This window comes from Peromyscus leucopus, chromosome 5 (genome assembly GCF_004664715.2).
Source record: "Peromyscus leucopus breed LL Stock chromosome 5, UCI_PerLeu_2.1, whole genome shotgun sequence".
Taxonomy (NCBI): domain Eukaryota; kingdom Metazoa; phylum Chordata; class Mammalia; order Rodentia; family Cricetidae; genus Peromyscus; species Peromyscus leucopus.
In genome coordinates, this window is record NC_051067.1 from 113,883,420 (window position 1) to 113,950,147 (window position 66,728).

Here is a 66,728-nt window from a genome sequence, read left to right on the forward strand (position 1 = left end):
GGAAGAGCCAGAGATCTGGAGCTGCTTCTGTCCTCTGCTCCGGAATTTTCCCCTAGGCCAGGGAAGTCCAAATGGCTTGGCCACCTGCTTGGAAAGGCTGAGGAGAGGAGTGGAGCTCTGGGGAGGATTCAGTCCCTCAGCCTGGCCTGGAGCTGGAGCATGGATTCCTCACATCAGTGGCTAAGGGTCCCAGGGCTGGGCAGCTACACAGCTGCTCCCCTAGGGAAAGCCTTAGTGGAGGCTGGGGAGAGCTCCTGGCCCAGGGCTCAGGATCTGCAGGCCACTCCCTGAGAGGCCTGGCTGTGCTCTAGCTGCCAGAGCTCAGGCTGTCCTGAGGGAGGAACATCTGCTCACACTGAATCAAACAGATTCAGATGAACAGCTTTGCTTCGGCCGCCTAGTGACACGTGTCCTTTTGACTCAGACTCAACTCTGCTCCTGCCATTCGGCCTTAATGACCAAAGGGCCCCAGGCCCTAGATGAAGACTCGGTTCACCTGTAGTTCCGGCCTGCTTTCCTTCCTTCCTTTCCACATTGTTTTTAGACTTGTCTCCAACCTAGGCTAGCTGCAAACTTGCTGTGTAGTCCAGGCTAGCCTTTAAATATTGTATTTATTTTATTTTTATTTCTCTGTGTGTGTGTGTGTGTGTGTGTGTGTGTGTGTGTGTGTGTGTGTGTGGCTGTGGCTGTCTGTGTCGAAGCATGTGCACATATGTGTATACTCGAGTAGAAAAGAAGGCATCAGATCCCCTAAAGTTGGGGTGCTGGTGGGTGTGAGCCACCGGACACAGGTGCTGGGAACCAAACTCTGGTCCTTGGGGAGAACAAGTGCTCCTGACTGCTGAGTCATCTCTGCAGTCCTTTGTGAAATTGTTTAAAAACCTTACCTAGGGGGCTGGAGAGATGGCTCAGTGGTTAAGAGCACTGGCTGCTCTTCCAGAGGACCCGGGTTCAATCACCAGCACTGACATGGCATGTTATAATTGCATGTAACACCAGTTTCAAGGGGATGTGGGACCTTCACGCAGACATACATTCAGGAAAAACATGAATGCTCACGAAATAAAAATTATTTTTGGAAAATCTTAGGGCTCTCCAACCCTTAGGCTGTCCTCTCCATGTGCAGGCCTCGGCCTCTGCAGTGCTGGGTGACATGCATGTGTCACTGGAGCGGCCCTCCGGGCTGTCACTGGGAGGACAGTGAGGATGTGCAGCGCCCTCCGGCAGCTGCTGTCCCAGCCCAGGATCCTTACTTTGTCCCGATCACCATTGCCTCAGATTCACTGCCTCAGTGTGACCCCACCGCTGGCCTCTCCGAGTGCTCTGGAGCCTCAGCCTGCAACAGTGCCTGGCCACAGGACGGAGGGACAGCATGCACACTGTTGGGAACACACTCATCCCGTGTGGCCTTCTCACCTGTCTCGGTTCCCCATCTGCACATGGAACGAGCTTGTTACTGTGGAATGTGTGCAGAAACAAAGCCTCCTCTTCCAGAAACAAAGCTCTGGGCTAGTGAGATGGCTCCATGGGTAAAGGCGCTTGTCACCAACCGCGACCATCTGAATTCCATTCCTGGGACCCACATGATGGAAAGAGAGAACTGACTCTTAGAAGTTGTCCTTTGACCTGCTCATATACACCATGTCACGCATGCGTGCGGGCCCCTAAGTAAAGAAAAGTCATTTTTAAAAAATGTGTGTTGATGTTTTGCCTCTGGGTCTACTATGTCGCACATGCAAGCAGTGCTCAAAGAGGCCAGAAGAGGGGGTAGAGTCCCCGGGAACCAGGGTTTCAGACAGTTGTGAGCCACCAGGTGGGTGCTAGGACTCCAACCTGGGTCCTCTGCAAGAGCAGCAGGTGCTCTTAATGCCCGAGCCATTACTAGTGCAGTAAATATGTCCTCGTGAAAAGATCTAAAACTTTATCCAAAGACAAAGACTCTCTTCCTCTACTCCATCTTCTTCTGCTTCCTCCTCCTCTTCTTCCTCCTTTTCGTGCTCCTCTTCTTCTTCCTCTTCCTCTTTTTCTTCTTCTAGACAGGCTCTCAAGTAGCCTAGGCTAGCCTAGAACTTGCTATGTAGTTGAGAGTGACCTTGAACTTCTGACTCTGCTGCCTTTACCTCTGGATGCTCAGAATATAGTTTACATCAGCAGTGTGTAACGTGGTGGGGATTGAACCCAGAACTTCATGAGTGAGGCAGGTGCTCCCAGCCCCAAGACTGTTTCCACTGGAGGAATTACCTGTTGTGAATTTCCACAGGAGGAATTACCTGTTGTGAATTTCCACAGAGGGAATCCCCGATCACAGACACACTGGGGTCAATGTCCTGCGGCCTAGGACCTGCTCCTCCTCTGCACACTCAGACTCTTTGATGGCTCTGGGGACAAGGTGAGCCCTGGATAACCCTCACTGGCCATGGAGCCCTTGGTTTCAAATGAGTGACACCCGTCTGTGGTCCCGGGCCAGCCGCCCTCTCTAGGGCCTCTCAATCACCAGCTTCTTTGAATCTGTCCTGGGACTGCGTTCATTTCAGAGCTGGGAGGCCTCCCTGTGCCGTGGGATGGGCACCAGGTCTCCAGCTCCACTCTCAGAAAGAATGCACGGGTAGAGTTCTGCAGGGCATTCCTCCCGGTCCAGCTGGAGTCTTACCCACAGTGCCTTGGGGATGCTGGGCACCACCAAGGCTCATGGGTATTGTTCCCGTAGGGCAGCTGTCCTTTTCCCATGGGCTGGGCATGGCAGGCTAAGAGCCAAGCTCCACTGTGATAAGCAGCTTGGCCCCCACTTCTGTCCAAGGTCTCTGGATAGCAGGGAGGGTGGCTCTCGGGCCTTGTGAGTTGGCGAGGGTCACAGGGACTGGGCGGAGCGTGGGGACCCTAGGGGACATAAAAGAGTCTCAGACTAGGCAAGCCTCACTTCCCTGACCAGCACCATGGCATTCCTTTGGCTCTTGTCCTGCTTTGCCCTTGTGGGGGCCACCTTTGGTAAGTGTTGGGGCTCAGGTCCCATCAGAGGGAAGGGACCATGAGGGGAGGGTTGTTCTGAAAGAGCTGATCCTCCACCTTTCCTGCTTGAACCAGGACCAGGACACTGAAACCTCAGTGAGGACACTCAGGGCCCTCTTTCCCTGCTTCAGGAGCAGAAAGACAAACCAGGGCCCAGCAGTGGGCTGTAGATCCAGATGTGGCTGAGGTGGGGGTGCTGTGGCCCAGCAGGAGTCAGCTGCCCTTCTGGGGTTTTAGTTACCATGCTGGCAAATGCTGAGCACTTTGTTTTCTTTCTCTTGTTTGCTCTTATTGTTTTGCTCTTTGAGACAGGGTCTCACTCTGTAGGCCAGGTTGACCTAGAATTTACTATGCAGTCCAGGCTGGTTCAAACTTAGAGTGATCCTTTTGATTTTTCGTCCCAAGTACTTGGGTTAAAGAAAATGCCAGCCACCACATCCACCTTAACATTTTGCTCCTCATTTATAAAACAAAGAAAATAACTAGTGAAAACAAAAAGGGAGAGATTAGCCAGAGGTGGTGATGTGTCCTGTGGTCCTAGACTCAGGAAATGATACTTCCTGCTGAGACTGGGTCTTATATAGGTCTTTCCTGCCTCCATCTCCCAAGTGCCGGATCACAGGCATGCGACATTACACTAATTTCAGAAGGCTCTCTATGCCTCCCATTGGTTTTGTTTTTGGTTTTTAACTGCTGTTGCTTATTTTGTTCTGAAATGCCATCCCACCCTGTTGTTCAGTCTGCGAACTCCTGGGCTCAAGCAATTCTCCTGCCTCAGCCTTCAGAGCAGCTGTGACTATAGGCATTTGCTACTACACCAGCCTACTTTTATTTCTTCATGTGGGTGTCAGGGATCTGAACTGAGGTCATCATGCAAAGGTGAATGCTCTTATCCACTGAGCCATCTCCTCAGCCTCAGTAGTCCCGGCTGTACTGGAAATCTGTAGACAATACTGGCCTCAAACTCACAGAGATCCCCCTGCCTCTGCCTCCCAAGTGCTGGGATTAAAGGTGTGCACCACCACCACCAGACCAAATACTTCTTTATAAATAATAACCCAGATTCAGCCAGGCTTCCCTTTCCTCCCTCCCACACTCTACTCTGAGTCAATTTTCTTCAGGCTTATACAAACACACTACATATTTATACATCCATAAGCAAATATCCTTAAATTACATGAACAGTATCTGACCCTGTCAGTTTTACAACATGCTCTTTTTCCACTCGGAATGTGGTAGATCAAACCGGGTTGCCATGGAGACCAGCTCACACACTTAACTATACTCTGCTGTGAGAACACATGACTCTTAGTTCTTATTGTTTTGGCTATTATAAACATGGATTATTGTGACTTTTTGGGGGGTAGATCAGTCATCATCGAAGGGCCTTGTCCTTTTCCTTGTCTCTGTGCACAAGACAGAGGGATGCTGGCCCTTGTGGAGTCTGAGGACTCCAGAAGTGGAGAAGCTGGTCACAGGGTCACACTGCTCCAATGTACAGACAAACTGTGAAGCCCCTGTGAAGATGTGCTGGCCACTGTAGCAAGTGTGTCCTGACATGCCCAAGATGCCTGACGGCTCCCTCTGCCTGTCTCCCTCTTCTGTGACCTGTTCTGTCATTGTGTAGAATCAAGTCCCCTTCCCGCCCTCTTAAATTGAGACAGCGTCTTACTATGTATCCCTGGCTGGTCTTGAACTCATATCTCCCTGCAGATCTCCTGAGTGTTGGTATCAGAAGAGTGCACCAACACCTGTACAAAGTCTAATTTTCTTTAAAAATTGAGGAACTGAGGTGGGCATGGTGGCATGCCTCTTTAATCCTAGTACTGGGGAGGCAGAGGCTGGTGATCTCTGAGTTCAAACCCAGCCTGGTCTACAGAGGAACTTCCAGAACAGCCAGGACTACACAGAGAAACCTTGTCTCAAAAAAACAAACAAACACACAAACACACAAACAAAACCAAAATTAAAGAACGAAATTTCACATGATTAATAGTTACCGAACTAGGCAGGTTCCCAGAATGGCCAGCCTGGAGGTTGAGGCAGACAGTCTACTGGTCCAGCCTGGAGGTTGAGGCAGACAGTCTACTGGTCCAGCCTGTTTTCTGGTCCTTTCTTGTGATAAGCCTGGATAGAGCAGCTGTGCCTCTTTTCATTCCTGGGAGGATAACTGGGTCAGGAGGCTGTATGTGTGGGGGCCCCTTAGCCAAGATGTTAGAGGGGAGCCAGATGTTTCCAGGGGAGATGGCATGGTCTCAGTGGATCTGAGCTGGCTGAGGAGTTCTACATCATGACTCTCCCAATCCCCCAAGGCTGTGGGGTCCCTGCCATCCAACCTGTGCTGACGGGCCTGTCCAGGATCGTCAATGGAGAGGATGCTGTCCCAGGCTCCTGGCCCTGGCAGGTGTCCCTGCAGGTGAGAGGGGGATTCTGGGCACATGAAGGCACATTCTGGGGTGATGCCCAGGTGGGAGGCACTGACCTTCCTCTTCCTCTTCCCCAGGACAAAACTGGCTTTCACTTCTGCGGGGGCTCCCTCATCAGCGAAGACTGGGTGGTCACTGCTGCCCACTGCGGGGTCTCGTGAGTCCCAGACTATCTTGGGCTTCTGCTTCCAGCTTTATTTGGGCTTGGGGAGGGGACCGGACCCATTCTTCATCTTGACCCCTATGTGTCTCGACGCCTAGGACATCTGATGTGGTGGTGGCCGGCGAGTTTGACCAGGGCTCCGATGAGGAGAACGTCCAGGTTCTGAAGATCGCCAAGGTGCGTAGGCTGCTGCATGGGTGAAGCCCACAGTCCACAAGCCAGGGGAGGGCAAGTCCAGGAGGGAAAGCTCCTGGCTGCCTGAAGGACAGGGGGGCACAGCGGGCTGGGGCGGGCCTTAGAATTCTTTCTGTTCTCTTCTGATGTCCCCTGGCACTCAGCAGAGCCCAGCTCCTCCTAGGTCTCAGCTAAGCTTCTGGTCCCCACAGGTTTTCAAGAACCCCAAGTTCAACATGTTCACTGTGCGCAACGACATCACCCTGCTGAAGCTGGCCACTCCTGCCCAGTTCTCCGACACTGTGTCCGCCGTGTGTCTGCCCAGTGCCGACGATGACTTCCCCGTGGGGACAGTGTGTGCCACCACGGGCTGGGGCAAGACCAAGTACAACGGTGAGTGTGCTGTGGCCCTGTCCAGCAGAGGCTGTGCCCAGGGTCAGGCTGCCTGGCAGCAGACTCCTCCTGGTGTGACCCGCATGGTGTCTGTCTTCCTTCCTTCCTTCCTCCCTCCCTCTTTCCCTTCCTCCCTCCGTCCTTCCCTCCCTTCCTTTGTCTAAATTTCAACATTAATACATTTTTTCATTTCTTAATTTAAAATTTGTGAATTAAAGCTGGACATGGCAGCAGACTTTAATCCCAGCTCTTGGGAGGCAGCAGCAGGAAGATCCTGTGAGTTCCAGGCAGCCAGAGCTACATAATGAGACACTGTCTGGAAAAAAATATTAACTAGCAATCTATAAAGTTAACAATTAGTATGTGTCAGTTAAAGCTTAAGATTTAAAACTCACCCAGCACAAACAATGGATTGCTGATAAGATGGGGAAGGAAGCCCTCAGCCCGGCAGGAGGTACTGTCCTCTCTGGCCCAGACTGACTGTGAGTCCCATCATGGGTCTCTGAGACTCCAGCAGGGTGGGGGCCATGCTGTCTTGAAATCTTCCATACCCACTTCCCATGGCCACATGGCAGGGCTGGGCCTGAGCAGGGCAAGAACAATATGACATCCGCGCTTGAGGCCCAGCCCCGCCTGTGGTGGAACCTGACAGCAGCTGCCCCCCAGATGCTTGGAAGGCCCGTGGTGCTCTCCAGGCTGCTGGTGGACTTGGGGACCCTGACCCCATGCCCTCTGTCCCTGTAGCCCTCAAGACTCCTGACAAGCTGCAGCAGGCCGCCCTGCCCATTGTGTCCACCGCCGAATGCAAGGAGTTCTGGGGATCCAAGATCACTGATGTGATGATCTGCGCAGGCGCCAGTGGTGTCTCCTCCTGCATGGTACAGCCTCTGCCCACCCTCTCCCAGACCTGCCTCCCCTGCTCAGCCTGTGGAGAGCACAGGCCCACAGCGGCCTGGTTCCCACTGCGCTCTGCCCTTCTCTCCTGAACCTCATGCCTTCCCAGTGCCCAGAAAAGGATGGGCTGATGCCAACGGACACCCCTGGGAGGCACCTCTGCCCAGACTGGTGCTGTACCGCCCACAGGGTACCCACTCTTGCCACCAGCTCAGTGAGCTGTATGTGCCTCCTACTCACAGAGGGAGGCTAGATGTGTAGTCCTTCCCGGAGGACCTGAGCACTCTGGGGCTGTCACTGAACCCCGAGGACTTCCCTACACTCTCCCTCGCACCCCACCCCCCCAGGTCCAGGTGTCCTTGTCAGGTTTGAAGACAAGTCCTTTGTCTCTCTGCAGGGTGACTCCGGTGGCCCTCTGGTCTGCCAGAAGGATGGAGCCTGGACCCTGGCAGGCATTGTGTCCTGGGGCAGTGGCGTCTGCTCCACCTCCACTCCTGCTGTGTATGCCCGGGTCACAGCCCTCATGCCCTGGGTTCAGCAGATCTTGGAAGCCAACTGAATCCGTGCTTCTTGCCTCCCCCTCCAAGCACCTGCAATAAAATCGTCTAATTAGAACACTGACTCTCTGTGTGTCTTTGTGGTCCAGGGACATGAGACTGAATTACCCCTGTCTCCCACTGAGGAGACATCACTGGTCCCTTCCCAGGTTACACACACCCTGATGGCCCCTCCTTCTTCCTGGCTCCTCCATTCTTAGAACTCCACCCGAGGTCAGAACTCAGGCTACTTTTACTGGATCCAGCTAGACCCCCAGTGTTCTCTGGAAGGCAGTAGTCCTTGGCCAGACTCTATCATCCACAGCCCTGGGGGATCAGTCACCTTAGAGCCGTGACAGCCTCACAGTGAACCTCGTGCTGGAGACTCTTCTCTGCCTTTACGCCCCTGCTCCCCACTGCTCAAGAATATACATTCTCACAGCACCCTTCCTGTTCAGACCCCATCCCTGCATTTGCCTTGACTGGATGTGAGCTCCTGGCCCTGGATGTTAACTGCCATCCTGTCAGATTCCTCCCCCCTTCCCTCCTTCTCCCCTCCCCTCCCTCCCTCCCTCCCTTCCTTCCTTTCTCCTTTCAGTCTTGCCTGTCCGGAACTGACTCTGTGGACCAGGCTGACCTTGAACTCAGAGATCCACCTTTGTCTGCCTCCTTAGTGCTGGGATAAAGGCATGTGCCACCATGCCTGACTCCCATACTGTCACCTGTCCTGGTCCACACTATTTCCTGCCTTTGGGTGTTTAGAAGCCGGATCCTCCTGGTTTTGGTCTCTTTGTCAGGTTGCAGATGGAGCAGCCCTGCCCTGGGTCAGGACTGCTGTGTCTCCTCTTGTGAGGGTGCCTGACCTCATTAACAATGCAATGCCTTTATTGGAGACTTACAAACTGTTATCTCAATCTTACCATTTCATTCTCATTTATTCTTCAGGAGAGATGCTCCCCTCTCTGTCACTAAGGCCCTCGTGGTACCGTTCACACAGAACACACTGGGTAAACAGTTATTCCTTTACCAATTTTTAGTCATCTTTTCTCTGCCAATTATAGAAGTTATCACGTTCATTTAATGTGCGCATGTGCGTGCATTTGTGGGCATGCGGAAATCAGGGGTCAGTTTGCTGGGGCTGGTTCTCTCCTTCTATCATGTGGGACCTGGGAATGGAACTCAGGTCATCAGACTGGGCAGGAGGTGGGTCAATGGGCCATGTCACTGCCCACTTTATATATGTGTGTATATATATAATCTATATTAATTATATATACTTAATAATTCTATTTTGTGTTATGTGTATTGGTCTTTCGCTTGTATGTCTGTGCATTATGTGCATGCATGTCTGCAGAGGCTAGAAGAGAGTGTCAGATTCCCTGGGACTGAAGTTACAGATGGTTGGGAGTCCTGGATCTTCAGATCCTGGATGTTTTCAACATCGGAGTCCTGGTCAAACTGCCCAGCCACCAGCATGTCAGATGTCCTAGGCGTTGAGATACATGGAAGAGGAGGAGAAAAAAATTGACCTCCCGTCCTCCCTTCCAAATGGAACTAAAACTAGAGCCCCAAGGCAACCCAGGCCTCACTGGACTCTTCGATGGACAGTCAACTCTTACCCTGGCTGCAACCCCAGGTAAACACCCTCCCAGGTCATGTCCTCATGTACCCAGAATCCCCCTCTCACCTGCAGGAGGAACACCTACCAGGGCCAAGAGCCTGGGACAGCATCCTCCCCAGGACATTCTCCACAGCCTGGGAGATGGGGAGAACCCAGAGCTGACTCCGATTTTTGTGTGTTTGTTTTTGTTTTTGTTTTTCCATATGAAGTTGAGTATTGTTCTTTCTAAGGTTGTTTTTGTTCTTTTTTTTTTTTTTTTTTTTTTTGAGACAGGATTTCTGTGTGGTTTTTGGTGCCTGTCCTGGATCTTGCTCTGTAGACCAGGCTGGCCTCGAACTCACTGAGATCTGCCTGACTCTGCCTCCCAAGTGCTTGGATTAAAGGTGTTCATGACCACCGCCAGGCTGTTTTTTGTTTTGTTTTGCTTTGTGCTTTTTTTTTTTTTTTTCAAAATTGACTCTGAGGACCTCTTAAGTCTTGCCTCTTCTTGTCCCTGCCTCTTCTCACCCATGACCTATGCCAGTATCTGGGGACCAAGAAAGCTGATCCCCTGTAGCTGGAAGTTTTCCTGTGTCCCACTGGGTCCTCCAGCCACTCAGACCCAAATAAACATACAGAGACTTATATTAATTATGAACTGTATGGCCATGGCCTATGGCTCAAGCTTCTTGCTAGCTAGCTCTCATAACTAAACTCAGCCCGTTTCTATTAATTTATATGTTGCCCCATGTTCTATGGCTTCACCTCTGTGCCATTACATGCTGCTCCCTGGATGGAGAGATGGCATCTCCTCTGCCTCTGCCTTTCTTCTTCCTGTCTCTCCCCTGATTTTCTGCCTGCTCTAAGCTGCCTTGCCATAGGCCCAACAGCTTTATTTATTCATTCATTCATTCATTCATTCATTCATTCATTCATTTTTTAATTTTATTTATTCATATTTTTAAAAGATTTCCATTTATTTATTTATTTATTTATTTATTTATTTATTTATTTATTTATTTTCTGAGCTGAGGACCGAACCCAGGGCCTTGTGCTTGCTAGTCAAGTGCTCTACCACTGAGCTAAGTCCCCAACCCCTTTATTTATTTATTATGTATACAGAAGAGGGCACCAGATCTCATTACAGATGGTTGTGAGCCACCATGTGGTTGCTGGGAATTGAACTCAGGACCTCTGGAAGAGCAGCCAGTGCTCTTCACCACCGAGCCATCTCTCCAGCCCCCAAACAGCTTTATTTATGAACCAATCAGAGCAACACATATTCACAGCATACAGAAAGACATTCCATAGCACTTCCCCTTTTCTTTCTAATCAAAAAGGAAGGTTTTAACTTTAATATTGTAAAATTACATATAACAGACAAGCAAGAATTATAGTTACAATATTTAGTCTATTTGAATTTGGCAAAATTAAAGAAAATATTCTATAGATCCTATATTTGTGAGTCTAAAGTTTTATATCTAATTTATCTTTTATCATAACCAAGGAAAATTATAACTATCTAGTCTTCAACTAACAAAGACCTCAGAAGGATACAATATTACCTAAGTAAAAAGGAAAAGCATTGTAAGCAACTTCCAAAAATTTAGAATGACAGAGACAGCTGGCTGCCTGGACAGTCACCCAAAGTTCCTCTATAATGCTGGGGTATCCATCTTCAGCCCATAGGCCTAGTCTCTCATTTTTTTTCTCTGTGTTCTGTAGAATGTTGCAGTTTCTTCTGTGAAGCAGGAACTTGAAGGACCATCTCAGCTTGCAAAGTTCAGTGGTCACCTTCCTACGGGTCCTGAATGTCCGTCCAGTCGATACAACATTTTGTCAAGCAGTCCAGGCAAGTACAGTTTCTTGCCCAAATGGCTACTTTTGCCAAGAAGATAAACTCCATATAGAGTGTCTTTGATGCACGTCTTTCTCGCTGAAATAAATCGGTGCAGCCAGGAGCAGACGTGTCTCACTGTCCAGAAAATCTAAGTTTTTAAAACATTTTAAATGCCATATTCTGTAGGTCTTTGAAGTATTTGAAGATTACCTACCTAATTGAATTATATCTGTGTATATGTAGAAAACTTAACTAACATGATTATAAGTGTGATTATCATAGAAGACTAATTATTAATCTGTATTTCTTAATTATTCTTTATAATTTCAAATGAGCTGCATGAACATAATGCTTTAAACAAGAGTAGAAATATACATCATTGCCAGCTTCATAGGACCAGTGTGTGAGGATGCAGGACAGACCAAAGTTCTTGCTCTGTTCTTGATGTACAGGAATTGCTCACAGCATAGACTTTTTTTTTTTCTTTTTGAGACAGGGTTTCTCTATTTAACAGCTCTGGCTGTCCTAGAACTCACTTTGTAGACCAGGCTGGCCTTGAACTCACAGAGATCTGCCACCTATGCCTCCCGAGTTCTGGGATTAAAGGTATGCACCACCACTGTCCAGTGCATAGACTTTTTTTTTAACTTTTTTTAATTTATTATTTTTTTTAGTTTTTCTTTTTTTTAATTTAATTTTATTATTTTTATTTTTATTTATTTATTTTGGTTTTTTGAGACAGGGTTTCTCTGTGTAGCTTTGCGCCTTTCCTGGGACTCACTCTGTAGCCCAGGCTGACCTCAAACTCACAGAGATCCACCTGCCTCTGCCTCCCGAGTGCTGGGATTAAAGGCAGGCACCACCACTGCCCGGCTGGGAGGAGGTCTTAAATACAGGCTTACAGCACAATGGGAGAACCCCGGAGGGCAGAAGTTCGCTACTGATGTTTTACAATCTTGCATCTAAGCTGTTAACACCCATTATGCAGGATACACAGACAAGGAACTTCCCTTAGGCATTCAGGAGGTTGAAATCCAGGAGGGAATTAGCATAAGGAGGATATCAAGGTCGCGGTCAGCAAGCAAGGCAACAGTTACCCAGAATGGGGGCCAGAGCCCTGCATAGACATTTTAAAAGATTTATTTATGTATATGAGTGCTGTGTCTTCCTGTAGGTCTGCATGACAGAAGAGGGCATCAGATTCCATTACAGATGGTTCTGAGCCACCATATGGCTGCTGGAAATTGAACTCAGTAGTTATGGAAGATCAACCAGTGCTCTTAACTACTGAGCCACCCTTCCTGGCCAAAGAAAAGACATTTAAAGGGTCAAATATGAAGGTTCCAAAGGTGTAAGTCACCAGTGCACACATGCTTATCTTCAGATGTTAAGACGACCTTTGTCCCTCCAAACTTGTCTTTCCTGTCCCACAGGATGCAATGTCTGGGGTTAGCCCTAGGAACATGAGCCTTCTCCCTGCCTCCTGCCAACCTCAGACTAGCTGGGCACAGGGAAGGGAGTGGGTCCCCCAGCTGCCAGGTTCTGAGGTGGTTCTGGGCCTGGGAGGGGGCGTGTGATCCAGAGTCATCCTTCAGCATCCACGTTGGAGAAGTGGCATTCTTGAAACTCAGAGGGGACCAGCCTTTCTTGGGCTCTCAACACTGGGAGAAACGAAGACAAAGGGGATCAGCTTTCCTGGTCCCCAGACATTGGGATAGGTCAGGGGTGAGAAGAGGCAGTGACATGAAGAGGCAAGACTTAAAGAGGTCCTCAGAGTCAACTCTGGGTTCTCCCCATCTCCCAGGCTGTGGAGAATGTCCTGGGGAGGATGCTATCCCAGGCTCTTGGCCCTGGTAGGTGTTCCTCCTGCAGGTGAGAGGGGGATTCTGGGTACATGAGGACATGACCTGGGAGGGTGTTTACCTGGGGTTGCAGCCAGGGTAAGAGTTGACTCCCCTTTTCCTCCCCAGGACAGCACTGGTGTCCACTTCTGTGCAGGCTCCTGGACCAGACTTTTTCCTTTTGGCCACCAACCAGCTCCCAAACCATGACACAGAGACTTATTATTAGTTTGGAATACTTGGCCTAGCTTAGGCTCATTTGTGGCTAGCTCTTGTAATTTAAATTACCCTGTTTCTCTTCATCTACCTTCTGCCTCGGGGCTTTTGACTTTGCTTTCTTTCTGTAGATCTTACTTCCACTGCTTCTTGTGTCCTGCTGCCTGGCTTCTGGCCCCGGGTGTTTCCTTTGTCCTCTCCTTCTTCTTCTCTCATTCCTTTCTCTCAAGCCTAGATTCCTCCCTCCTCCCATTTGTTCTCTCTGCCTGCCAGCCTCAGCTATCCCTCTCCCCACTAGCTTTGACCATTCGGCTCTTTATTAGGCCAATCAGGTGCTTTAGGTAGGCAAGGTGAACCAGATACAACACAGCCTTACATGATGAAGCAAATGCAACAGAAACAAAAGTAAGACATCTTTACCTCGTTAAAATAATAATATTCCACAACGGGGTCTCTCATCAGGGAAGACTGGGTGGTCACGGCTGCCCATCGAAGAGTCCAGTGAGGCCTGGGTTGCCTTGGGGCTCTAGTTTTAGTTCCATTTGGAAGGGAGGAGGGGAGGTCAATTTTTTTCTCCTCCTCTTCCATGTATCTCAACACCTAGGACATCTGACATGCTGGTGGCTGGGCACTTTGTCCAGGACTCCGATGTTGAAAACATCCAGGTTCTGAAGATTGCAAAGGTACATGGGCTGCTGGACAGCTCGGGGTTCACCCGGGGCTAGGAGAGCAAGCCTAGGAAGAAGCCCCTCACTGCTTGAAGAATGGACACAGTGGGGCTGAGATTGGCCTTGGATTCTCCTTCCAGGCTCAGAAGCTTATCTCCTCTTTCTTTAACATTTTTTTTTTTTTTGGCGGCAGTGTGTGTGTGTGTGTGTGGTTGTGGTTGTGGAGACAGGGTTTCTCTGTGTAACAGGCTATCCTGGAACTCGCTCTGTAGACCAGACTGTGTTCCTCTTTCTGAGAGCCCCACTTTTCCTAGGGTCTTAGTTGGGGATCTGGTCCTTATTGGCAGGTTTTCCAGAAGCCCACAGTCAACATGTTCACTCTCCACAGACATTTACCCCACTGGAAGCTAGCCACTCCTGTGCATTTCCCTGAGATGTGTCTCAATGACAGAGGCAACTTCCCTCCTGGGACACTGTGTGCCTCTACAGTCTTGGGCAAGACAGAGGACACCAGTGAACAGCAGACATGGTCCGTGAGAGGTGGGTACTGACATGCTGGATGTGGCTACAAGTTCTGACCACTTGCTTGATGCTCCAGACACAGACACCTCGGCCAGGCTGCAGCAGGCTGTCCTGACCCGCCTGTCTACCACTTATTGTGAGAAGTTCCGGGGCCCCATGATCACAGATGAGATGGTATGCGCTGGGACCAGTGGTGCTACCTACCACACAGTACAGCCTCCTGGGCTCTTCCCAAACCCTCTCCCCTCCCACTCTGTAGGAGATGCAGGCAAAGAGCCTAAGGCCAGGTCTTGGGCAGAGAAAGTAATATAAGTTCTAAGTAGGCCTTTCTCTAGGGTCTTCCCTGCTTTCTCTGGACATACCTGCCCAATATCATCTAAGAGCCTGGGTTCCCGTCTCATCATTGATAACCTTAGCAGGAGTCAAGACGGGGGCCTGTTTTCAGAGCCATCGTGTTACAGAATTTCACAGAAGCTGATGAGAATGGCATTGCCTAAGTTGCGCAGCGCACAGCTTAAAGGGTGGAACAGGATAGGCTGGAGGATTCCAGAAGATGCTCAAGTCTTCCCCTTTGCCAGTGGCTCCATGACCAGCACCACTTCCTCTCGGGCAGACCAGTTCTATTGAGCTTCGGTTAGGTGGTGCTTCCCTGGAGGCAGACCTGACGTTCAGGGCATAGACCACACAGGAGCTGGGATCTTTCATAATCCACCCAGTAATGTGGCACAATGTCTCCTGTGTTAGGCCTGGCCCTGGGCTTTAGAGCAATATCAGAGGCTAGACTGCCTGGATGGCCAGACCAAAGCCCCCCTCTCTCCTGCAGTACAGCTCTGGTGGCCACTCGGTCTACCTGAAGGATGGACGGAGCCTGAACTCTCATGGGCATCATGTCCTGGGGCAGTGACACATGCTTTATCTCCATTGCTGCTATGCATGCCCATGTCGAAGCTCTCGGGCCCTGGGGGCGACAGATCCCAGCAGCCAACCAGCCACGGCCTCTGCTGCCCATGAGGCCTCACTAAACCCCGCAGTGAGAGTCAATGCTGTCTGTCTCCTGTGGGGGGCCTCCAAGGCTGCACTCTGGCCCTGAACTTGAAGCGTCACTGGGTTGGACCATAATGGGCAAGGTCAGATTAGGTGTGGAAGTTTCTGGAAGGGTCCCTCTTTGGTCCTTGTCCCCACCACTAAGACTCCACCTCCCCAGAGGGTAGTGAGGAAGAACATTTCTAGATGAAATAAGAGTGTCACAGGGAGGGTGGGATCTTGGTGAGTGGAGTCCAGGTCAACCTGGCTTATGCACACTCAAGGTAGCAGGGCTGTTACCCACCTGTTGGTGTGCTCAGGGGCCCTACCCTGGGAAGAGGGTGCAGGGAGCCAGCCCATTCTGACCTCATATATTTGTGGTTCCGTGACTCTTTCCCACGGAGGGCTCTCCAGGCCTTCTCTTTCCCAAGCTATGTTGAAGTCGAAGACTTTATCAGGCAGACCAAGGACTTGAGATAAGGGGGAATGTGCAGACAGGCTGTGACTGGAAGTCTCAAGAAGGCTCATCAGGTGGGACTCTCCCAGTTACACACATGATGGCCTTGTTCTAGGTGGTTCTCAGATATCAGTTTTGGTGAGCAGAGGCCCAGACAACTGGGAAGCCCAGATCACGCCTACCTATTGGGGCCCCAATACCCACAAACAGGAAGCAGAGAGGACAAGGGGAGTGTGAAGGGCTTGTTGCTCTAAGAACCCCACCCCATCCCGGTGGCGTATCATATGGCCAGATGGGCCATCTCATACAGGGTCTCTACATAGTCCTGGCTGCCCTGGATCTCACTCTGTAGCCCAGGCTGGCCTCAAACTCAGAGATCCACCTGCCTCTGCCTCCTGAGTGCTGAGATGAAAGACATGCACCACCATGCCTGGCTTACAGGGGCATTGGAAGTGAACACACCCTGGCACTTGCCTTGATTTTGTTCGCTCAGCCGCCCACAAAGCTCCTCCCTGCTTTCAGCCCCTCCCGTCTCCTCTGGTTAGTCAGCTCTGCCAGCCCGGGGATGTGGGCAGCCGCCTGGGTTTGTCTCCTTTGAGTCCCAATCCTCCCCTGACACATGCTCTCAGGAGCAGCGTGTCCCAGGACTCGGCTGCACAGCTGGGCAGAGGCTGCGGAATGTGGAGCCCCAACTTTAGATGCCTTGAGCCTTTGACCTCCTCCCCGACACAAGGGCTTTCTGAAGATGGCTCCTGGGCTGAGTGGAGCTAAGGGTTTTGTAGCAATCAAAGATCTGAATGTCAGGGGGCTACACAGGCCTGGAACCTGCAGGTCTTTGCTCTGGCATGCTCTGGAAACATTCATTAGTGGCCCTGTCTGTGACTGCCATGCTGTGTGGTCACCTCCATTACATGCTGGACTGGCCTTGGCAGGTGTCTCTGAACATGAGAGGGAATTCTCGGCATAAAGGGGCTACTGTAATATTATTCACTCTGCCCATGACCCTGGGCTATGTGACCCAAAGGAGGTAGTGCTTCCTGCCATTGTACATACCCTGTTATAAGGAGTTGGAGAAGGGTCCCATGCCCCTTCTCCCTGCTCCTGCCTGCGAGGTGGATTCACTCCAGGTCAGATCAGAGGATGACTTCTGTCTACTCCATTCTGGATTCATGAGTGTATTTCCTCAATTCATCTTAATAAATTGTTACCCATTTAATAGACTCATGTAGATTAATCTTTATAGGCTACTCTGGAGTTAAGAGAGCTGTCCAGGTGAGACTTGTGACTTCCCTGCTTTCTCAAGGGAATAGCAGTATCTCCCTCCCTCTAGCTGGGGAACCCACACCATCAAGTGGTGACTGGGTGGTCACCACTGTTCACTGGGGGTCAGATGAGGCCTGCCTCAGGCAGCCAGAAGCCCCTGGGAGTTGACATGTCTCTAACTCCAGTCAACAGTGTCCAAGAGAAAAAGTACCCGGGAGACCACAGGCTGGGGACAGGCTACTCCCACCCCTAGTGGCAGCTGAATGACAACCTGCCAGTCTGCCAGAGATGGCTGCTGACCCAGTGGTGCCACCCACCACCCTCCTGTGCAGATAGAGAAACTGAGGCCCAGGGCAAAGGTCTCCTTGAGATTCAGAGGTCAAGCTCTGGCTTACTCCACCAGCACATTTCAGTAGGAGGAGCCACGTTATGGCAGCCAGAGCACCTGACCTTGGCTGTCTGGAGGTACCTGGCTGCTGAGGGCAGATGAGGTAGTTGGGAGGTGGGCGTGTGTGACCAAGGCAGGGCAGCAGGGGTCTGTGGGGACAGGAGCTGCACAAGTGCCTTCAGTACGCACCGTCTTCCCCAGGTGGAGCCTAGTTACACAGACAGACAGACAGACAGACAGCTGCTTCTCCTGAGCAGACACTGGGGATGAGTGTGGCAGATACCGGATCAAGGGTGACTAGCATTTGCTTCTCTTCCAGAGGACCTCAGTGCAGTTCCCAGCACCCAGCTAAAAACTATCTGTAACTCCAACTCCAGGGGATCACACGCTCTCTTTTGACCTCTACAGGCAGTCCACACACACACAGAAATAACAATAAACCTTATTTAAAAAAGAAAATAACTGGTTTGGGCTGGGGCTCAGTGCTAGAATATTCACCTGGTGTGTGTGAAGGCCTGGGCTCAATCTCCAACACTAAAATAATAAAAAGCTTGACTTAGTATTGAAAAGCATGCTGCGTATATAAAAACTGAGTGTTACTGTAGGTCAGTCATGATGCTCGCATCAAAGCCTCTTCACTTCTGTTGTTTCCCTCAATCTCTGGGAATCTATCTAGTCCCCCAGCCTGGTCTGGAAAAGCTTGTTTGCATGCCTGTGTCCACGGAACTGTCCAGGACATCTCCCTGCTAGGCCTGGCTCGCCTCTCCGAGACACTGTCCTTCTGCCCGAACAGCAGCTTGCCACAGGCTAAGTGCCACAGCAGGCTGAAGCAGCACTACCCACAATGCCAAGCGTCTCTGCAGGGGCTTGTTAGAGCATGAGATCCGTCCTACTTGGAGGTCAAAGTTCCAATTGTAATTTCCCATTAAGAAAGAGCACAGCCGGGCCGGTGGTGGCGCACGCCTTTAATCCCAGCACTCGGGAGGCAGAGGCAGGCGGATCTCTGTGAGTTCGAGGTCAGCCAGGTCTACAGAGCTACTTCCAGGACAGGCTCCAAAGCTACACAGAGAAAGAGAAACCTTGTCTTGAAAAACAAACAACCACCAAAAAAAAAAAAAAAAAAAAAAAAAAAAAAAGAAAAAGAAAGAAAGAAAGAGCACTTGTTACTCCTGCAGAGAACCCAGGTTCCTAGGATCCACATGGCGGCCCACAACCATGGGAAACTCCAGTTCCAGAAGGTCCAACGCTCTTTGCTGACCTCCGTGAATACCAGACACAACGTGGTACAGACATACATACAGGTAAAACACACATATACATGAAACAAAAAAAAAAAAAAAAAAAAAAAAAACCACACACAAAAAAAACCAACCAATTCCACCAAGCAGGGAGATGGCTCAGCAGTTAAGAGCTCTTGCTGCTCTTCCAGAGGACCCAGGTTCATTTCCCAGCTCACATATCAAGGGCTCACAACAATCTGTGACTTCAGTTCCTAAGCCTCTGGCTTCTTCAAGCATCTGCACATACAAACACATTGGCACACACATAATTAAAAATAAAGAGACATCCATCAAACAGCTGGACATGGTGGTACGCATCTTTAACCCTGTGCACCTGTAACCCTGGAGGCTGGAGCTCAGGGTCATCCTTGGTTGAGCTGGAGGCCACCCTGGACTACACAACCTCTCCACCTTGCAAATAAATAAAAATGACAAAACCTATCAAGTACAAATAGAAAATACTGGTCACAGGGTCCTGAGGAAAGCTTTGCCCAGAAGGTAGCAACCACCAGGAAGCCTGCAGTATGACCTCACTGACATGTCTCTAGCTCTTGAAGGGTGGTGCTGTGGGATGGTCTGTATGTCAAATTGCTCTGATTAGTCAATAAATAAAACACTGATTGGCCAATGGTCAGGCAGGAAGTAGGCAGGACAAGGAGAGGAGAATTCTGGGAAGTGGAAGGCTGAGTGAGTCACTGCCAGCCGCCGCCATGACAAGCAGCATGTGAAGACGCTGGTAAGCCACAAGCCATGTGGCAAGGTATAGATTTATGGAAATGGATTAATTTAAGCTATAAGAACAGTTAGCAAGAAGCCTGCCACGGCCATACAGTTTGTAAGCAATATAAGTCTCTGTGTTTACTTGGTTGGGTCTGAGCGGTTGTGGGACTGGCGGGTGACAAAGATTTGTCCTGACTGTGGGCAAGGCAGGAAAACTCTAGTTACAGGGTGGGATTGTGCTGCCCTGCAGTCCCAGCTCCTGGCTGTCCTGGAACTCCTATTGTAGACCAGGTTGGCCTTGAACTCACAAACTGCTCTGATTAAAGGCATGAATCAGTGCCACCCAGCCCTCAGCTGGGAGTCTTCTGGCTGGGTAAGCAGTTCCAGAGAGTGGTCCTGTCCACCTTCCTGTTAGCACAAGCAAGTCTGACTGTCCTATAGAACCTGAAGTTGTGCCGTTCAGGTTTCAACTCACCATGGATCCTGTCTCGAATCACTGACAGGGCACACCACTGAAGATGGTAGGCTCCCCTCTATGCCTCTCAGAACATTGTACACCCATGTACACTCACCGGGCTACGGAGGACAGGAACAGTGACAGTCTTATTTGAGGCCTAGCCCTTACCCGGGGTAGAACCTGGCAGCAGCTGTTCCACAGATGTTTTGAAGGACCCATAGCTGTTTTCAGTGAGCTGGTAGGACGAGGGTCTGTGACTGTGACCCCAAACCCCTCTGCCTCTGAAGCCAAGACCTCACACAAGGTGCACCAGGTGGCTCTGCCCTTTGTGTCCAATACCACTCCTGCATGCTACAGCTTCCGGGGCAGTAAGATCGCCCACAGGAGGGTCTATGCACACACTGATGGGGTCTTCTCCTGCATGCTACAGCTTCTGGGGCAGTAAGATCACCCACAGGAGGGTCTGTGCACACACTGGAGTCTCCTGCATGCTACAGCTTCTGGCCCTCTCCATCACGGATCTGTTGAGACCTTGGCCAATCCCTGGCTCCCAGCTACTCTGGCTTCCTCTACTGAACTTCAATCCTTATCAGTGCACCAGGGACTGGGCTGATGCCGACTCGCCTGGGAGCCTCTGCTCAGGGTGCTTCCAGGTGTGGGAAACCAGATGCCCAGGTCCCTCAGGTTAGAAGGCAGAGATGGGGTTACCACTGAACCTAGATCTAAGTAACAAGAAATACCAAGCCAATGTACCCACACTCCCAACTTCACCCCTCCCTAGTTGAGGCACCCTCAGGCTTTGGAAACAAGACCTGTACTCTCTATGCAGGCCACTCCGATAGGCCTCTGGTGAGCATGTTCTGAGGCAGCATCTACTACTCTACTGCCTTTCTGGCCTGTTAGGTCCAGGTTTGGAAGGTTCTGGAAGCTGAACTCCTACCATCCCTGCATCCAAGTGAAATCCAAATAAAAACAGCAAACACCCACCCTTGCCTCTCCACTTCTGCCCTCCAGGGTGGTTATGGGGTAGGAGGTTAGGTACCCTCAGTGGGTTCCTTGGTGGCAGATCATCTAATCCTAGACCCTTCTTTATATAGGCAGGGAAACGGAGGCCCATATGGGCATGCCCAATGGTCAAAGCTGAGACCACCACACCAGAGCGCCAAACACATACTCTAGTCTTCTCTCTGGGTCAGAAGCCGCCCAAACTCCCAAGACAGCAGCCACCAAGGTCAAGGTCTGTTCTAGGCCCCTGTCTTCCCAGCTTGGAGGCCAAGTCCTTGTTTAATTCAAGGAAGACACTTTGGGTGTCCCAGGCTCAAGTTCTTTCTAGAAGCAAGATTGATAGAGACTGGAGTGTGAGGCTGTTTTGTGCAGTACCTCTGCTTGTGAACTTTCTTTGTGGGGAACAGAAGACCCAGCAGGTACCTTGCTGTCCTGGGCCTCAGGCCGTGAACCTATAACATGTTCCACTTGGCACAAAGGACATTGCCACCTTATCTCCCTGGCCAGCTCAGCCTTCCTGCCTTCCCCCAGGTCCTTGGGCCTTGATGTTCTTCTGGAAGGACCAACCTTCCCTTCACCCTCCCAGAGTCTTCACCATGCCTAGTCACTTTGGTGGGTCAAGGGTACGTCTACCTTCCCACATAGAGGTGGTCTCAAACATCTTTGTAGACTGCTTCTCATTTTTTAAATTTTATTAAATGTAGACTATTAGTCAAATGATTGGAAAAATCAATAGTGAAAAATAGTTCTTTAGGGTTTTTTCTTGGTGCAGAGGTGCATACCACTCTGTACTTGCCTGTCACGGGGAGCCCTGGGGATGGGGGCCTGTGTGCCTCCACCCCGGCCCCAGCCTGGTGATCAGCAGTCACAGTGCACTCTTATTATCCAGCTCCTCTGAGGAGGCATCCCACACCCTGCCTTGCTATAAATATGTACAAATCCCTGGACAGTTGAGGGCACCAGGCCCAAGGCAGAGCTGGGGTTACCTGTCCCCACACCTGCAGGATCTCCACTTTCAAGACAGACACTTGGTAGACCCTCCCCGCCCACTCCCCAGCCTCCATACCCTAGCCCTCTGCTCAGGCAGCAGCCAGCTGGCCTAGGACACGGCGGAACTGCTGAGTGCTGTGGCCCAGCTCCTTGACCCTGTCTACCATGTCCTGAGCAGCAGAGGGCGATGGATACTGCAAGGCGGCGGCCTTGGTGGTGGCCACAATGCCACGCAGGAGGTCACACAGCAGGTTGCTATAGTGAGTCACCTGGCTGCGCACGTCCGCTGCCTTTGCCTGCCGTGACAGTGTGTCCCCAATGAACACCAGCTTATGTGCGCTGAGGATGACAAACTTGCTGTGCGCCACAAAGATCTTGGGGGGCTGGTTGGTGGCCACCGCCGTGAAGAAGGCGTCTACTGCATCTGTCAGTGTGGTCAGGTTGGCCTCGCACTGCTCCAAGTAGAAGAGCAGCAGCTGTCGGTCCGAGGGCCCCAGGGCCCCTGTCCGCCCTGGCACCAGGGGCTGGGCTGGTGTCCAGTTGGCCAGGTCGTGGTCTATGGGACGAGACACCTCCTGCTCCAGTCGCTCAAACTGTTTCAGCTGTGGAAGGCAGGGCACGGTTAGGCTCTTGGCTGACGGACATGTGCAAACATCTGTCCCCATCAGAGCACTGCCCGCCATAGGAAAGCAAACCACCAGTGTCAAGGACAGCATTCCTAGCTGAGGACACGCTGGGGGTGCACAGGAGAGGTATCGTGCGCACCGGCTTCTTGAGGCGGCGCCATGGCCACACGTGTATTTCTGTTTCAACTACCAGAGCTGGGCACAGGTACTTTGCCACATATCCTGGCTGGCCTCAAACTCAGGATCCTTCTGCCTCTGCCTCCTGAGTGCTGGAATTTCAATTAGCAACATGGGTTTCCTCTCACGTTTTATGTGCCACACACTTCCCAAGCAGTTCACACTGCTCATTTACCGCCGACACCACACCTGTGAGGCAGCTACCAACTATGAACCCCACTTGGTATCAGGGCAACCAGTGAACAGCCCAGCTCAGGGTGGGGTCATCTGTCCCCTGCTGTCCTTTTCTATGCCCAGAGAAGGGGTAGTGAGAGAAGTTTTCATATTTACATTGTGCTATTATCTTCACAATCAAAATTGAATGTCCTTAGTGTTTTTCAAAAGTACTTTCTTACCCTGAGAAATGATTCAAAATATGAAGAAAACTGTGGCTAAACACAGCACTATTTATTTATAAGGAAAACGATACAATGTAAACATTCAACAATAGACATGTGGCCTATAAAAAGGAGTTAGGACCAGTGTTGAAGGCTGAGGAATTCTGCAGACAGAGGCAGAGTGTGACTGCTCACAAGCGTCATCTCGGGCAGGCACAGGGAGGCACAGCTTGTGGAGAGGAGCTGGCTGGGGGGGACAGCTTGTCCCGGCTTCTGTAACGCCTCTGGCTGCCAGGGCCTCCTGACCCTACACTGCTCTCTACAATGTCCTCGTTACTCTGACAGTAACTTCACTTGTGTCTTATGCCTGGGATTGTCTCAAGCACGCTAGTCAATTGCTACGGCCACAGCTACTCAGGAGGCGGCCGTGGGAGGGTCAGCTGAGCTCAGGGGGAGTTCCAGATGAGGCTGGGCAGCACAGTGAGACTGCCGTCTCAGATTAGTTAGCCAGAAGACAGTGACGGCCACAATGCTGGACACTGACTGGCTGGGTGGAGGACAAGCAGGGCTCTATCCCTGGGGGGGTCTCACTGTGAGGTGAGGACGGGAAGCCTCACCTGCTGCAGCTCCAGCTGGCCTTTTCCCTGCCGAATGATGTTGCCCTTTTCCAGCAGCTCCTTCTGGGTCTTCTCAAATTCCTCCTTCCCCTGGGGGGGAGAGACAAGGCCTGGACTGAGAAGTCTCTTCTGGGACAGAGGCACCAGCAGATCCCATGGGTGCAGGGGCCAGGGAACCACCAGGTGGCAGTGCAGGTACACCAAGCCCAGGAAGAGGCAGCTGCTAAAGGAAGCAGCCCCTACAGGAGGGGCTTGGCACACAGGAGGGTAGCCTTGCAGAGGGTGCACTCACTCCCCATGGCCATGGCCCTCCTGGGATGGCTCCCACACCAAGAATCAAATCCAAATCCTCCCCTTGGCCTACAAATGACATGGCATGCAGGTGTCTCCTCAGAGACCCACTTTCCTCCCACCTCCCCATTCCCCTTGTCCTACGCCCTCTAGACACCAGCATCTGTCTCCTCAGAACGTCTCTACAGCATGGAGCCAAATCTACGGCCACTAGGGAAGCCCACCTATAAGTGTTCTGGGGCCATCCTGATTGGCATTTCAAGCTCCAAGGACACAGTTAAGTTGATCACCAGTTGATCAACAGGACAAAATATGGGGAGGGCACTAGGATTCACCAGTGACCATTCCTGGAGCCTGAATCTCCCTTTGACCACAAGATCTACGTGTGGGATGAGCAGGCAAGGGAGGGTCCCTGAAACAGCGGCGCAGTCAGAGCTCTTGGGCCTGGCAGGGTGAGCACCCACCTGCAGGTGGACATAGTCATAATCCTCCATCCAGCCCCCTTCACTGTTCTCATACTGCCCATCTGGAGAGTCCTGGGAGGTGAACTTGGGGGGTGAGGGCAGAGGGCGTGACTGGATGCTGCTGGCTTTGTCAGTGGGGTTGGGGTGCAGGGAGCTGCCTCCCTCAGGCCCTGGGCCAGGGGCTTTGGTCCGTCTGAAAAGTAGTGAGGCATTGCCATGCAAAAAGGAGGCCAGCTGCTTGGCATCCTCGGGCACGGCCCGTGAGCAGGCCACCAGGCGGTCCAGGTCTTCAAGGGTGAATCCTGGGCTTCCCCGGCCACTGTCAAGGACTTGACCATGGACCACCAGTGTCTGGTACACATCCTCCATCTTCTGTAACTGCCGGCTAAGCTTGGCGTGCAAGGTGCGGTCAGAAGTGTGGGTGGCATTGCTCACGGCACTGCGGGCAAACTCCAGGAGCTCGTGTACTGCCACATGGACTGCAGCCACTGCAGCCTTCAGGTCCTGCACGGGAGGTTCCTGGGGCTCGGAGGTGCTACGCCAGCCCCCAGGCCCACTGGCACTGCCCACCAGGTCCAGAAGGTGGGCTACGGTGGTGCTCACACCCTGCTGCAGCCGAGCCAGGGACTCCACAGCAACCTCCAGCTCCAGGGGCTCCCGGCCTGGCACCACTACCTCCAAGGAAGATGCCGATTGGCTGCTGCGTGTGCTGCCTGTGCTGGAGGCCGACAGGCGCTTGCCATCTGTTGGGGCCTCTCGTTCAGCTGGTGGGGGCACAGCGTACACACCATCATCAATCACACTCCCGTCGGCCACCTCAGGAGGGAGCGCCCGCTCACGAGGCACATCATACAACGTTCCGGGGCCAGGCCGCCTCAAACCAGGGGGCACGTCATAGAGGTCAGGAGCAGGGGGTGGCACATCATAGACGTCCTCGGCTGGTGGGGAGTCTGGAGGAGGTGCAGCGAGGATCAGTGGGTGTCGGGTGGGGTCGAAGGGCTTGGGCTTGGCGAAGGCAGGAGGTACATCATAGGTCTCCTCTCGCTGCAGCGGGCCATCGGGCACATCCTTGGTCACGGAAGGAGGGACATCATACACCTAGGGGACCAAGTGGTGGTTAAGGCTGTTGTCCATCTGCCTAGCCCTGGAGCTCAAGTTCAGCCACGCAGACCCAGCTGATATACACATCCAGCATGATCCTTAGCTATGATGACTATGCCAAGAGCCTAGCCCTGGGTCTGGCTAATTTTCTGTGTCTGGCTATTCATGGATAAGATGTGGAACTCCCGCCGGGCGGTGGTGGCGCACGCCTTTAATCCCAGCACTCAGGAGGCAGAGCCAGGCGGATCTTTGTGAGTTCGAGGCCAGCCTGGGCTACCAAGTGAGTTCCAGGAAAGGCGCAAAGCTACACAGAGAAACCCTGTCTGGAAAAATGAAAGAAAAAAAAAATGTGGAACTCCCTCCCAATATAAGGGTTATATATGTGTTCAGTATGCAACATATGTGTTCTTAACTGCAGACATATAGGAGAGACTTGCTACCATACTGCCAGTGTTGCCTGGATCACCCTTACTACAATCACCCAATGTCACGGTCATTGGTAGACTTTCTATTCTGTATCAAGCACTTGGCTGTTAAATTCCTGTTGGCTCTCAAGACAATTCTGTATGATTATCAGTCCCCTTTTATATTCCAAGTGTCCTGGTTTGGGAGGCAGATTTTGTGGTCTCCTTGCTGATACCTCTCAGAGCACACATGGGAAGACCTGGCAGCAGGCCATTTTCTGAGGTTCAGAAGGACATTGAGTTTTTTCTTTTCTTTTTTTTCCTTTCCAGAGACAGGGTCTCTCTGTAGCTTTGGTGCCTATCCTGGAACTCATTCTATAGATCAGGCTGGCCTTGAACTCACAGAGATCCCCCTGTCTCTGCCTTGCGAGTGCAGGAATTAAAGGTGTGCACCACCACCACCACCACCTGGCTAGTTTCTTCCTTTCTTTCTATTTTTCTCTTTCTTCCTAATTAATTTACTTATTTATTTTTTTAATGTGTATGCATGTTTTGTCTGCATGTATGTCTGTGAACAACATGCATGTCTGGTGCCAAGAGGTCAGAAAAGGATGCTGGATCACCTGGGACTGCCAGACACTGCATGGATGCTGAGAACTGACCTTGGGTCCTCGGGAAGAGCAGCCAGTGCCTTGACCACTGAACCATCTCTCCAGACAGCCTGGGCATTCAGACTATATTTGTCCCCAGAGCCAGTAAGGACAGAGCCAAGGTCTGCAGACAGCAGTCAGGCCCAGCGCACACACTCGTCCATGCTTTCATCAAGCCGACTGCTTACCGAATGATGGTTGGATGGTGGCAGGCCTTTCTCCACACTCGGAGGCACGTCATACACATCCATCAACGGGTCTCTACCGTTGGGGCCCTTGACTGCCATGGGGGGTGTGTCATACACCTGGAGGGCACAGGAGAGGGTGCAGTGACTATGACTGTCAGAGACACCTGGTTTAATGGGAGAGTGCAAGTCCCCAGAGAAACCTACCGTGGGCACCTGGGCTGTGGCTGCTGTGCTACCCAGGCCCTGGCTAGGCTGAGAAAATGCAGCTCCCACAGAAAAGCCCAGTCCTCGTCCTCTCCCATGCCTCTGATCCCCAACACTTACCTCCTGGCCATACTGGCTGGGAAGCAGTCCTCGAACAGGGGGCACATCATAGATGTCCTGAGGACCTGGAGCTAGGAGGTGGCGTGGGGTGTCATACTCATCCTGCTCTGTCTGGGAGGCCTCGTACACATAGCCCTGTCCCACTCGAGTAGGTACCACCACCTGGGAACAAACAGCTGGTTGCACCACTGGCCCACAGGAAACCACGCTGAGAGGGAGGCAAGGCACACAGAGGGAGTGGTGGGCTCTGCAAGGGTGGGCTCGGAGGCGCTGCTTCTCATTCCCTGTGTTCTCCCTTTCTAGAGTGAGTGCAGCGCTGGGGAAGTAATTATTAGACCCCTAGGTTCTGTTGAGAGCTGCCTGGTTCCGAGCCATGAAACAAAGTCTCCACAGCTGGATGACCCAGTAGATTCCACAGAGCAGGGTGTGTGTGTGTATGGTTACACACAGATGACAAGATGGGACAGGAAGGGTACAGGCCTGGCTCCAGAGGCAATGCCGGCGGGCAGGGGCCAGCCTGCACTGGTCCCCGGCACAGCAGGACCAGAGGCCCCATGTAAGGTCCCCTGTGTCATTCCTGCTGACACCTCTCAGCTGTCCCGCCCCACCAAGTTCTGCTCAGCAAGAGAGCGACCTGATCACAGGACCAGTCATCTCCAGACTCTGGAGGCAGAAGATGCAGCCTGGGAAGGCAGCAAACAACCCTCCCTCAGTAGGACTAAGTAACAGTAGACTACAGAGCATAGTGACCTCAGAGCTAACTCTTGAGCAGACACACAGGGCTAGGATGGAAGATCAGCAAAGGAATTCTAACTGGAACCACTGTAGCCACACCATCAGCTGCCTTGCCCACCTGAAAGGGTAAGGCCTTAGTGGGAGCCACTGGTCAGAGGGAGCCAGCCCCTTCTTTCCAACATCAAAGCTGTGGCTCCGTATGGAGGGTAGGCAGGGGTGGGGGGGTTATACTCTGGGATGCTTATGCACTACCCCCAGGACCATGCTGTCCCTCACAGCAGCACTCAGCCTGGGAGGGATGGAAGTGTGCCAGACAGCCTCCCTTCTACAAGATTCTCCAGCCAGGCTCAGGGTAACCTCCCCCATGGGGCTCCCTGTCCAGCCTTCTCCACAGAAAGGCCTTTTGTTCTCTAATCAAAGGGGATGTCTGGGACAGGGTTGACTCAGGGCCTCCACACATACCCTGCCTCCTTCAGGCTCAACACTCTAGAATCCAAACCAAGCTTCAGCAGGCATGAAGGTACCAACATTATCCCCAAGCCCCCTGACCCCCTGCAGGACACAGGGGCACCCAGCAGACCCAGACCTGAAAACCTCCCAGGCAGCACATCTGAGCTAGGCAGTTGATATTCAGTCCAGCTGGGCTTCTGGGCTGCCTCTAGCCGACAGCCTGGCAGGCTGGTGTGTGCCACTGTGGGGCTGCGGGGTCTCCTCTGTAGGGTGTCCCCACCCACCAATAACAGGGCCTGGGGGCGGAGTTGCAGCTGCCTCTCCAGACTCATCTCCCTGCTCAGGCCCCAGACTTGAGTCTCCTCCAGGGCTATTTTTAGACGTTGGAACCTGCCCATGGCAGAGCAGACTGGGGCTGGAGGGACGTGGCAGGTTAGACAGGCCTGTGGCAAGGCCTGAGGCTTCTTTAGGCCAAGGCCTCCTAGGTGAGAATTCAAACCCAAAAGATAGTGAACCCTTTAGACAAAGGCAGGCCAGGTCTCAGAACAGAGCATCTCTGCTTTGTCAGCACCCATCTGGGCCTCGTGTAGACAGGGCTGTAAGCACAGGCCAGAGGGTCTCACTGCCAAACCCTAGAGGTCGGTCCTAGGACTAAAGGGCAGGGCACCGCCTATTCCTACACCTCAGTCGGATTGACAGTAAGCAGCCACATCGACTAGTGAATAATTCTGTTAGGAAAACAGCACTAGAGAAAGCGGGGGAAAGAAGCTCATCAGGGAAATGGATTCATCAGAGAATGCTGAGCTGCTAATCACAGGCTAACTGCTCTGCACCTGATGCCCCATTAGCAGGTCCTGGAGGGAGACAGACACACACACACATCCAGGCTTTTGGAGGGTTGTTGTTTTTCTCTCTGTCCTCTACTCCCCATAGGTTTCAGGGAAAAGGGAGATGAGCCCAGAAGCATACCCCAGCCTGTCAGTCCTAAATGGGATGAAACCTCTAGAATAGCCCCGACTCTACCGGGACCAAGGCAGGGATCCAAGCAGCAGGAGTCAAGTAGGAGGAACAAAGACAAGAGGAGTCTCTCTTGGCTGTTCATTCTGTTGGGGCCCCACCTCTCCAGACAGCTTGGCTGCTGATCTTTCCCCCTGCAAAATGGACAACATCCCACCAGCCTAGGCCAGCTGCTGGTTTGGGTGCTCACAGTCTAGCCCTCCTCTCATAAAGATCTTGCTTTTCCTTTTTTGGGAATGGAGGACCACCGGAATACTATGGGGCAGGCAGGTGCCTACTTTGCTGAGCATACCATCACCTTTTGCTGGCCAGGAGTGCTGCTTCCCATACGTTCCCTACCCCTGGCAAGCTGTAGTTCCTGACCCAGGAATGCGCCTTCAAAAGCGGCCTTGCACAGCTAGATGCCTTCCCGCTGGGGTCCTACCTGCATGTTTACAGCCTCTGTGCTCATGCCTAGCCAGAGGACCCTGGATACTCCTGACCTTGCTTTCTCCAGCCACACACCAGATGGCTGGCCACTGCTCCAGGGCTCCACTCTCCTGGCCCCGTCCTTCTCACTTCCTCCCACAGGTACTGCAAGCTGTGGCACTACCTTCTCAGTCCTGCAACGAGGAGTCTTAGTTTCAGACACCAAAGGGGGAGCCCTAGAGGCCTCTGAAAGCAAGACCGGAAATGTAGGCACAAATATGCACCCTAGGAGTTTACCACCATGCTCTTTGTAATAAAATCAAATCACATGGTATACAGAGACATAAGTTAAGAAATAAAAAATGTATTTTAAAAAAGTAGTGGGAGTGGGGGCCCTGGAGAGATGGCTCAGAGGTTAAAAGTGCCTGCTTGCTGTCCTTGCAGAAGACCCGAGTTTGGTTCCCAGCACCACATCAGGCAGCTCACAACTCCTGTAACTTCAGTTCTCTTCTAACCTCCACAGACACATGACACAGACAGACAGACAGACAGACGACACAAACAGAATAAAAATCTCCAGGTGAGGCTACAACAGAAACAAAACTCGGGCAGCTACTCCCATCAGTCTTGGGAAGAGATTTAATGACCAAGAAAATGCTTTTGGTATCTTGTGATGGATTTACAACTTCAAAATGCAAAAATAACATGCATATAATCACAGACTTAGAAGGCTGAAGCAGGAGGATTGTGGGTTCAAGGCCAGTGGAGGATATAGGATGTAATGAGGTCCAAGCCAACCTGAAAGATAGAGTAAGCTACCTAAAAAAAAAAGTACATATACAGATCTGTAAAAGACAAACAGAGAAGATGCTAGACGAACTACGCCAATGTTTCTCAGTGATTATTCCTTGACTGAGGGCTTATCCCTAGACTTTCTCATACATTATGCATTGTCTATGGCAAACAAGCGTTTCTCTGTTAAGATAAAAGCAGAGGCAATGGCCGCCCAGCTCAGGAATGACAAAGCTTCTCAGGCTTCCTAGGCTCTCAGTCAGGTCACAGTCTTGGAACAGCTCCACCAACAGCTGGGGCTGGAAAGGACACAGCTAGTGAGCCTCTAGGTGAGTGAGGGAAGGCGTCTTGGCTTCTCCCTTTGGGCTTCCTCCTCCAGCCTAGATGAACAGTTGTCCCAGGATAATCTTAATGCAAGGACAGGAGGTGAAGAACTGACTGGGACGAGTGTGATATGTGTGCATGTACATGTATGTGTGGTGAGTGCATGTGGAGGGATGGAGCTGGGCCTGGCTCAAGGCTCATTGAACAGGTACTATTCCCAATTCTCCAGACAGCCGCTCATGCACACATGCATACACGCATGCACATATGCATACACGCATGCACATATGCATACACGCATGCACGCAGGCTTCTATTACCTGACTAAAAGAGGCAGGAAGTGTAAGAAGTGGGACTCAGGGACCCTTGGTGGTCAGGTTATGGGCCAGTGTCTAAGAAATCTCATCCTATGCAGGCCTGTGACTCCTAGTCAGGCCACTGGATACCAAGCTTCTCTGTGGGCAGGGATGGGGTGACACTACCTACTTTCTAGGTGGTACCAATTAGGTTCTTGGCACCGGGTGGCTTTAAAGACAGAGGCTCTGTGCCATGGCTGAGCATGCATCTGGCCAATGTCTCACCAGACACAGCTCAGACATAAGATCACTCTGGACCAGACGTGATCAGAACACAAAACTGACTTGGCTGGGCTTATGCTGTGTTCTCGTTCTCTCTCTCCCTCCCCCTCCCTCTTGTTTTTTGGAAACAGGGTTTCTCTGTGTAGCCCTGGCTGTCCTGGAACTCACTCTATAGACCAGGCTGGCCTTGAACTCAGAGACCGGCCTGCCTCTGCCTGCTGAGTGCTAGGATTATAGGAGTGCACCACCACCGCCTGGCTTATGCTGTTCTCTTAAGGGCTGCTGTGCCCACCACAGTTGGCTGTTTCCACCAGGCCACCACCTGCCTAGCTATTAAGGCCTTATAGTGGACAATAGATGAAGGTATGGAGGAGATGTGGGAAGCTGGTCATGGCAACTCTATCCTCAATATTTGGAGGACAAGTCCAGAAATTCCATTCCTTAGGTCTTTTTTTACTTTGTTTTTTTGAGACAGGGTCTCACTATGTAGCTCTCTGGCTATCCTGGAACTCACTGTGTAGACCAGGCTGGCCTCAAACTCAGGAGATCTTATCTGCCTCTGCCTCTTGTGTGCTGGGATTAAAGGCATGAGCTTTGATACAGGAAAACAGGCCAAAATGAATGCAAGGAAAAGTGGCTCCCGATTGAGTGTGACAGCAGGGAGCCTCTCCTTCTGCTTCAGTCCTGCTTATTCCATGGGCAGCATGGAGGAACTGAGGGCCAGACACAGCCTAGAGCCCAGAGGCCCCGCCTGCCTCATAGAGATGGAATGTCCGTGCAGCCAGGACAACTAAATGTGCTAGGTCTCCACCAGAGATGACTGCTGAAGGACTGGTGTGAGCCCCCGAGCACAAGGTAGCGTCCCTCACCCCATGGGGGCCCAGAAGGCCACAGGGGCCAGTGACTGGACTGGGAGTCCCTCAAGAGCTCTGCTCCTCCTCCTTCCTTAGAGAAGTCCCTTCAGTGACACACTCGGCCACCTGATAAGGCCCACTGCCTAGCCTCCCAAGCAGCTGGATGGGCAAAGGTCAACAAGCATGTAAGTAACCTCCAAGAAAGCTCCTCAGGAAATGTGTAGTCTCTTTTGTCCCCTCCCCTCTTCCTGTTGGCCACAGGGCAGACCCACTGGCTGGATCTCAAGCAGACCTATGGGGTCTGGCCTGCTCGCCTCGTTTATAAGAAGAGACACGGAACTCTTCCCACTTCCCCCCGCTGTGTTGTCACTCCAAGCCCTGCAACCCCATTTTCCTGGCCCACAGGCTTTATGCTTTGCTGTACTTTCCACTTGGGCCAGACTAAACTGACCAACGTGAACTGCGCAGGTGCAGCTTGGGTATCACTCAGGCCCCTGAGGCCGTCCCTGGCCTGCTGCTCACTTGGGATACAGGACACGTCTCCACACCTCTAGACCTGCCACAGGCTGTGTAACCTGTGGTTAACATTTTCCAGTTCAGGGCAGCCTGCTGTAGACTCCCTCATCCACTATGGCCAGCTCAGTGTCCCTTATTCAGATAAGTAAATGTAACTTCAGATAAATACATACGTTTATCCAGTTACCTCCCTCCTTGACTTCAGACCAAACACACAGAGACACTGGAGTGTAGCTACTCTGGTGACCAGGCCCTGGGGCCTAGGCTAACCCAATAGGGCTTTGCTGTGCCAAGTTGGCCTTACCTTTGCCGGGGGCTTTGTTCCCTCCCAGCTGCGGGTGTCCATAGATGGAGGGACTTGGTAGATGTCATGCCCTATGCCAGCGGAAGGTGGCACCTGGTAGATGTCCTGGGCTGGACTTCCAGGCCCTGGGGGCACCTGGTAAAGGTCTGTGGCCGGGCTGGGAAATGAGTGATGAGGTGTCTGCTTTGAGAATGTGGATATCTGTTTGGCTGGGGGTGACTGGAACTGTGGGTTGGGCCCAGGGGCTTGGTAGAGACCTTGCTGAGCCTTGCTGGGAGTGGGTACCAGGTACACACTGTCAGGCTGGGGCTGGTATGCAGTGGGGAGCATGGGGCTATACTGGGAAGCCGGGGGTACCGGGGTATGGACACCCTGAGGGAGGTTGGGCTGGGGCTGGGGTGGAGTGGCAGGTGGGCCTGGTCCAGGCCCTGCTGGCTTCTTGTCATACATGCCAACCAGGATCTTGAGGCGGTTACCAGGGACAATGCCCTGGCGCCCATGCAGCGAGCAGAGCCACCAGCCATCCAGGCCCTGTGTGTCCCGCTCCAGCACCGTCATGATGTCACCCTTTCGGAAGGAGAGCTCATCCGGGGACTCAGCTACGTTGTCATAGAGGGCTTTGGCCAGCACGTTCTGGGGAGAGAAGACATAGGTGGACATGAAGGCAGGAAGACAGGCACAGGCCTCACCCAGCTCCTACCTATTCCAGAATCAGTAAGTACCCAGCTTTAACTTCCAAAAAGAGACTTAGTCACATCTGAAAATAGCAGGGGGCCTTTGCCCTCACTGCTTCTGCCTGTCCCCCAGCAGCAAAGCGGAGCTGACCCCAGTCTATCTTTTAGTTGAGCAAGGGCCCCTCAAATCCTCGACAGCAGCAGCTGCTACCAGCTGCCATCAACACTCCCGAGATGGCTCTTTATATGTGACTAAAAACCATTCCTGGGTCTGGAAAGACGGCTCAGCAGTTCAAGGGAGTTTCCTGCTATTGCAGAAGAATTGAGTTTTGTTTCTGGCATTGACAGTGGGTAGCTCACAACCTAGATCCCGGGGACCCAATGCTCTCCTCTGTACTCTGTAGGTACCTGTACTCACTTGTGCGTGTATACAGACACAGAGACACCACATATAATTAAAAATAATAAAATCTTTTCAAAGTTCCTTAAGTCATGTGACAGTCTGTACCAGAAAAGTTAAGGATAATGACAATACAGCCACTAAGTTACCAAAGGATAGTTCAGTAGAGTTGAGAAACTAATTTGACACAGTTTCTTAAGATAGAAACACTGGGGGGGGGGGGTTCCCAAGTTCACCTACCAAAACGCCAGTAATTAATGGAGAAACTTAAAAAACTGCCCCTTAAGCTCAGAAGAAAGCAAGATGTTCTCCCCATTCTAGCTCCAAGGTTCAGACCCCGTGTCCAGGGCATTGCAATTCTCCAAGAGGAAGAAACTGATGGGGTGAGGGAGGACCACGCACATCACAGGGGACAAAACGTTCATCCTCTGCAGACCACATGAACATCTTTGTAAATTAGAAGAATCCAAGTAGACGACTCAGCAATCGATGAAAACGTCACAGCAAAGACAGAACAACAGACGTGTTCTGCAAACTCACCACGCACACCTTGCACAAGACTGGAGAGGACAAAATGTTTTTACTCAAGCAAAAACTTGAACAGAAGGAAAAATGTGCCAAGTTCCCAGTGAGACAACCTTAACACTGTACAATGTTCATTTGCCCATACTTTCTTAGTACAGTAGCCTGCCCATCATCATGGTTTCACTTTCTGTGGTTTCAGTTAGTTACCTATGGTCAACCATGGCCCAAAAATATTAAATGAGAAATTCCAGAAATAAATAATCCATAAGTTTTCAATTATCGGCCATTCTGAGAAGCATGACAAAATCTCCTACTGGTCTACTCCACCACCCTGGGTCCAGCACATCCATCCTATCTGTATGTGCTACTTGCTTATTATCCAGGCTAGCAGATCTGCTCAGCTACTGCAGGGCTTACTGCGTTTGAGTAAGCCCGACTGTGATGGCCCCAAAGCACATGCACACACATAATAATTCTTACATATTTCAAATTTGCCCGAGAGAAGCTATAAAGGTGCTTCTGCTAAGGGAAAATGTTAAAGTTAATAATTTATGGTTTTAGAGAGACCAATCACATACCTTTTATTATAACATATTAATTGTTCTACTATTGTTATGAATCTCTTACCATACCACATTTATAAATTAAACTATTATAGATGAAAGCCACGTATGGCAGAGCAGGCCTTTAATCCCAGCACTTAGAAGGCAGAGGCAGGTGGATCTCTGTGAGTCTGAGGCCAGCCTGATCTACATAGTGAGTTCCAGGCCAAACAGGGATATATGGAGAGAACCTATCTCAGACAAAAAGAAAAAACAAAAACAAAACCAAAACAAATCTACTATAGATAGACATGTATTGGAAAAAATATAGTATACAGAGTGTTTAATACTAACCTGAGCTGGGTGGTCGCAGTACATTCCTTTAATCCCAGCACTCAAGAGGCAGAGGCAGACAGATCTGTGAGTTTGAGGATAGCCTGGTCTACAGAGTGAATTCCAGGACAGCCAAGGCTATACAGAGAAACCCTGTCTCAACAAACAAACAAACAAAACTAATCTGAGGTTTGGGGCATCCTTTGGGAGTCTTGAAATTCACTCCAGAGACTGAGGGGAGAATAATGTGAACTCAATATAATTTAATTGCATCATAATAATTCATCATGATAAAAGTGCCATAAGGCTTTTTTTTTTTTTTTTTTTTTAAAAAAAAGGAATTCTTTTACAATGAAATGGAGGCATAGAGGCCAGTAAATAACCACTTCTAAAAGGCACAGGCACTCTTTTCTAGACATGAGAACGCTAAGCAGGACAGGGATGGGACAGGACAAGGGCTGGGAAGCAGAGGGAAAAGGCTAAGACTCCACAGAGAGGAAGGCAGGAAACTCACTGTAAGAAGGCAGCCAATGTGGACACTGACCTTGGCATTACAGACTATCAATCAGGACTCAAATACAAATGGCCTAGTGCTAGGACAAGGAAAGTTAATAGGAATTTGGAGTTCATACAATCAAAAAGGAAAAGATGCCAGGTGGGGGTGGTGCACACCTTTTAGTCCCAGCACTCAGGAGGCAGAGGCAGGCAGATGTCTGTGAGTGTGAAGCCAGCCTGGGCTACAGAGTGAGTTCCAGGACAGCTAGGGCTGTTGCACAGAGAAGCCTTGTCTCAAAAAACAAAAAAGGGTACAAGACCAACAGAAAGCCCACAATATATAAAAAAGTCACCCAAGGGAAATCAAATGGATGCTTAGAGTTCCAGCAGGAAGAGACACAGAGGGATTATGTCACACGGTCCTGCAGGTGTCCTGGTATTTAAGGAAGTGGTGCAGGCAGTATCACAGGCTTTACTGATCTTAAGAGCACTCAGCACCAGGGTGCTTGCCCATCACATATGGGGCCCACCTGTATTGACCACGGAGCAGTGAGAGGGTAAAGGTAAGGTGAGGCAAGGCAGCCCCACCCTCCTGAGTTAGAGTAAGAAACAAATGTGTTATGGGTCAGAACTTAAAGCTATGCCCACCTACAAAGCAGTACCCTCCATATGTCAAAGACAATGGTTCAGGGACAGATCCCAGGCACATTACTAATGTGGGTGCTTCTGAGGCTCCAGGAAGAAGCAAGAGGAAACCAGGAGCATCAAGCAAAGGAGAGCAGCACCTCCCATCTTTACTGGAGCTCCCTCCTGTCATCTGTCACAGCTTTACAAGAACTGGGTACTATGTCCTTTCCATGTCAGACACTCCCAGAACAGCAATCTGCACTTCATGTGGCCCAGAAGCCAAGTAGCCTGTGCTGGAGCCATGTGACTTGAGGCAGGAGGCTGTCAGTATAGGAAACAGGGAAGAAGGCACAGGAACCCCGTGGGGGGCCAAGACGCCAAGACTTGAGCGGGTCTGCTGTCACTGCCTCCTTGCCCAGGAGCTGGGCTTAGAGATGGCAGAGGGCAGGAGCAAGGAAGGAGTCTGGGCTAGGTGTGGCTGGGACATGGTCTGTCCTCCAAGAGCAGCAGAAGACTGTATGCATGCTTCAGGAGGGCTGGTGGCAGAGCCTGATTAAGACCCCACTGGGCACTCAAGAAGGTCAGATGCACCCTTCTGGCCTTCAACCAAACATCAATTCTGGGTGACCTACAAGGTCCCTCCTAAGACTCTGGGGCTGAAGACACAAGAAAGATCTAGACTTGAAAACAGGACCTGGGCTCTGGCTACTTGCTGTGTGGCCTTGCCTACTGAAACTCAAGGGGCAGAACTGCCCTCTGGCCAGGCTGCTGGCACACAACCTGCAGTCCCAGCACTTGAGAGGTGGAAGCAGAGAATCAGGAGTTCAAGGCCTGTGCTAGTGAAACCCTACCACAGGAAATCAAAGCTACATCAACCAAACAACCAAAAACATCCCCACCCTCTGGACCTCACCTCCTTCATGGAACCAATTAGGAGCTGGAATTCAGGCGGCAGGAAGGGCCATACCCTAGGGACAGAAATCCAGAGTGGGAGCTCAGGCTCTGAGGAGAGGAGTCCCAGGGAGCTACCTCTGATTTCTTTCTCAGGCCTGCCACACTAAGAGGTATCACCAGCTGCCATCTGTTTCTCCAGGACATCTTGAACTCTCCAGTCCCAGAAAAGGCAGGGGCAGAGGAGCTAGGAACCAAAAAGAACAAGTCCCAGGGAGAGACCAAGTAGGGAAGACACCTAAGGAGGGCAGAGCCCTGAAACTGCCACAGTTCCTGTGCTCTGTCTACACCAGTTACAGAAGGTTTAAAGTGCACTGAATAAGCTGGGCACTGAGTACACCAGTACTTCCAGCATTCAGAAGAGACTCTGAGTTTTAGGTTACTTTGATCTACAGTGATATCCCCACCCGCTCCAAAAAAACTCCACAATAAAACATCATTTGCAATTTTAAAATGAGGTATCAGAATATCACTAAAAATACTCAAGACAATAGGGATGGATATTCTCTCATTTACAGAATTTTTCAATAAGTATTTCTTATTCTGAAGTTGAAAAAAAACTGTTTTGAAGGAAATTAACCAAAATTAAATATGTATGAAAATGTCATAAAAATATCCTGTTACTCTGAAAGCTAGGGTTTTTTTTTCCTTCTTTCTTTCTTTCTTTCTTTCTTTCTTTCTTTCTTTCTTTCTTTCTTTCTTTCTTTCTTTCTTTCTTCCTTTCTTCCTTTCTTCCTTCCTTTCTTCCTTTCCTTTCTTTCTTTTTTTAAGGGAAGGGAAAAAAAAACTTATCTAGGAAAAGAAAACAGTGGGTCACATGCCAGGCCCTGGGTCAGGATGGAACAGAGGCAGGGGTCCAGAGGCCAGAACCCCTGGAGGAGCAGGCCGGGATGGGAACTACCTTACAGCCCACCAGGCTCACAGTCCCATCCCCAAGCTGCAAACACGAGAAGCAAATTTCCCAAATATGGTCTGCAGCCGGCCTCCGGGAATCACCAGGCCCACCCTCCCTCAGTGACCCCAGAACATCAAGCCGCCTGGCTGGGTCCCCTAGCCCCTGCCCTGGTGACCACAGGAAGTGCCAGCAGAGTGAGTCACAGGGAAATTCCCTCCAGCCAGTCAAAGGCGGGTGGAAGTGTAGACAGAAGGGCCTGCTCCTGAGTCCCTCACCTCTTAGGATTGCTGTGCAGGGAAGGCTCAGAGGGAGGCCCACTGGGCGGGTCTGGAGACACCAGGAGAGAGCTAAGGCATAAGGCTAGGAGCATCTGCTGGAGGGAAGGTTCAGTAAACAAGCCAAGCAGAGAGGAACTGCCCAGCCCAGGTGAGCCGGCGGGGCTTCTGGCCTCCCAGATGCTAGCTCTACTTAAAACCCATATTCACTGAGTGCCTGCCAAGTACGCCTTGGCCAAGTAGGGTTGTAACTGTACAGTCAAGGGCAGCTGGAGCCGGCTGGGAAACACCTCATGGACTGGGCACGTGGCATCAAGAGCCTGGCACCAGGAGTTCCTCTGCCTGTGTCAGCTGCTGTGCTCTGGCCCAGAGCCCCTGTGGCAGCCTCTCTCCTGCCCAACCCAAGTCCTAAGCACTGCCAGTGCCTGACCTATCGACTTCTTCAGCTGGCCCAGCAAAGGCCCTCTCAGCCTCTCTGCCTCCCTAGTTATTACTCAAGGCCACAGTGCTCCTTCCCTCTCTCAAGTCACTAGGCAACAGTTCAGCCCCAGACCAGCGTCCAGCTCTCCCTCCCACTGCTATGTGACCTTGGGTAAGTCCCTTCTCCCCTAAACACCACACCGTCACAGCTAGGATGACAAAGCAGGCTTCAGGAGACCCTACGTCTGTTTAACAAGATTACCCCGGCTCCTGAGCTTGCCAAACTCCTAAAGCCGTGGTTCTCCACATGTGGGTCCTAACTCCTTAGGGGATCACGTCAGATATTTACATTACCATTCATTAACAGTAGCAAAATTATAGTTATGAAGTAGCAACAACAATGTTACGGCTGGGGTCACCACAACGTGAGGAACTGTATTAAAGGTCTGGTCGCAGCACCAGAACGTTGAGATCCACTGTCCTAAAGACAGTGCACACCCACCCTCTTGAGGCCTGGTCAGCACAAAGCTTACAACTGCAGCGGGCAGAAAGACATCCAGCAATAATCTGCCCTGTCGAGGACTGTGGCTCAGTGGCACACTTGCCTGGCTTGTGTGAGGCTCATGAAAGCAATAATTTGCCAAGAAGGGGGAAAGTGGGGTGCCAGAAATAACGAAGGACAAGACCTTTGCACACACGCGGCCTTCCTTCCTAAGGAAGCAACACTCTAGCTGACTCCCTAGCTGAGTACATAGGCACAGCAAAGGTAGAATCCAAGGTGCTGGAGCAGGAGCAGTGAAGGGAGACTTCTGTGACCCCAGAGTGGCACAGACAGGGGCTGATTACTGTAGGATTCCACAGCTTATCCCTGTCATCCCGGGGCCAATAAAGGCCACCCAAACAATGCCTTCCTACAGCCAAATGAGCCCAGATGGGTCCAAGTCCACGGCAGCCTGAGCATGCCCACTGCAGTCACGCTTTCTCCCCTAGCAGTCTCCCACGGGACTGTCATGACTGAAGCTGGAGAGGCAGGCAGCTTCCTGAGCCCATTTCCCAGTCTCCCTCAGCTGAACAGTTGTATGGCTCACGCTATGCTCTATGTGTTGTCTCAAGCTCACAATGGCTACAAGTGGGACTCTAAGAGATGCAGAGCCAGGTTACAATTACCTGTACAGACAAGTGGTTCTCAACATGTGGGTCGCAACCCCTTTGTCAAACTCTATCTCCAAACTATTTCATTATGATTCAACAGTAGCAAAATTACAGTTATGAAGTAGCAACACAAATAATGTTATGGTTGGGGGTCACCACAGCATGAGGAACTGTATTAAAGGGTCACAGCGTTAGGAAGGCTGAGAATCACTGGTCTAGACACCACGGAGGCTACTGCCTGGCTTGCCAATCTCTGACCACCTCACTCTGGGAACCTACTGCTGCCTCCTACATCTACAGACCCGTACCAGACATCATCCCCTTTCCTTCTTCGGGAAGGCCCATGACTATCTGAAGACACCCACTTCCCCTTTTGCCCACCTCACATACTGCCATTTCTTGTTATTGCCTAATTCTTGTTCCTAACTCAAACATGGGAAGCACAAGTCTATCTTCAGCAGAAGCCTGGGTGCCAGAGCACCAGGCTTGTCGTAAGAGGAGCCACAGCAAGTGCCTGTTGAAGTCAGTAGAGCCAAGATGACCCCTAGCTTGATGTCAATGTTCCCTATTCCACACAACATCCTTGTACATGGGAGGACGGTCCCACAGGCACTACCTGGTTGAAAATGGCCCCCATTGTGTCCTGGGACCTGTGAAGGCCTCAGACCCAACAGGGTTCAAGCTAGCAGAGGGAGAACTGATGTGACGGTTATTCTTCTTAGCTCCAGCTGCCTTACGGGGAGTCCTGGGAGTACTGTGGGATTCCCTAAACCCTGACGATGGGGCAGGGTGCAAGCTGGTGGAAGACACTACAGTTTCCCCTCCACAGAGCAGTGCCAGCCTGGGCCCACTTACCAAAGGACGCCCTGCATGCAGGCTCAGGTCCAGCTGGTTCATACTCATTTACACAGCAAACCATGTTCTCAGCAGCCCTAAGCCAGCTCAAGATGGGAACCAGGTGAATCAGAAAAGGAACTGGGCAACTTGACACAACCAGCAGGTTCCTAATGACAAGAGTGAATTTTACCCTAGGTCACAGGCCGAGCTCCTTCCTGCCATGTTCATCTCCCTTCATCTTCAAAACTACCCCAGGACACCAAGAATTATGTCTATCTTATCTAAAGGAAAGCAGAGGTTCAGAAAGGATACACCTGTCTGATCCAGAGACAAGGAACAGTAGAGCTAGGTCTAAGGCTCTGAGATTAAAGTGGAGTCAGGATTCACCGGAAATGCTGAGCTTCACAGAATCCTGAAGTGTTAACTGCACAAGCCTTTCCTACCCTGCTAGTCCCACCCCAACGCATACACACTGGCTCCCACCCCAAGCACAGAGCCTCACACACAGCAGGCACTAAGGAAACACTGGCTCCCTTCATACTCAGAACCACTGCAAATGTGAGCCAAGTTTATTTCTGGGATAATCTGTTTGCTTGTCCCAAAGCCACCTACCCAGTGGCCAATGGACATAGGCCCAGTGAATGGGTGCCCAACTGGCAGTCATGCTCACCATTTGTCCTCACTCATGCCCAGGTATCCACCTGGAGGGTCATGTAGTCATAGACCATTGACTAGGGACCTGGCAGCTCTCCTTGCCCCAATCCAGGATCCAATGGAGTCCCGAGAGATGGCACTTCTTTTCCCCTCCTTCCCTATCCTGACAAGTCAGCTTTGACAGCATCCTGCCCTAGCATTCCCATGGACAACGAAGTAGCCAGATCATGTCCCTGATACACTGATATGGAGCAAGAGTGTGAGAACCATGCTCAAAATGGCTTGTGCATGAGCCCCACATTCCAGAGCCATCCCAAGGGAGCCACAGCTCCAGTCTCGCCTTCCTCAGGAGTATGTCCAGTACACAGGCAGGGAGGGCACAGTGGGTAATACCAGCTCCATGTCTGACACTCTGCAGCCAGGGCAAAGGTCTGGAAAAGGAAGGAGTGAAAACCCACCTGCAGAGTGTGGCCACTGCCAGGGATTCCCCTACATACACATACACTGTCCTTGGTTCTAGTAGCAGCAGCTAATGACTTTGTGTCCAGATCCAGCTCTGGGCCGGAAGCAGATTCCTGCTCCAACTCCTGCCAAAGTGTCACAAGTACCATACCTTTGGGAGTCTGGGCAGAGGTATAGTGGCATAAGGAATCCTCCTGCTGTAGATATGGCATCTGCAAGCCTCCATCACACCACAGAGGGTGGAGATACCTACTGCTTCCTTCCCTGGCCCTGGGATTCTAATAGAGGATTTGTGACCCTATCAGCAGACTGGCTCTAGTTCATCTTTGTGATTTGGTGCCTTAGCAGAGTTTAGCTTAAGACTGACCCTTCATTTCAGGGACAATATGGGGTCCAGAATAGAGGCAATCCCCATCCCTGACTCTGCCATCATGGAGGATCCAGAGATCAGAGCAAAGGGACAGTAGGATCTTAGTACGAGGCCTTGGTTTATTCATTTTCAGATCTTTAGTCTCCTGGGGCTTTGACACTCTATAGCCCTAAATAGGCTTCAGCAGCTCATAATATAGTTCATCTTCCTGAGCAGGGACAGGGGGATAGTATCACAGAAGGTGTGGTTCTCCAACATACAAAACACACCCCCTCCACTCTCTACCCGTCTCACAAAGGCCTGACTTTGTAGCTCACCTAGAGATGGGAGGGTTACACCACGATAGACGTGGAGCCTTGACTCTTCTTAGAAATCGGAGGACCAGACAAGGGAGCCTAGCCCCATCCTCTGGGTCTGAGGCCACCCCATAACCCCTCCATGCTGGGAAGAAAGGCTATCTGCTGGAGAGTGATCCTCATCACCCACCTCCCAGTCCCCAGTATCAAGCCTGAGTAACACTGCCTCTTTCCAAAGGCCTCCCAGCCTGAGCAGGTTGGGTTGGGGCAGGGTACAGAGAATAAAGCTGTCCAGTCTTGGGGTAAAATTGTGGTGGGGCCTCCTGAAAGAATGGATGCTAGCAGAGGACCACAGTAGAGCCCGACAGCTACTCAAGGCCAAGTTCCCTCATCCCAGACAAAGAGTGGAGATCATAAATGGTGCAGTACATACAGACCAGGTTCAAAGGACTAACTCACCCTCTCTCTCTCTGCCTCAGTCTCTACACTTATAACCTTGCAACCAGGATGGCCTTTCTTGTGCAGACAGATTGCCTTGAGACACTGCCCTAACTTCATTCCTTGGCCAGACATAAGGAGATCGCACAGCATTCACTCTCGCTCCGCACAACCACTAATGGCCAGAAGCTCCAGTCTTCCTCCCCTGACCAAAGGTGACTTTGTTCGCTCAACCTGGACTGCCTTACGCTGCCCTGCCTCCACTCAGCTTCCAATGGGTTCCTTCCTTGCTCAGGGCAAAGGGGAGGTGAGTGCTGGTGCCAGGAGGGTGTGCCGGCAGTTCCTCCCCAACGGCTCCCTTCCCTAAGGCACCACCTGGCTCCTGATCCTCTAGGCACCCACACCTGCTATTCTGGCCCATCAGCCCTAGCTAGTCACACCATCCAACACTCCATCCGAGAAAGGAGGGCGTGTCCCTGGAGCAAGACAATTGGAAACTTTCTCACTTAGCAAGGAACGGACACATGGTCGTTATGTGAAGGTGACCAAACTCATAGCAAACCCTAGATCGGGAGCGTCTCTCAACCTAGACCTTTCTACACCGCAGAGCTGTGAAGATAAGCTGCTGCCCTCAAGGGGATTCTCCCCAAATCCCCCCAGGTCCTAACCTGTAGCGGCTCGCCGCTCGCCTGCAGCCCTCAGCAAATCTCTGCTTCTCAGAGCCCCGCAGCATACCACCTCGGGTTCGGCCTCAGGCAGCCCGGCCCGTGCCAGGACCCAGGAGCTGCGGACGCCGAGTGCGACACCAAAGCTCCGTGGGCTGCGGGGGGTCGAAAATCTGGCCGAGGGAGGAACGACTCGCTAAGGGGCCGAGCTGACCGGTACCTCTGCGGCCGGAGGGACGCGCTGGGCCCGCAGGAAACGTCCTCCTCCCCTCCCGCCCGGCCCCGCGCCCACACTCACCAGGTACTTCATGGTGCCCGCCGGCCAGAGGCCGCGCCGCCCGCGTACCGCCCGCCGCCCGCGCCGCACGTCTCAGCCGCCTCCTCGGCCGCCCGCAGCCGGTCCACTTCGCCCCGCCCGCCGCCGCCCGCCGCCGCCCGCTCCCGGCATGCCCAGCCGCGCTACCATTGGCCACCGCGGGCCCCCATGCAAATGAGACGCTGGGTGGGCGGGCCGTACTGGTTCCAGCCCGGGGGAGGTCCCCGCCTCCCGCGGCCGCCGGCCCGGCTTGTGAAGGTCCTCTGAAGACGCCGCCCGGCCCCATCGGTCTGCTCCGGTGCAGCCTCTCCTACCCCTCCAGATGCCGGCCTTCTGCCTTCCTCACCTACCAACCCAGGAGTATTCCCACGTGTGTCCGCGGCATCCGATTCAGACCTGAATTCCCAGGCAAAGTGGAGGGAGTATGCCCCAAGAAACAATTACTGAAAGCAATAATAGCGCATGACTGTAGACAGGCCTTACTGTGCAAGGATACCAGGAACCCCGCATGATGGTTCATGCCTAAGCATCCCAGCAATCGGGAGGCGCAGGCAGAAAGCCAGCCTGGGCGACAGAAAAGACCCCAGGGTTGGCCAGCTACAGCTACAGAGGGGCAGCAACAACCCCTGCCCCTCTGTATTCCTCGACCATATAGGATTTCAGCTGGTTCCCTGAAGCCCACGGGGAGTGACACCAGGGCTAACTACGTCCACTCCACAAATGCCTCTGGCCACTAAGCAAGGAACTAGAGGCTTGCCAACTCGTGCTTCAGTTCTTCACTGAACTCGGTGAAGGTTCCGGAAGCAGGGTCTCCACGATCAGGTCACAGTCATGCCCTAGGAGGACCCCCCACCCCATTCCTGAGTCCTGTCCAGACACAAAACTCGTGCCCAGCAACCTACTTGAAACCTGCTCCAACTTGTCTATTTCAGGAACGTCGAAATGTGCACATTGAGAACGAGGGAGGAGGAAAAGCACCCGGGGAAAGCAGTGGACAGAGCCTTGGCTCACCTCAATGCTCCTTGCTAGGTTTCAGGTCAGTAACTGTCACCCAAGCAGCAAAATCTGGATGCCGCAAATCTCTGAGCACAGACTGCTGGGAAAACTGGAATGAAACTAATTTCAGACCTCACAGGACCCTGACCAGTCCGCAGTCCCAGCCCCTCACTGCACACTATCAGGCAGCTTCTGATGCCAGGAAGCAGTGAGATAGACCCACTTAATTTCAGCATAAAGTTCTGGAGAAGGTGGGTAACACACACATGCTCAAAGCCAACCTCCACAGGCATTTGTGCAGACTTTCTCTCAGAGCTCCTTCATCAGGGGCTGGGCTACAGCAGCCCGGAGAGTGCTCACAAGTCCTCTGAACACCTGGTTAAACCAGATTCCTGGGTCGTAACCCTCCTGAAAAAGCTAAAACACCTGCATTTCCCCAGGGTGTCTGGCTTAGAAACCGCCGGCCAGAGCTCACAGCATGGGGGAGGGGAGGGGCAAGGAGAAATGACCCAGTGTCCCGGAACATTCTCTCCTGCTGGTCACCATGCCCTACTCCTCTCTCTCTCTCTCTCTCTCTCTCTCTCTCTCTCTCTCTCTCTCTCTCTCTCTCTCTCTCTCTCTCACCCTCCTACATCCACCTCCATCCAGCTACTCAGTGGGTCCAGGCTAGTGGGAACATGCCTAAGCATTTGTCCCAATGTGTGGGGTTGAAGGGTCCTCAACATGTCGCTGGGTCTCTACCTTGAGGGAGGAGCAGGATCCAGGAGTCACTGCCAGACCTGTAGGGCTCCAAGGGGATAGACAGCCTCTATTCCACCCCTGGCCAAGAACCACTTCCAAAGAGCAAATGACCGAGAGTGAACAGAGCAGGCATAAAGTGACTTGCACGAGATAAGGCACACAGCCTCTCCCCTCCCGAAGCTTGGGCTGGACAGGGAGGCAGTGACTAGCCAGGACCTTGGGAAAGGGAGACCCTCCTTTCTCAGAAACAGATTAAAGTGGCACTGGGGGAGGGCTGTGGTTATGAGTGTGGAAGTGGGGGAAGGGAGCTGGACTCAGGCTCAGGCATTTCAAAAATTTGCTCCTTTTCCACTTAAACACCGCCCCCCCCCCCCAGCCTGTGAGCCTTGGAATGGCATTTCCGCTCTGGAAACAAGACCCCAGGACTGACACCCCACTGTGCTGTTGGGGGTGTGGCGCTGCTTCCCAAGCTACTGGAGAAGGAGCACCCATTAGGCTGGTTATGCTGCGTTATGTGGAAGAGCGCTGACAGGGATACTGTCTGCACACATCTGTGGCCTCTGTGCTGGCCTGAACACACGTGCCCTCCCCGGCACCGACACATGCCGGCTGGGGACACATGCTCATTTCATGCCCACGGCAGCCTTGCAATACAAGCTTTAGTGCTGGCCCCACTTTACAGGGGACAAAACTGTCACACAGCAATCCATGTACAGGAAGGACAGGGCTGACATCCAGAGGAGGATGGTGGGGATGTTAGACCTTAACCTACATGGACCACGCTGCGGTAGAAAGGGCACTTGGGGACAAGGACACTCCAGGCTAAAGCTAGAGACCTAGGTCACATTTGGGGCTCCAAACAGACAGGTGTCTGAGAGCCAAGAAATCCCTCCTCTCCCATATCCCCCCCCCCAAAATAAAACCAACAATGACCCTGCATCCAGCACTGGGGCCAGCACTCCTCCGAAGTTTAGTTTCATTGATGAGGGCTGTGTGTAATGAGGTAGAACCTTAGAGGTGGCTCTTGTGGGAAGAGCTAGCCTGAGACCTGAGAGGAAACCAGATTTTTTTTTTTTTGAGACAGAATTTCTCTGTGTAGCTTTGGAGCCTGTCCTGGAACTCACTTTGTAGACCAGGCTGGCCTCGAACTCGAATTCACTGAGATTCACCTGGCTCTGCCTGGGATCAAAGGCGTGCTCCACCACCGCCTGTCTGGAAACCAGATTTTTGCCTGAGCACACAGACAGACATAGGCACACGCTGCAGGCACACACGGGGACGAGCACACAAAAGTGCAGCTCCACACAGGTGCAGCATACACCGACAGGCTCAGACACACACAGGTGGCTCTGCAAAGGAGGCGCTGGAAGAGGGTGCCGCTGCAGAACCACTGCACAGGCATGGCCAGCCCACAGCTCCCACCCTCCAAGACAGTTGTCAGCCATCCCAGGAGTGGCCTGGAGTCTCTGCCAGCTCCAAGATGAGCTCACAGGATGCAGGGGGATATCACTAACCTCTGGGGCATGGAATGGGCACTTGCGTAGTAAACAGAGGAGGCCACTCAACTGCCTATTACTGCTTGTCCTGGACCCTACTGAGAACAGCCTGGGATAAGGTTGGAGTCTTCTGGCCTTCTGAACCTCAGAAGCAGTACAGGCCCCACAGAAGAGCTATCACCACTTAATGCCCTGTAATGTCCACTGTAGCAGTTACAACGGCAAAGAAGGAAAAGGAATAACGGAAATACTCAACTCTAGGGGAACGCCTGAACAAGCCAGCCCCTCCAGGAAGACCATGCAGCTACAAGAGAACCACTTCCAAAGAGCAAATGACCGAGAGTGAACAGAGCAGGCATAAAATGACTTGCATGAGATAAGGCACACAGCCTCTCCCCTCCCGAAGCTTGGGCTGGACAGGTCAGCTGATGGCCAGCTCTGGGAGCGGCAGTGGGAAAGGATTTCCTGAGACCGGAGGTGAGCACTGCAAGCCCCAGGGACAGGAAGACATGTTGTCCCTACAGGGCCACCGGAGCTGTCGCCTTCCTTTTGAGAGGGATCCTCACCGTGTCAAGCTCAAAACCTGGGCAAGGCTACAGGGACCCTTTGACACAGTCTATCACATCAGTCAATCCTCACCACTCTGGGGACAGGAGATGGAATGCCACCATCCAGAGGCTCAGAGGGCAGTGCCTCTGCCAGCTTACATGGCCAGGAAATGGCAGTAGAGCTTACATCTGTAACTGCCCATTCATCAACCCAAGCACGTCCCTACGGGAAAGGACCCCAGGTGACCTCAGCACAGTGTGGACTCCTAGGGCAGGTATTGGCACTGTAAGCCTTAGAGCTTCCCTGTGCACCAAGGCTGGAATGACCAATGAGAGCATTCACTCCTCGTTACAGTAGTAACTCTGTAGAAAGGTGGGCGGGGCCCTACAGCCTGGAGCCAGATTCTTCCTGGTCAGCCATGTCTGTTGTCATCCTTCCTGCGAGTCCCCATGGACTTGATGCAGGGCTAGGATTGAAAGATGTGAGGTCCCCGCTATGTAGGGACAGCCCAGGGGTGAGAAGGGTACAAACTGACTGAGGCCTCCCAACAAACTCCAGGGTATGTAAAAGCAGCACCCCTCGCAACTCCTCCTTCTCCCTCCATGTGTGGTCCTGGACATTTTCACATCTTCTGCGGCAGTGGCACTTTCAGAGAAGTGCTTCTTTCACACAGGACTCCCTTCCAGCAGAGGCCTCACTGGGTGCTGGCAGCCAAGGGTACTGGTTACTATTGCTCCGTGTGTGGACCAGAGGCTGGGGACTAGTGTGGCTGCCCTTGTGGCTGCCTCTGGAATCTGACTCTTGCTTCCTCATCCCCTCCACATTAGGGAAGAGTCAGACTAGCAGAGGAAACCTGTCAAGGAAGAGAGGAGCAGGGAAGAAGGACACGGGAAGCATGGGACAAGTCCCTGTCCCTGGAGAGAAAGCTCAGGGGCTGGTGGCTGCCCTACTTCTGTCTGCAAGGCTGGGTGGGCAGGGACAGGGTGTGGTCAAGAGACCTCACCAGCTGAGCCATCTGCTCTCACTCTCCCATAGCAACCAGCAGTTCAGACAGAGGGGGTGACTTCACATGCCATCTGCTACATGCCCTCAGCAGCTTCTACTGAGCACCAGTGCCCACAGCCACAGATAACCACAGATGGGCAGAGAACAGGGTTGTCAGTCACAGGGGCTGGAGTCAGTGAGCTACAGGGCCAGCAGGGTCACAGGCAGCAACCCAGGGATTCCAGGGTATATAAAAGCAGCTAGCTCCTTCCTTGCAAAGAAACATTGTGATCCCACAGGAATCTATTTCAGCCTACACAGCAGGGCCCCATCTGCCTCAGGAGATCCAGACCAAGGCCTCATCTTGACTAAACCTACAGGAACAGGAGCCTTCACAAATGGCTCCTCAGCTGGTCACTGCACCTCTCAGAGCCTCAGTATGCATATTGTTAAAGGCAACCCTTACCAGCAGCTGGGTCCACACTCAGGCACTGATATGGATGCACAGGGCACTCGGGTGTGTCTCAGTGCCAGCAGCATACCCACATCCCATATCACTATACATCAAGCCCCACCCACCTTCCCTTGGACCACCCCCACAAACACAAGTGCACACCTCTAAGCCTATTCCCCAGCCAAGCCTTCCCTGCTCTCCCTCTTCCCTCTCCAGATGTTCTGAGATTCCCCATGTTCTCTCAAAACGTGATCTGAGGAGCTGGGTGCAATTCCTCCTTGGAGTAAAGCCACACCAGATCCATAGCCAACGCTGGGGTGAGCAGGTCTTCCTTTGAACTGCACTGGGGTGGCTGGTTATGTTCGCACCTCTTCCATTTACACCCACGGTCTGAGTGTGAGATGCATGTCAAGTGTTGTGCTGTGCTAGGACACTGCCATGGAGAGTCTCATCCTCAGAAAATTGACACTTGGGCTGAGGAAGGTGGGCATGCGCAGATAATCACAGCTGTCTGTGGTGATGAGATCTCAGAGAGGGCAGAGACGGTGGCAGGGATGAGCGGTTGTTCATGCAAGGGGTTTGGGAGCTTCTCTGTGGAGCTGACATGGCAGAAAGTGTGTGAATCTTTGCAGAGAAAAATCACAGTGAAAACTGACTTTAAAAGCACAGGCAAGTGAGCTGCTTGGGAGAGGAGGAGCAGACTCAGGGCTGAGGGACTGCAGGAGGGGCTCTTGGCAAGCTGCTCCCAGCTCTGGCCTCTGGCCTCTTGAAGGGTATGGTGTATCCTGGACTTGGGCTCTCAGAGTTGAAACAGGAGTGGCTTGGTAGGATGTCTGGGTCAGTCCCAGCTGGGGAGGGTGGAAAGGACCAGTCAGCTTGTGTCCAGGATTTATCTTCTCTGACCTGCTCTCCTTGCAGCCCTCCAGCCAGGACCTTCAGGACAGAATGAGGCCCTGGGAAAATCACAGGTGACTCAAAAGCCTGAAGTTAAGCTTTGATGAGCAGGTGGGGGAATGCAAACTCTCCAGGTCCTGCTGGGGAGGCCGTGAACAGGGAGGCCTGTGGTCTCATCGCATTCTGAGCAAACAGATCATTTTGGTAGATATAGTGTTTGAGGGCATAGACTCCTCTGAGCGTGCATGATTAGATGTCATGTTTTCTTTTCTTTCTTTTTCTTCTTTTTTTTTTGTTTTTGTTTTTGTTTTTGTTTTTCGAGACAGGGTTTCTCTGGCTGTCCTAGAACTCACTCTGTAGACCAGGCGGAGAGATATACCAGGTTTTCTTTCTTTCCTTCTTTCCTTCCTTCCTTTCTTCCTTCCTTCCTTCCTCCCTTCCTCCCTCCCTCCTTCCTTCCTTCTTTGTTTGTTTTTGTTTTTTGAGACAAGATGTCTCTGTGTAACCATCCTGGCTGTGCTGGAACTAGCTCTGTAGACCAGGCTGGCCAGTGGGAGTAAAGGCATGCACTACCACCGCCCAGCAGATACAAGGTTTTCTAATTCCACCAATATACCAATGTTTTCATAGTTAAAAATCCACATTAAACAAAAGCAAGAGACAGCTATCCATCAATAAGAGGATGGGCTAAATGCATATCCATAAAGAGAATAGTATTCAGCAGCCAAGAAGGAACTAAGCAGTGATGCTCTCCATGTGGATGGCAGTTTCTATTTTGTTGACTGAAAGAAGCCAGAACTAACACAGAATGAACAGGCAAGTCTAAGACAGAGAAAGCAGAGTGGTGACTGCCTGGTGGGGGCCTCTGAGAACTTTCTGAGGTGATGATGGCATTCCTTATCCTGATGGAGGGCTTCATAAGCCCAAACCTTCCCTGTTGTACATTTAACACCTGCACATTTCATGATGTGTAAAAATCTACCTCAAAATAAAAATCTCAACAGGTCAAAATGAAACAAAGCACAAACGAAAAGGATGTATGACGCTGCATAATATTCTGAAAGACCCCAAGGCAGGTATTAGGACCCTAAACCCACTCCGGGGTGTCAGGGAACTTACAGTTAATTTCTGTGCCCACCTAACCTAGGCTTTCTGGAATAATGTTCCTCTATGCTCATTTACTACACAGTTCTGGAGGTTTTGATGGTCTAACACTATTTGTGCCTTCCGCTATAATCTGTTTCAAATCCTTCTTGGAATTTGGCAGGTTTAATAATAAAATTCCTGAAAAGCCCCCTTAGCCTCCAATCTCCCCCCTAGAAAAGAGATTAACTTTAGAGCCACAACTTGTGACCATCTCTCCTGCCAGAGTGGGTGTCTCTCATCACCTCTGCTGAGGTCCTGGCTCTCTTTCTTGGATGAGGAAGACGATGTCTCAGCAAACAATGACTAAGAGCACACAAAAGCAGTGGGGGCCAGTGAGAATCAAGGGCACTTGCCGGGCAAGTCTGACGACCTAAGTCCCCTCTCTGGGGCTACATAAAGGTAGGAGAGAAATGACTCCACAAGTCATCCTTTGACCTCTACTCTGGGTTTCTCTGTATAACAGCTCTGGCTGTCCTGGAACTCACTCTGTAGACCAGGCTGGCCTCGAACTCACAAAGATCCACCTGGCTCTGCCTCTCGAGTATTGGGATTAAAGGCGTGCGCCACCACGGATGACAATGGTGACAACAAAGACAATGATCCAAAAGAGAAAATAAATCATGAGGTTTGGCCAGGAAACAAAGAAAGCAGGCAGCTATGTAGAGCTAAGTCCGAGGCTTGGACACGGAAAAGGTCCTTGAGGGTGGTGGGTAGGAGGGAGGGGGCATAGCTGACTAAAAGGAGTGGCCCAGAGCTGCCCAGGGCCACTCGCCCTTCCGATGCCATCATTAGCACCTTAAGGTACTGGGATCTGCAGATGGGACTGAAGTCCTGCCTGGCTACTTCCAGTGCTAGACCATGCTGCTGCAGATCATGCCTGAGGACAAGGCTGCACCCCCCACCCCCCGTGGCTTTCCGTGCATGCAACCCTGTCCACACAGAGAACACAGCAGCAGAGCACCCAGGCGGCCTGAGATGTGGTGGGCTAGCCAATGGTGCCATCAGAAGCCACTCTGTTGGAGAAGTGAGGACAATGACCTGCCCAAGTTATAAGAGGATGGAATTCAACAGTCTGTGCAGAGTGGGGGGGAAGCCAGGGTCATCTCACCACTAAGGCCTTGGCAGGAACTGAACCACAAAGAAAAAGCCACTGGAGAGAGACAGGGGTCAGGAGCGGATCCCTGGATATCATACCTGCCAAGGTATGGGGAGAGGCTGGAATCAGTGACTATCTCACAGCAGCAGCCACTACACAGCCTCTTATGAAGAGCTGCATGCATTCCTTGCTGACCTCCTCCCAAATGCTAGGGCTCAATGCATTCCCATACCACCCCAAAGGAAACTGAAGCATGAGGTTCTGTAACTCACTATTGTAGAATTCAGCAAGGTTCCTTCTAGAGCTCGTAGCCCTGATCTACCAAAACACTGTCCCCATCCTGAAGCAGCAGCTTCTGTGATTCCCCACTTAATCTTCAATAAAAGAGACTGGGAAAAAAAAAAAAAAAAAAAAAAAAAAAAAAAAAAAGAGCAACGGCCATTTCGGGACTGGAGAGATGGCTCAGCAGTTAAGAGTACTGACTGCTCTTCCAGAGGTCATGAGTTCAGTTCCCAGTACCCACATGTAGTCTGTAACTACAAGATCTGACACCCTTACACAGATATGCATACAGGCAGAACACCAGTGCACGCAAAATAAAAATAAATAAGTTATTTGAAGAAAATAAAATAAATAAAAAAGAGACTGAGCAATCTGAAGGTTTACAAGGCCGTCATTACCTGCCCTGGCATGGTAAGGGAGATAAGAGATGGACTCCACACCCTCAGAAGGCAGCTGAGCTGGCGCAATGAGAGAAAACATAACTGGCCAGGTGGTCACAGGTCCTGCACCTGATGAAGCCTTCAGTCTTGTGACAGAACCTGCTAGCCACCACGTGATCCCGTCTTTAAATACACAGTAACAAATGAGGCCAGGAGGTGTCCAGGGGCAGTGCTGCATGGGTGAGCAGGGGCAACCTACCTGGTAAAGAAGGCACAAGGTTTGAAACCAGTTACTGCAACGGGAAGGGGAGGAAGGACCAAAGTCCAGTAACAGGGGAGGGCGTGGCATGGGCTTAGGCATTGAGCTGAGCCTGTGCCCCTCCCACAGGGCTGCAGTTGGCTACCCGGCCAGCCCTGGTTCAGACCTCTGGCTCCCTAGCCAACTACTCAAGCACAGAGGGGCCCCAGGATCATTCCAGATTCAACCAAGTGCCCACTGATTTCCACTGGCTGCTGCTAGATTAGTCAAAACTACATCAACTCTCCTGCCCAGCCATGGGCAAGCTGCCTAGCTTCTGTGAGCCCAAGATGGCTGTCTGCACGGACAACAAAGAGACTAGGTTTGCCTTTCAGGATAGTAAACAACAACAACAACAACAACAACAGGTAGGGTCACACTTGGAAAGCCACAGAAAGCTGTCCACTGCTCTCCGGGCTGCAGCCCTGAAATTTGAGTGGCCGTGCAGGATGATGGCCATTTTACCACGCTGCCGCTCTGGGTCCCACTGCCTTGCCTCTCACTGGCTATGCGACTGTGGGCACATATGGGTCCTCCCTGAGGCCCTGTCGGCGCTCATGCCCATGCACAGCACACAGGACACTGCTTACATGGGGCAGCATCTGTGTTCCTTGAAGGGCCCACCCTCCAAGAAGGGGCACAGCAGAGGCCAGAGGAGCTGCCCAGTTTCACAGACAAGACACAAGAGGCAGAGACACACTGCTTGGGCCTGCTCTGAGCAGGACTCGCTCTTCACCTTCCTGGGACAGGGCAGCCAGCCTCTTGTCACTCACGAGCATGGGTCTGAGAGGGCAACACCGTCATCTTCTAGTGTGAACTTCAAGCTAGGACAGACTGCCAGAGAGGCCTATGGCACTGGCCAGCCATGCACTGAAGGAAGGCAGATGTCAGAGGACAGTCAGGAAATGAGTGGCCAAACACTGCTGACTGAAGTTCCTTGCTCTCAGCTCCCAGCAGAGGCGAGAGCATGAGCTGGGAGCCAGGGCCACCATGGATCCCATTTCCCACAGGGGTCAAATAACAGAGCTAAGACCCTGGCACAGCAAGATGTGATGGTACAAACCTTTAAGACCAGCACTTGGGAGGAGGCAGTGGATCTCTGTGGGAGCTCAAGGCCAGCCTGGTCTACACAGTGAATTTCAGTCTGCTCAGGGCTACACAATGAGATCTTATCTCAAACACCAAATCAAAGCAAAGCAAAAACAAAACCCTGTACAGACCCTGCTTGGCTACAGGAAACCACATCAACTCGACCTAGTCCATCCCAAGTTCTCTCTCTGCTATCATCTCCCATCTCCATCTGGAGCATCTTGTAATTTCTGTGGGCCGAAGTGCCTGCGTCAGCTTTATCCAGGAAAAGGCTGCCCAAATGAATGGGTGTGCTTAAAACTCAAACGTGTCCCCGAGGATCACATGGCCACTCACCAGTCTGGGCTCCCTGAGCAAGGACAGGGCAGGCAGCTCTTTCTAGAAGCCTCCACCAGGGTACCAAGGTCCCAGGAGAGAGGACAGTGGTCTGACAACCTAGCTATACGCCATGCAGAATTACTGAGGGCTGTGGCTACAAGTGAGAGGGTGAGAAGTGACCTTTAGAGGGGAGTGTGGTGGGGACAGGCCTTGACTTTAGCTCTTCATAGTGATTCTTATCTAGATAAGTCCTACCAGACCCTTTCCAGCTACAGATGGTGCCACCGAGGCACAGAGCCGAGGACGACGACCTGAAATCTTGTGAGGTTGAGGGTCTGCATGCCATGTAAGACTCCATGTCTGTACTGACTCTAGACAGCCAAACCAATCCCGGACCTCCCAACCATAGGCCTGTCCAGAGGGCCACTCACTGTTCACTACTGCTCTGGAGACCCTGGCCCTCCAGCATGCTCGGCCATCTGCCTTGTTTCTCTGACCAGTGTCCACTGGGGTGGAGCTGGCTGGTGCCCTATGCCCCGAGCCAGAGAAAATCCTGAGCTTTGCAGAACAGTGGAGCAGAGCAGGAGAGGGGCTTGGCAGGCTTTCTCTGTCTCTTCCTAGAGATGAGGCAATTACGCTTTGAACCAGAAGAGATGGGGGGGGGGCTCCCATCAGCACAGCCTGGAAGCCCTAATTTTTTCATCTGTAACTCAGCATTACCACTTCTGGGGGCGGGCAGGAGCCGGGATCTTTAATTCTGTAATAACAATGCTTTGCACTTACACAAGCCTCTTTTCTCCAGGAATCTCCATACCCTATGGTGGTTAATTAAGAGGCCACTTGCGCTGCCAGGAAGCCTCGACTGATGTGCTGCATCACAGAGAGAACCCGGTCCCCACGTAGATGAAGAGCAGTCCCAGAATAAGGCCAGGCTGGACAAGGCTCTGGCCCATTGCCCCTTCCTGTCACTGGGAAAAACCCCTGACTCAGCAGAGAAATCATGGCTGCAGGCCATTACTACAGTGCGGACAGGATGAAGGTGTGGCTCACACCTCTGTCGATCTGTAAAGTGGAGCCTGTACCTGAGTCAGTCCGTCACCCAGGTAGCCATCATCACTGGCTGCCTCAGGAGGAGAGACCCATGGCCCAATTGTTAAGCCCTGGACTAAGGGCTGCTCAAAGTCTGTCTGATGGGTTAGGAAGAGGGGGTATCAAAGCAAGGGGAAGCCCCTACAGAAAGGAGGCGCTGGTCGAAAGGCCCTGGGGCTCAATCAACTGTTCAACAAAACTTCCCACAAAGTGAGTGCATAAAGCAGAGGCAGGGGGAGGGATGGTCTTTCTCTTAACCAGCCAAGCCAACCATTCCGGAGTGAGGGTGCCTCGGGGACAGCACAGACCCCGCCCCACGCCTGGCCATCCGGGTGGGGATCCGGGAGCACAATAGGGCAGCTCTCCCAGGGAGTTTGCTAGGGAACAGCACAGACCTTCCGACCCCTCGGCCGGCCCGGCTGACCTGGACACGGGCTTCCAGGGAGTGACAGAGCCCTCTTCTCGGTCGACCTGGCCACTCTGGTAAGAGGTCGGGGAAGAGCGCGGACCCCCGCCGGCTCCGCCAGCCCCAGGGGCCCTGAAGAGGCCCACACACACCCTCTCCCCAACCCAGCCGTCCCGGGGAGCTCCCGGTGGGGCCAGCACGGGCCCCGGTTCCACTCGGCTATCCTGGAGGAGGCTGGAAGAGCAGGGTCGGAGAAGCCGGCGAGGGGGCGGCGCCCCCATCCTGTTTCCCCCCACACACAACCCGAGAAGACCCTCCGGCGACCCCCGGTGGCCCGGGCCTGCAGCGGGGGGCGCGGGGTCCCCGGCGGTCAGCACTCACCGGCACGGTCATCTTGGCCGCCGCCCCCCGGGGCCCCGCGGCAGCGGCGCGGGCTGGCTCGGGGCTCGGTGGGCCCGCGCCGCTCACAGCCCCCGGCGCCGGGTCCCGGCGCTCTCCGCCGCTGCCCTCGGTCTGCTTTCCGCCACCGGACCGTCCGGCCGCTCCCCCGCGCCGCGCATGCGCCGCCCGCGCCGCCCCTCCCCCTCCCGCCCGCTCCGCCGCCGCCCGCGTTAAAGGCGAGGGCCCGGGACCCCAGCATTTTTCTGTCGGCACAACAGGGCAAGGAGGCCGTGTTTCCACACCTTGCCCGTCCTTCCAAAGGCCACCTTCAGACGCACTATTAGAGAAAAAAAAAATCCCATCCGGTCCGCCCACCCGGTTCTGGAGCCCAGAATCCCCCCCCACCCCCCCAACGCGGCCCGTCCCTCGGTGTGGGTCCCAAGGCTCCTACTCCCCAGGTCTGGGAGCACATAGGGTAGAGACTCCGTCTGGGTGAAGGCGATCTTAGATCAGCTAGCAGTACGCCAGAATTCCTTTGCACCCCCCCACCCCCGCCCCAAGCTGAGAGGAAGCCTAAGGCTGCTCCAGGGCCCACTCGATCCCCCAGGGAGCTCCAGACTCCGGGCAAGCAACCTGACTTAAGCCTTGGGTCCCCCTGAAAGAGAAATTTAGAGTGGCTTTCAGGGAGGGTCCCACAGTGGGCCCTCCTGCCCAGGCCTGGAAGACAGGCAGCCCTTCGGAGATCTGAGCCTTCCTTTCCCCATGTTAACACCCCTAATTTCTTCACCCGTTTCACACCTGACGAGGTAGCCAAACATGCACCTGCAAGCAGTGGGCACATGAACACTGGTCTTCAGACTGCCACACTCTTGCTGTGTTCACCTTCCTCTCAGTGCACCGAGACTCTGAGACACATCAGCTACCCCAAGGCTAAGAACCAGTGGTCTGTTCTGCTGCCCAACCACATACAGACTGTCGCTGCTCCAGGGGACCCCTTCCTGGACAAGGCCAAACCCAGGGTAGTTAGTGGCTACTGTTTCCTGGGCAGGTGAGCACGTACCTACACCGAGTGGGAGATGGACTCTGTGGGCAGTGTCTAAGAAGTCAGCCTACTGCTTTCCCAAAGGAACAGGTACATAGCCTGTCCCAAAAAGCTGATCGGCAGCCGACTTCGCTCATGAGAGGACCTAGGGGACCGAGAGCTTCAGCTAGCCCGTTAGGAAATTTGTAGTATTGTACCTAGAGACAAGGTGGCTGTGGCTTCCCCTCCTCCTCCTCCTCTTTTTCCTCTTCCTTTCTCCTCCTTTTCCTCCTTGTCTGGTTTATTTTTAGTGTGTGTGTGTGTGTGTGTGTGTGTGTGTGTGTGTGTGTGTGTGTGTGTGAGTGTTTGTGCACCCATGCATGTACACCATGTATCTGCCTGGTCCCTCAGAGGTCAGAAAAGGGCATGGGATCCTCTAGAACTGGAGTTACAGACATTGTTTGCAGCAGCCTTGTGGGTGCTGGGAACCAAACTTGGGCTCTGTGCAGGAGCAGAGAGTGCTTTTAACCACTGAGTCATCTCTCCAGTCCCAGGGACAAGCTTTTTTGTCTCCCAAGTGTACAGTGGGTGGATACCTGACTTCCTCAGAGGCTCAGGGGTGGCCCCAGGTCCCCCAACTTTTTCCTCCTAAGGTCGGGGCAACCTTCTTGGTCCCCTCAACCCCTAGGTAGATTCTGAGAACGGACCCAACAATAAAGGGGGGATATTCGAGAAGGGGGCCATCAGGACAGCCACCAGACCCAGGTCCTAGATCTAGGTCTGATGAGGGGGCCCTTCTCTGCTTTGAATAGGGTTGCCCCTGTGCCTCTTGAGTAGCTGTTCCCAGTGCTGTGCAAGGTATTGCTAGGAGAGGGCAGACAAGGCCACAGCCACCAGAGGGGTGCCTGGGCCGACAGCTGCCATCTCCTCAAAGGGCATTCTGTGTGTGTCTGGCACATGGCCCTACCCGTGCCCACCCGCCCGCGCCCAGCTGGCACCCGGGCTTCTGAGCCGAGAACAGCAGCTCAGCCTGGCGCCTGGGCTCCAGGCCACACGCGCCCGAGGTCTCGGAGGCCCGCCCCTCTAACCCAGGCTCCGCCTCGCCTCCCTTCCTTTTCTTTTTCTTTGGCCCGGGAATCTCGCAGACTTCTGGCTCCTCTCTCCCTTCTGTCTATTCTAGGTGTCCAGGCCAGAAGTCGGGGAGCAGTGAAATACCCCTTTCACACTATGGGTACCGGGAAACGGGGACTCGGGATAGCGCAGGTAGGGTTGGGCTTTGAAAGACAGCTAACAGTCCTTGCCTCCAGCGTGGCGCGCAGCAAACTCCCAGGGAAAAGGCTCCCTGGCAGAGATCGGGAACTTGGGTGTGGGGTGTGAAGCCGCTAGAGGAGGATCCCTCTGGGATCTGACTATCCTGGATCCCTAGAGGCCATGGCTGCTCTTCTCTCACTAAGCCTTGCAAATGATTCCAGAATGACTCACCAAGTTCTTCAGAGAACAGCCCGTGGGGATGTCCAGACCAGAAGCAGCTGGACGGCCTGACGGAGGCCCCGCAACAGAGAGGGTCCTTGAGGGCTCACCGGGACCCTCGGAGGAGGGCGCTCCCTCCGGACCACCGGGAGGAGGTAGCATACTCAGCTGTCCAGACGCTTCTGTTCCCTGGGCCTTGGCACATCTCTAGGGACTCGGGGCTGGGAGGTGGCTTCTTTATTCCCCTCCCACTCTTACCCAGAGGACTTCCGTGGTCCAGAAGCCTCGGGCCCAAGAGAATACAGCGAGTCTTTGAAGACTCAGTGACAATTTTACCTTAGCACGGTAGCTTTGTCACCGCTAGTGACCCTGTATTGCACATTATTAACCAAAGTTCACACTTTGTTCAGATCTTAGCTTACCCCACTGTCCTTTTCTGATCCAGGATCATAGTTGTCATGTTTTCTGAGCCCTCCTGTCAAAAACTGTGACGATTTTTTGACATTTCTTGTTTTGATGACCTTGACATATTTGAGGTGTGTTGGTCAGGGAGTTTATAGAATGCCCCTCCTTCCGTATTCATTTGACAATTCTCTCATGATTACTTTGGGGCCATAGTTTTGATGAGGAAACCACAGAGGTAAAATGCCACCCATCAGATCAAGGGCACATACCATCAGCATGGCTCACTGCCGTTGGTAACGGACTTTGATCACTTGCTGAGGCGGTGCTGGCCGGTTCCGCCGCTGTGAAACCCTCCCGGCCTCTCCAGTTTGCTTCTCGGGAGAAAGTCAGTGTGCACAGACCCTGCTCGAAGCCTGTGCTCTGCCTCCTCTAGGAGCTCCTATTTAAATGACCTGGAATTTACTTTCCATATGAGAGAATTCGCCTCTTCACGTATATTTCAATCCTTTATTTTATCATGTGGGCGGACCCATGAAAGTTGCTTGAGACAAGGTCTCTTGTATCCTGGGCTGGCCCTGAACTTGCTCTGTAGCCAAGGATGGATGACCTTGAACTCCTGATCTTCCTGCTGCTACCCCCCAAGTGCTGGGATCCCAGGCTTGCTGGTGCAGCCACACCACTCTGAGCCTTGTGTCTGTTCTCCTGCCTCCCTCCGGAATTCAGGTCCTCCGGAAGAATGGGAAGTGCTCTGAACCACTGAGCCATCTCTCCAGCTCCTTGAGTTCACTTATTATTTATGCTGGCTTTGTTTTTGTTTTTACAATAAACACCCCCCCCCCCGTGTGAGGGTGTCAGATCTTGCAGTTACAGACAGGTGTTAGCTGCCATGTGGGTGCTGGAAATTGAACCCAGGTCCTCTGGAAGAACAGTCAGTGCTCTTAACCACTGAGCCATCTCTCCAGCCCCAGTAAACACTTTTTAAATTGTGGCAAAATACAAATAACCCAAAACTAGGCATTTTCATCAGGCTGATGTTTTCACTGAACTCAACTCAATAACTCAGGAAATTCCTTTCATCTCAGAATCCTTAGTCACATATACAAAGTGCCTTTTGCCTTCTTAGGTAATAGATTCCAGAGATTAGGGTGAGGATGAATTCGAGGGTCATACTCAACTGACCACAGGGAGGCTCAGGCACTGGCCTTGCTGTTCTCAGAGGTAAAGACCAATCCTCAGTAGCCACTCAGGTACCACTCAGAAAACCTGTCCCAGATACAGGCCATTCCCTGACTAGGGGGCGGTGACTCACCCTAAGTAGCTTGAATGGCGGCGTGAAGCCCTTTCTCCCTCATAGGAAGCATGCCTGAACTCCTACCAGGGTTTGGCCAGTGCATAAATCCTTTGCTCAGTTTAAGTATCAACTCTCACTGCTAATGGAAACAGCTAAAAAGGAAGGACTCTTTAATTATCAGAGAAATGCAAATCAAAACGACTCTGAGATACCACCTTACACCTGTCAGAATGGCTACGATCAAAAACACCAATGACAACCAATGTTGGAGAGGATGTGGAGCAAAGGGAACACTCCTCCACTGTTGGTGGGAATGTAAACTTGTACAACCACTGTGGAAATCAGTATGGCGGTTTCTCAGAAAATTAGGAATCGAACTACCTCAAGACCCAGCCATCCCACTCTTGGGCATATACCCAAGGAATGCTGATTCATACCATAAAGATACATGCTCAGCTATGTTCATAGCAGCACTATTTGTAATAGCCAGAACCTGGAAACAACCTAGATGCCCGTCAACGGAAGAATGGATGGAAAAAATGTGGTACATATACACAATGGAGTACTACTCAGCAGAGAAAAACAATGACAGCATGAAATTTGCAGGTAAATGGATGGAACTAGAAAAAATCATCCTGAGTGAGGTAACCCAAACCCAGAAGGACAAACATGGTATGTACTCACTCATAAGTGGATTCTAGATATAAAATAAAGAACAATCAGACCACAACCCATAGAACCATGGAGGCTACATATATAGCATGGAGGTCCCTAGGACGACTGTGGCTTATAATAAATTTCGGTTTTACTCAAAAAAAAAAAAAAAAAAAAAGGGCTCTGACAGGAGGCCCAAACCCTATACCAAGAGAGTCTTCTGACACTGAAATTCCAGGAATGTTTATATTTTAAAAATTCTCACAAGTAGTCAGGGAAACATAGTCTATGTATAAACATGAAAACCTTAGGACTTACATGTTCAATAATGGACATCGGTTAAACATGGGTGGTTGGTTGGTTACTGCTCTAGTTAGCGGCCTGAACCTGGGAAAGTGGAGCCTAAAAATGAGGTGAACTAAAGTCTCATGCAATAGCCAGCTTTATTCAGAGCATCAGACAATTTATACTTGAGGGTTAAGAAGAGTCACCCGAGTCTCAGTCACAAGGCAAGCCGCATGAGGCAAAAACATGTTTTTCCATAGAGGCCCATAAACAAATAATAGCCAGTGTAATAATCTGAAGTAAACTCACTCCATCCACCACACCTGGGAGGGACAGGAAAGCACGTTCCAAGAACAACCCATGCAATGGAGGAACAGAGATCACAAGACTCTTGTCTCGTTTACTTCGAGTTTTTCCACAAGGTCTCAGAATTCTCCTCACACAGCTTTGTTCATGGACCCTGTCCTGAGAATGGGAACCCTCAGACAGCGGAATCTGAGTACAGAACAGATCCAGCAGGAATATATGCTGACAGTTTTCTGTAACAAGAGAAAAAGAAAATAAACTCCCATAGTTGCATAAAATCTACATTAATGTCATGCATTTGTACTGGGAACCAATGGGAGGAGAGATGAGAAAACGCCACCTGTGGTTTTATGTTGAAGGTGGGGGTGGGGTTGGCACCATGCTAGCTCAGAAAGGGAATCTCTTTTGTCTTTTCTCAATTTTCACAGACAAGATTATTTTACTTTTGAGACAGGGTTTTTCTGTGTAGCCCTGGCTGTCCTGGAATTTGCTCTGCAGAACCAGGCTGGCCTCGAACTTGGATATCTACCTGCTTCTGCCTCCTGAGTGCTGGGATTAAATGCACGTGCCATCATGCCTGGTTTGTTGTTTGTTTAATTTTTATTGGGGTGGAGAATAGTTTGGGTGACTATAACTATTTTTTAAAGTTTATTAAGATTTATGTCTGAGTGTTTTGCCTGTATGTATATGTGAACTAAATGTGTACCTGGTGACATGGAATTCGGAAGAAGTTATTGGGTCTTCTGGAACTGGAAATAAGGATGGTCGTGAATATCATATCGGTGTTGGGAACTGAACGCTGGTCCTCTACAAGAGCAACAAATGCTCTTAACTGCTGAGACATTTCTCCAGCCCCTAACTACATTTTTTTTTTTATTTTCTAATTTTTCAATTTTTATCTATGAGAGAGAATGCTTCCACTAAGCCATCTCTCCAGCTTCTGTTTTCTAAAATTTTCCTGGATTCATTTATTATTCATGCTGGTTTTTTCAGTAAACACTTTTTAAATTATGGTAAAATATAAATAATGCAAAATTAGCCATTTTCATCAGTGTTAAACATACATTTTAGTGGCATTAAACACATTCAAAACCTCTGTGTGAGGTTGGACCTTGGAAGCTGGAGAGGCAGATCAGTTAGGATAGCACCTGCTACAAAAGCGTCAGGCCCTGAGTTCGTATCCCCAGAATCCCCACCAGCTGCTCACAGCATCCAGCTTCAGAGGATCCACTACCTCTGCAGGTACCTATACTCACACACATACTACTCTTATACACACACACACACACACACACACACACACACACACACACTTAAAAATAAATCCTTTTTTTCTGGTTTTTTTTTTTGTTGTTGTTGTTTTGTTTTGTTTTTAGATAGGGTTTTTCTTTGTAGCTCTGGTTGTCCTATAACTCTGTAGACCAGGCTGGCCTTGAACTCAGAGATCCTTCTACTTCTGCCTCCCAAGCGCTGGGATTAAAGGTGTGCACCACCACTGCCTGGCAAAATAAATAAATAAATAAATCTTTTTTAAAAATATAATTTATTTAGGCCAGGCAATGGTGGCACATGCCTTTAATCCCAGCACTTGGGAGGCAGAGCCAGGTGGATCTCTGTAAGTTCGAGGCCAGCCTGGGCTACCAATTGAGTTCCAGGAAAGGCGCAAAGCTACACAGAGAAACCCTGTCTCGAAAAACCAATATATATATATATATATATATGTATATATATATATATATACATATATATATATAAAATTTATTTATTTTTATTTTATTTGTATTGGTGCTTTTTGCTGCATGTATATAGACTGTGTGAGGGTGTCAGATCTTCGAGTTGTAGACAGTTGTGAGCTGCCATGTGGTTGCTGGGACTTGAACCCAAGTCCTCTGGGAGAGCAGTCAGTGCTCTTAACCACTGAGCCATCTCTCCAGCCCCCCAAAATAAATCTTTTAAAAACTACACACGACCCTAAGTGAATAAGCAAAGCACAACCAAAGACAAATAGTATTTGACGTCACTTACACAGGGAGCCGAAGATTCGGAAAGTGCACAGGTGTTACCAGGAGCTGAAGAGTGGAGGGGATCACTGTGTCATGAGCTCAGGGCTTCTGTTCAGGATGATGAAAATATGTGGAAATGGACAGTGATGATGATCACCGGAGTGTGTGTATCTGTGTTGTGGGATAATCTTTTTGTGCACTGTGAAGATGTGTCTTTGCCAAGGTGCCTTCTGATTGGTTTAATAAAGAGCTGAATAGCCAATAGCTAGGCAGAAAGAGGTTAAGCAAAACTTCTGGATAGAGAGAGAAGAAGAGGAGATGAATCTGGGTGTGAGAGATACCAGAGGACACAGAGAAGGAACAGAAGGTGCAAGATGGAAGAGAGGTAAAAGGTCACAAGGCAAAAATGTAGATGGATATAAATGGATTAATTTTAGTTATAAGAGCTAGCGGGACAAGCCTAAGCTATAGGCCAAGCTTTTATAATTTAATAAGTCTCTGTGTCATTTTTTTTTGTGAGCTGGTAACCCAAAGAAAAATCCACTGTGTGTGTGGCTTATGCTTGAACACATATGCAACTCAGGTCCTCTGCAAGAGCAGTGTGTGCTCTTAATTGCTGAGCTATCTCTCCAGCCTCTACAAGTGTAACTAGATTTGGATTTTTGAGACAGGGTTTCTCTGATGTAGCTTTGGTGCCTGTCTTGGAACTCGCTCTGTAGACCAGGCTGGCCTCAACACAGAGATCCACCTGCCTCTGCCTCCCAAGTGCTGGGATTAAAGGCCCCCGCCGCCGCCGCCGCCGCCGCTGCCACCCAGCTGTAACTAGTTTTTAAAAACAAAACAACAAGCCGGGCGGTGGTGGCGCACGCCTTTAATCCCAGCACTCGGGAGGCAGAGCCAGGTGGATCTCTGTGAGTTCGAGGCCAGCCTGGGCTACCAAGTGAGTTCCAGGAAAAGGCGCAAAGCTACACAGAGAAACCCTGTCTCGAAAAACCAAAAAAAAAAAAAAAAAAAAAAAAAAAAACAAAACAACAACAATAAAAACCAAACTTTTACACATACAAGTGTTTTGTCTGCACATATGTGTGTGTACCATGTGCATGTCTGGTATCCATGAATGTCAGAAGATGGTGTTGGATCTCCTGGGACTGCAGTTACAGAAGGCTGTGAGCTGCCATGTGGGTTTTAGGAATTGAACCTGGTCCTCTCCAAGAACAACCAGTGCTCTTAACCACTGAGCCATCTCTTCAGTCCAAGTGTAACTTATTTTTTAATACAATTTTTTATTATTTATTTATATTTTTGTCTTTTGAGACAGGGTTTCTCTGTGTAGCCTTGGCTGTCCTGGAACTCACTCTGTAGACCAGACTGGCCTCGAACTCACAGAGATCCGCCTGGCTCTGCCTCCCGAGTGATGGGATTAAAGGCATGTGCCACCACCACCTGCCTGGCCAATTTTTATTATTTTGTGTATGGGCATTTTGCCTACATGAATTTCTAGTGCCCTTGCTTCCAATCCCATGGAACTGGGGTTATAGACAGTCGAGAGCCATCATGTGGGTGCTGGGAATCAAACCTATGTCTGCTGGAAGACCACTGAGACATCTTGCCAGCTCCAAACCCGAGATAGCAGAGGATGGCTTCAGCCCAGCAACCTCTGAGTTATGAACCTCCCAGGTGTAAAAAAATTTTTCCCTCAAGACAGGGTTTCTCTGTGTAGCTTTGGCGCCTTTCCTGGAACTTACTCTGTAGACCAGGCTGGTCTCGAACTCAGAGAGATCCGCCTGGCTCTGCCTCCTGAGTGCTGGGATTAAAGGTGTGTGCCACCGCCCAGCCAGGTGTAACTTCTTAAGGACATTTTTTTTCTTTTTCTTTCTTTCTTTCTTTCTTTCTTTCTTTCTTTCTTTCTTTCTTTCTTTCTTTCTTTCTTTCTTTCTTTCTTTCTTTCTTTCTTTCTTTTCTCTCTCTCTCTCTTTCTTTCTCTCTTTTTTTTTGAGACAAGGTTGGTCTTAGTATATAACTCTGGCTAGCTTGAAATATGCTATGTAGACAAGGCTGGCCTCAAACTCTCAGAGATCCATCTGCCTCTGCTTTAAAACAATTTGTTTTTGAGACAGGGTTTCATGTAGCCCAGGCTGGTTCAAACTTGCTATGAAGCTGAGGATTATCTTAAATCCCTAAGTCTCTCCTCTCCATCTCCTGAGTTCTGGGATCACAGATGTGTACTATCACACCCAGCTAACTCTGAACAAGTTTTGAGAGAAATGCAATTACTGATTTATAAGAATCATGAGCTACCCTGGGAAGA

General features: G+C 51.4%; 2 protein-coding genes across 4 annotated transcripts; one reads left to right on the plus strand and one right to left on the minus strand.

The window, feature by feature from the left end:
* The first annotated feature begins 2,881 nt into the window (after positions 1 to 2,881).
* Positions 2,882 to 7,677, plus strand: LOC114709116 (chymotrypsinogen B). The gene is made up of 7 exons (XM_028892777.2): positions 2,882 to 2,985; positions 5,319 to 5,422; positions 5,510 to 5,589; positions 5,694 to 5,772; positions 5,982 to 6,162; positions 6,907 to 7,040; positions 7,454 to 7,677. Exons 1-7 carry the CDS (start codon positions 2,934 to 2,936, stop codon positions 7,613 to 7,615), a joined length of 792 nt encoding a protein of 263 aa, XP_028748610.1. The 5' UTR covers positions 2,882 to 2,933; the 3' UTR covers positions 7,616 to 7,677.
* Positions 7,678 to 21,546: 13,869 nt separating this feature from the next.
* On the minus strand, positions 21,547 to 59,678 carry Bcar1 (BCAR1 scaffold protein, Cas family member). 3 transcript variants are annotated; one of them, XM_028892751.2, is made up of 7 exons: positions 59,489 to 59,678; positions 33,060 to 33,692; positions 27,082 to 27,243; positions 26,758 to 26,874; positions 24,415 to 25,512; positions 23,660 to 23,749; positions 21,547 to 22,464 (listed from the first exon to the last, which is right to left on the minus strand). In XM_028892751.2, the coding sequence occupies exons 1-7, from the start codon at positions 59,636 to 59,638 to the stop codon at positions 21,952 to 21,954; spliced, it is 2,763 nt and encodes a 920-aa protein (XP_028748584.1). In that variant the 5' UTR covers positions 59,639 to 59,678; the 3' UTR covers positions 21,547 to 21,951. The 3 variants fall into 3 exon arrangements, with proteins under 3 accessions (XP_028748584.1, XP_028748585.1, XP_028748586.1); XM_028892752.2 differs by lacking the exon at positions 59,489 to 59,678 and adding an exon at positions 56,986 to 57,140; XM_028892753.1 differs by lacking the exon at positions 59,489 to 59,678 and adding an exon at positions 44,369 to 44,473.
* Positions 59,679 to 66,728: the final 7,050 nt, after the last annotated feature.

What these genes read in the sequence shown, in the direction of transcription:
- Bcar1 (XM_028892751.2), bottom strand. Translation starts at nt 59,638, where the DNA reads ATGCTACCTCCTCCCGGTGGTCCGGAGGGAGCGCCCTCCTCCGAGGGT. An exon ending in ATGACTATGTCCACCTGCAG is followed by an intron (nt 23,750 to 24,414) that starts GTGGGTGCTCAC and finishes TCTCCCCCCCAG; the next exon opens with GGGAAGGAGGAATTTGAGAA. An exon ending in GCCAGCTGGAGCTGCAGCAG is followed by an intron (nt 22,465 to 23,659) that starts GTGAGGCTTCCC and finishes TGCCTTCCACAG; the next exon opens with CTGAAACAGTTTGAGCGACT.
- LOC114709116 (XM_028892777.2), top strand. Translation starts at nt 2,934, where the DNA reads ATGGCATTCCTTTGGCTCTTGTCCTGCTTTGCCCTTGTGGGGGCCACC. An exon ending in CCTTGTGGGGGCCACCTTTG is followed by an intron (nt 2,986 to 5,318) that starts GTAAGTGTTGGG and finishes CAATCCCCCAAG; the next exon opens with GCTGTGGGGTCCCTGCCATC. An exon ending in GCTGCCCACTGCGGGGTCTC is followed by an intron (nt 5,590 to 5,693) that starts GTGAGTCCCAGA and finishes CTCGACGCCTAG; the next exon opens with GACATCTGATGTGGTGGTGG.